This window comes from the organism of the source record quoted next, unplaced genomic scaffold, assembly GCF_019419815.1.
Source record: "Pyrus x bretschneideri cultivar Hongxiangsu unplaced genomic scaffold, Pyrus_bretschneideri_v1 Contig7, whole genome shotgun sequence".
NCBI classification, from domain to species: domain Eukaryota; kingdom Viridiplantae; phylum Streptophyta; class Magnoliopsida; order Rosales; family Rosaceae; genus Pyrus; species Pyrus x bretschneideri.
In genome coordinates this window covers 8,575,056-8,647,144 of record NW_025999809.1, presented here as the reverse complement: position 1 = coordinate 8,647,144, position 72,089 = coordinate 8,575,056, and the positions used below count along the sequence as shown (strand labels likewise).

The 72,089-nt window shown below is 36.8% G+C and overlaps 3 protein-coding genes and 6 long non-coding RNA genes across 17 annotated transcripts; 3 read left to right on the top strand and 6 right to left on the bottom strand.

Moving 5' to 3' along the window:
* Positions 1–18,932: 18,932 nt before the first annotated feature.
* LOC103932626 lies at positions 18,933–20,637 on the top strand. Its single transcript, XR_007254539.1, has 4 exons — positions 18,933–19,025; positions 19,148–19,258; positions 19,863–19,941; positions 20,032–20,637. It is a non-coding gene; the product is annotated as an uncharacterized LOC103932626 (long non-coding RNA).
* Positions 20,638–23,363: 2,726 nt separating this feature from the next.
* Positions 23,364–29,625, bottom strand: LOC103932624. 3 transcript variants are annotated; one of them, XR_001951821.2, is made up of 7 exons: positions 29,561–29,625; positions 29,299–29,374; positions 27,215–27,252; positions 26,801–26,892; positions 26,585–26,693; positions 26,237–26,329; positions 23,364–23,609 (listed from the first exon to the last, which is right to left on the bottom strand). It is a non-coding gene; the product is annotated as an uncharacterized LOC103932624 (long non-coding RNA). The 3 variants fall into 3 exon arrangements; XR_007254538.1 differs by having other exon boundaries at positions 26,585–26,681; XR_665025.3 differs by lacking the exon at positions 27,215–27,252 and having other exon boundaries at positions 26,585–26,681.
* Positions 29,626–35,402: 5,777 nt separating this feature from the next.
* On the bottom strand, positions 35,403–37,137 carry LOC125472519. Its single transcript, XR_007254483.1, has 2 exons — positions 36,526–37,137; positions 35,403–36,431 (listed from the first exon to the last, which is right to left on the bottom strand). It is a non-coding gene; the product is annotated as an uncharacterized LOC125472519 (long non-coding RNA).
* Positions 37,138–38,864: 1,727 nt separating this feature from the next.
* Positions 38,865–39,600, bottom strand: LOC125472351. Its single transcript, XR_007254282.1, has 2 exons — positions 39,463–39,600; positions 38,865–39,164 (listed from the first exon to the last, which is right to left on the bottom strand). It is a non-coding gene; the product is annotated as an uncharacterized LOC125472351 (long non-coding RNA).
* Positions 39,601–40,309: 709 nt separating this feature from the next.
* LOC125472414 lies at positions 40,310–41,116 on the top strand. The gene is made up of 2 exons (XR_007254359.1): positions 40,310–40,675; positions 40,801–41,116. It is a non-coding gene; the product is annotated as an uncharacterized LOC125472414 (long non-coding RNA).
* Positions 41,117–41,402: 286 nt separating this feature from the next.
* Positions 41,403–44,263, bottom strand: LOC103932299 (MDIS1-interacting receptor like kinase 2-like). Its single transcript, XM_048573794.1, has 2 exons — positions 42,569–44,263; positions 41,403–42,471 (listed from the first exon to the last, which is right to left on the bottom strand). Exons 1-2 carry the CDS (start codon positions 44,253–44,255, stop codon positions 42,122–42,124), a joined length of 2,037 nt encoding a protein of 678 aa, XP_048429751.1. The 5' UTR covers positions 44,256–44,263; the 3' UTR covers positions 41,403–42,121.
* Positions 44,264–44,386: 123 nt separating this feature from the next.
* LOC125472567 (MDIS1-interacting receptor like kinase 2-like) lies at positions 44,387–45,277 on the bottom strand. Its single transcript, XM_048574208.1, has one exon. The coding sequence runs from the start codon at positions 45,275–45,277 to the stop codon at positions 44,387–44,389; it is 891 nt and encodes a 296-aa protein (XP_048430165.1).
* Positions 45,278–47,902: 2,625 nt separating this feature from the next.
* On the top strand, positions 47,903–50,406 carry LOC125472413. The gene is made up of 3 exons (XM_048573795.1): positions 47,903–48,253; positions 48,379–48,421; positions 49,846–50,406. Exon 3 carries the CDS (start codon positions 49,854–49,856, stop codon positions 50,373–50,375), a length of 522 nt encoding a protein of 173 aa, XP_048429752.1. The 5' UTR covers positions 47,903–48,253; positions 48,379–48,421; positions 49,846–49,853; the 3' UTR covers positions 50,376–50,406.
* A 7,652-nt stretch (positions 50,407–58,058) lies between these two features.
* Positions 58,059–60,245, bottom strand: LOC125472335. Of its 7 annotated transcripts, none has more exons than XR_007254255.1 (6): positions 59,754–60,245; positions 59,508–59,582; positions 59,033–59,145; positions 58,766–58,859; positions 58,471–58,582; positions 58,059–58,374 (listed from the first exon to the last, which is right to left on the bottom strand). It is a non-coding gene; the product is annotated as an uncharacterized LOC125472335 (long non-coding RNA). The 7 variants fall into 7 exon arrangements; XR_007254254.1 differs by having other exon boundaries at positions 59,073–59,145; positions 59,754–60,243; XR_007254253.1 differs by lacking the exon at positions 59,508–59,582 and having other exon boundaries at positions 59,073–59,145; positions 59,754–59,980; positions 60,068–60,241.
* Positions 60,246–72,089: the final 11,844 nt, after the last annotated feature.

The following is a 72,089-nucleotide window of genomic DNA, read 5'->3' as shown; positions in this document are numbered from 1 at the left end:
GGTAGAGTGTTTTTACCCGATGAAGTTTCAGTTGGTCAACAAAAATGATCTACGTTTAGGGTTTTGTCAAAGGCTGTGCGCGTCAAAGTCATTCGGTTGGACAAGTCAACTTTTATCGGGCAAACATTTGGTGTCAAGGAAAGAATGGCACACAGGGTGTGAAATCTTGCCCACGAAACTCAAAAAGTTCCGTGGCATGTAAAGGCTTAATTAGGTTTTAGAGGTTAGGTTTTGGGTTTTGAATTTTTTTGCATCATGTAAGTATATCCTTTGTTGACATACTCTTTTATTATAATTAAACTTTATTCTAATATGTGCATCACAGATGTATTATAAAATTATCAACATGCATGTTGGTTTTGTGTGTTCAAATAACATCACCAAATCATAAAGTCCCATATCAACTATTGTTTAAGAAACTTCTACGATAAATCTGGACACATGCACAGACGGGACTCATACGTAGTGTTCTGCTTCTTTCGCAGGTAATATTTTATACTATTGTTAGTCGTGATGAAGATAAAAATCTCAAAGTCGCGAGTTTATGGAATCAAGTGATCACCTTCTCAATGATTCATGGCCAGCTTGTGGCGGGGTACACCTGCCTGCTGTGTATAATTCAGCATGGAAGACAAAGTTAGATCGGGCCAGAAAATAGGAGTCTGTCCTACTTTGAATCTTCCAAAACCAACTGCCTAGTAATATTACTAATGCATGCATGCTCCATGAGGATCTGAAGAATACTCTACATCTGGAATTTTACTAACTCATTTTTTTTATTAATTTATTATTATTAAAGTAATGGAGAGAGTTAGAAACTACTACAATAATTTTAAGGAGAAGTTCCAAACTCAGACGCATATGTAGAAATCCAACACCTTATTCATTAGAATATTAGACCATATACAAATTTCAGTCATACGTGAAAACTTGAAGAGAAGAAAATAGATATCGATCGAACATATTTTAGCCACAAATGAATACATTAAGGGTATTTGTGTTCATGTTCTTCGTGTTGCCTTCCTCATCTTTGCGTACGTCTAACTACAAAGTGCCTTTTCTTCTTTATATTTTCGTTTTTATATCAATGTAGTACTAAACACTCCGACAATTTTAAGTTTTGTTAATTGTATGTTTTTTTCTTTCTGAAATATAGATTTTTTTTATTTGGTACAGTTTGTTGCAAAATTCTAATTTGATTAAAAATGTAATTGTGTAAATCCAAAGTAAAGATTATGTAGAAATCCTATTAGATCTGGAAGATCTTTCTTATTAATATTTGTATTACTTGAAGATCTTTCCTAATGTAAATTCCTCAAGCCTGTATCTCTCTTTTTATAGCATGCCTAACATCACCATTCTGAAAATATTCGTTAGGCGGCTGACCACTACCTCGATTAATTCTTAAGAGTTTGAAATTAAGAAAGGACCCCAAAACTTACCTAGGTAACCACTTAAATAAAAAATAGATAATTTTCATTTTGAAAATCTCACATGGTTTGTGTATACTTTTTCTTAAGCAACTCAGAGCTTTACTTATAGTGAGATGCATTATTAATTTGCATATCCTCTATTTGTTTTTGTTATCACTGACTTTTGATCCAAATGTTGTATTAAAATAGAAATTGGATTTTTTACACTTTCATGGTCTTTGTCTGAGGATTTTGAATTTTGTTACACTTTTATGGTCTTTGTATTAAAATAGAAATTGGATTTTTTACACTTTCATGGTCTTTGTATGAGGATTTTGAATTTTGTTACACTTTTATGGTCTTTGTATTAAAATAGAAATTGGATTTTTTACACTTTCATGGTCTTTGTCTGAGGATTTTGAATTTTGTTACACTTTTATGGTCTTTGTATTAAAATAGAAATTGGATTTTTTACACTTTCATGGTCTTTGTCTGAGGATTTTGAATTTTGTTACACTTTTATGGTCTTTGTATTAAAATAGAAATTGGATTTTTTACACTTTCATGGTCTTTGTCTGAGGATTTGACTTTTGATCCAAATTTATTATTAAAATAGAAATTGGATTTTTTACACTTTCATGGTCTTTGTCTGAGGATTTTGAATTTTGTTACACTTTTATGGTCTTTGTCTGACAAGACTTTTGAATTTTGTTACACTTTTATGGTCTTTGTCTGACAAGACTTTAAATTTTGTTACACTTTGTGTTGAAGTTTTTGTGTCTTTAAGAGCAAGTCCACTGTTTGCTCCAGCCCGAGGGACAGGCACAGGAACAGCGGCCATGTAGCCCGAGTGATGAAGCCCAGTGTGTGCTAGCAAGCGAGCCCGAGTAGGCCCAAGGGAGAGGCTCAGCATTCGTGCCGGCCTGAGCGCCCGACGACAATGTGACGTGGGCTGACGTCAAGGGCAACAGTCAGCCACAGTATAAAATAAATAGAATATAAAATATTAATAAAAAATTAAAAAAATGTAAAACCTAACAGGCTTCGACTCCACGCACTCACGATCCCCCTCCTTCGCCGTTGCACCCCAATCCCTCCTTCTCCGCAGCTGCCGCTGCACCCCACATCGCCTTCGCCTACACGCATTCGCGATCCCCCTCCTTCCACTCGCGCGCCCAGATCGCACGATTTGGGATTTGTTTTTGGGGAAAAGAGGGGAGAGAGAGAGAGAGAGAGAGAGAGAGAGAGATTTTAACTAAGGAGTTGGCGATCCTTTACCTACTTAACTAAGGAAAAACTGTGAATTTTTGCGCGAATCGGCTATTGATGTTGTTAGAGTCTGAGGCCTTGCCTCCGGAGCTCAAGTGAGAGAGAGCTGCTAAGCTTGAAAAAGAAAGAAAAAAAAACACAGCTTTTGGAATGGTGCGTTGGCACCATGTGAAAAGAAAAGAAAAAAAATAATAAAAAAAAGGTTTTGGAATGGTGCATCGGCACCATGTGAAAAAAACAAAGGTTTTGGAATGGTGTGCTGCACTATGTGAAAAGAAAAAATTAAAAAAATAAAAATAAATTTTTTAATAGAAAGTGGTACAACAAGACCCATTAAAAATCCTATCCGAAATTACAAATAAAATTATTTTGTATTATTTAAAAAATATACTAATATTTTATTGCCTATTGCCAGGGCTATTCAGTGTAGGGGTGGAGATGCAAAAGGCAGTTACTGTTTACTGGGTGGATTAAATAGTGAATAGCCCGGGGGGGCCTTAGCAACTGTTGAACTGCTCTAAAATAGAAATCAGAAAGTTTGCAGTGTGAGCATATATTCATATTCCTAATAAAGGCACTTTGAGTAGTGTTGAAACTAAATTTGTGCACCGCCACGATGATGGAGGCACAAACTCAAGCTATCTTGACATACCCCGACCCAGAATGTCCATTAGGCTCCAAATCAAGTTGTGCTAGCCGACACCTGGAGGTGACGAAGCCATAAAGTGTAGTGATGTGGAAACTGTGAATAAATTTAAACCTATGAGTGCCTAAATACCAGAGTGCGCTAGTGAGCGGGAATAAACTCATTCACACGTGACGTCAGAGCATAAGTAAAGTTCAGTAAAGTAGGTAAGGATTATACCCTCAGACGTAGCCACTTATACTGAGACTCACCAAGAATCCTTGTGGGTACGAACTTTCAGTAGCTAAAACCTGGAGGGGCAAAAAACAGAAAACGTGAATGGGCAAAAACAAAGCCTTTTTTAAACCATTTCTCTTTTCACAAAAATAATAACCCCTCACCGTAACACCCATATAATTTCGCAGAAAATAATAATATATACCTATGTAGAAATCATGCTCAAGAGTAGTGAAAACCAAGTATATGCCATGTCAAGTATCTCAGCAATAAAATAAGTAAGTCAGGTGAAATAAATCAATGTAGCTAATATGTCAGCCGGAGTCACCTAACGTGACCTATACGGCTAAGCTTATAACTCATCTACTAATTCCTGCACACGAGTCGGAACCACCAAATATGGTATGTACGATAGGTTGGGTGTAAATAAGTACGTTCAAGTGCTACGATCACGTGAAGGCTGTGCGACAAATCGCAGCTCACCTACGAGTCGGAACCACCTAATGTGTTCTGTAGGACAGGCTGGCACCTGACTTGGATTCAAGTTGAGCGTGCGGTGCGGGAGGTAAACGATCATGCGGAGGCTAGGCCCTGGCCACGGGCGAAGCACTAACACCGGGGTGCAGGATAATGAGCACTAAATGCATCTAAACATAACCATACTCACCGTAATCACTATCCTCGTGATATACTCACTTGAAACTTACATGGGCCTCCGCAGCATCAACAAATATTATGCATATGTATACTAGTGCATATACTAACAAGTAATGTAATTGACATGGCATTTAAAAACATAAATCCATTTAAAACAATTTCTTGGAAAATGGAAAACATATATATACGTATATATAGAAAACCAAAAGCCCACTCACCTGGAGTCCGCGCTATAACTCCCTAGCACAAACATCGAGGCGTCACGAACAATCGGCGTCTAGAACAAATATCAAACCACGTCTCAGAATCCCTACTGATATAACACGTAATTTACATAAAACACATCCCCAAGGAAGTTCTAGAATGATTTAAGACCCATTGACCAAAAGTCAACTGTCGGTCAAAGATCGACGGTAGGGTCCACAATCCTATGTAACTCGATCTGGAAGATCCACATCTCAGATTTCTTGTCCGTAACTTCCAAAGATCCACATTATACTTCTAGAACAACATACTAAAGTTTCATTACGATCCAACGGCGGGATCTACGCCAATTGCAAATTCAAGTGACGGTTAACATTTTATTTTATAAATTTACAATTCCAATTCAGGAAGATCCGTACGTCGGATTCCCGATCCGTAAGTTTCTATAGTTCTCAAATATAACGTACTATAACTTATTAAATTTTAGTAACGATTCAACAGTCGGATCATCGATTGTTATAATGTTCAAGTGGCGGACCTTAACGAAATTTCGCCGGATTCTGCAGATTTTGCAGATTTTCTGGGCAATCTTTGGAACTCCATATCTCACTTGTTTTTCAACCAAATTCGACCTATAATATACCAAAACGAAGGTAGAGAAGTGTAGAACAAGATTATACATGCTTGGAGTCCAAATGGTCCCCGGAGATGTCCAGAAAATGGCCTGAAAGACGGCTGTCCGCGAGGAAAACAGGGAAATTAGCCAGAATTTCTGGGCAACCTTTCAATGTCCATAACTTTGTCAATATTCAACGAAATCAAGTGATTCAAAAACGTAAATCATAGCTCTCAATGAGATTAAGAGATTGGTACCTTACATTATGGCTATCTCATCGTTATTTGGCCTTAAAATTCCTCGAAAGTGGCGGAGATCGCCGGAAACTGGGCAAACTTTAAATCGCTATAACTTTCTCATTTCTCCACCAAATCACACGATCCAAACATAAAAATTCATCTAAAAAACATGAGGAATCGATTTATACCTGTTTTGAGTTCAAAAGATGGCTGGGATTGGTCTGAATCACGCCTAGAAGTCTCGGCCCAAAACCTTGTTCTTCGAACTTGAGGTTAGGATTCGTTTTCAATGAAATAAAAGTCAAAACTGGGTTTATGGTGGTGAAGACATGCAGATAATAGTGGTTTTGATGTTCAACAAGCCGAATTTTTGGTGATGATGGTGGTTTGTTTCACGGGAGAAAGGGAGAGCCGAGAGAGAGTTAGAGAGTTAGAGAGAAGAGCTACGGAAGAAGAAGAAAAAGAAAGAGGAGTTCCAGAAAAGTGGGGGTGGCCCCACGTGGCACTCATCCAATGGTCAGACAAAATACCACTTGTGTTTCAATTGGCAATTTACCAAAATGCCCTCGACGTTTAAAGGTTTGTAGAATCTTCGTTATAACTCCAAATTACATTCCAATTGCGCCCACTCGTCTGTAGTGACGAGTACTACGAGGATACGCTAAGAAAACGAGTCTTACGTGACACAACACAACAGTCAACAAAAGTCAACGCTTTGCCTCGAAGGACATTTTCGTAAATTCACTTATTAAAATTATAAAAAAAACCCGTAAAATTGGGAACGGGTCGTTACAATCTACCCACCTTAAAAAAAATTTTGTCCCCGAAATTTAAAACCATTTGCTAGACCAAAGTAGTGAAAAGATAGTAGAAAAATAAATACATGAATGAGGTATCAAGTTAGAGCGACTGCAATAAAAGAGAATGTCATTTTGTCGCGATTGGATTGCAATTATTCCTCTTTCATTCCTCCAAGCTCATACTTTCCTTCTCCTTCAGTACAATACTTCAATATAAAATCCTTTACGAAACATCAAGTCAAAAATAGATATGTAAAAATATCACGTCAAATAAGCATATATAAATAATAACGTAAAGTTAAAGTAATTGTATTGAAATCAAAGACCGAACATAGAAAGATTCCACTTATGCTCTCGTAAATGGACCTAGTTACCCACTTGCTTAACGAACCCAACAATAAGTTATTGATATTACAGTCTGCAGCCCGCAGCTCGCAATACCAATAACTCACTGTTGTACCAACAAGCAAGTAAGAGATTCCCGAGGGTGCAATATTACCATTTTGCCCCTTATTGGGAAATACACACACATTGCCTGAACAAAGCCTTGATCGTGCTCACATACTATCTTCTCAGGCAACATCGTCAATATCATAATATTTCTATGTCATAATCTCGATCATTCAAACACATGTTAGCAATACTCTTGTGTAAATCACATACTGCGCATAATTATTTATACCATATCTCAAACGATGCCATGCTCATAACCAGGGGTGTAACCACAGTTACACCTAACTCTAACAAGAGTAAGTGTTTACCAATCACGTACCGGGCATAAAATCTTTATTTGTCGGCCCCAATGGTACCATAGCTAAACCAAAATTGTAATCGTAGTTTCAAGCAACTAAAATAAAGATAGTGTTATGTTGCAACCAAACTAATGGTGAGACGAACAAAAACGCAACACATCCACTAAGGTCCGAGTAGCTCGTTCAGACTAATCGTTAATCTAAGGGTGGAAATGTGATACTGAACAAAATCTAGTACTCATAACCTCCAAAAAGACTTCCAAAGACTTGGAAGTAAAATGTGTAGCACGGTGATATATAAATACGTCAAGATGATAATCTGGTTAGGTTTCTGTTTGCCTGAACTTGTATAGAAGTCTAGAAGCAACTCTCTCATAATCCCATCACCCTCTGGAAGCAAACGAAGAAGAAACTGTGGCTGTCCAGGAAGTTTGAACTGTATATCCTCAAACATCTTTTCTACCCTAAGCAAAGGCGGGGCACGCCTAGACTGAGAATTCTCTTCAAACACATCAAGTGGAGCCTCGATTTTTAATTCTTTTCCTATCTCCACATTTGATCATATCACGGACGAGGACTTTTAGATCACATCATGCGAAGAAGTTAACAACATCCCACTTTTATCTTAGTTGGCTTCACAAGTGTCTTGTTGTTGAAATCCTTGCGCCCATTTTAAGGAAAGAAATCATCACCAATACCAACTTTAAGCTTTGGGACTGGAAGAATACGGCTTTCCACTTGAGTAAAGCTACCACCAATTGAAACACCACATGAGCGTAGCATTGGTTCAACATCATGATTATTGATTTTCATATTCTTTACATGTACAAAATAGCTCATTAGGGAGCTTATAGTGATGATTCCCCATCTCTGGTCGAATACAAGAAATGCATCTCAGATTTTGCGATGTAAACAGTTACTAAGTTTGCACAAACGGGATAATATACAATAGTGTAAAAGTAGACGTTTTCTAGTCGCAGTCAGAAATATGATTCTTTTCAGATGAATATGTACTTAAGAAATCTAAAGTTGATAAAGATTTTGGACACGTTCTTCACAGAGAAATGTCATTCGATTTTTAAGCAAAGATGATAAGTATTGACTCTAAGTCATGGATAAGATGGCTCATTCTAAACAATGCTACACATTGGAAATATAAGTGATAATCCATCATGCTGCCTCTACGTAGCTGAAACATCCAGGGAATACATCATCATGGATTTCCATAATGATCAATGTCATCGAAGAGTGTAAAGTGATGGTGAGGTGAGACAACAATTCAGTTGTCAGAGCTTTATTCATAACTAACATTACAATGGTGAGTGAAGAAAAACACTATAGCCAAAAATCTCTAACCAATTGTTGATAAAATCGACAAGACTAAAGATATCTCGAAATTCATAGTACTTTGTGAGAATTTCAACTTTCTTCCGCTACAACCTTTTTGGTAAAAGAAAAGAATCTCGTCCACTGAGATCACGTCTCCCAAGAAGAGTATCAATTTAATCAAAGTTTACAGTTGAGGAATCTGGTATAAAGCTGACTAACAGAGCTTAAAGAATTAGGTCTCACTGTCAAGGTCGATAAGAAGATCACCAATAAGACCACTATGAATTCGTCAGACCATGGAGGCAACTCAGGTTACAAAGGTTGGTCGACTAAACCATCAGTTCATACACCTGATCAAGTTGCTAAAGTTTAGGTACAAATCTAGGGTTCAATCTTTCGCCTTCGCGATTAGGTTTGAAGTTCCTGAGATAAAGTGTTTGATTTGGTAATTCCCTAATCGGTAACCTGTAGTGACTAAGTTCTCTTAGTAAGGTAGGACTCGTTCGAAAAGTCCCAAGGAAAACTGATATATGAGTGGTTCGATAAGAAATAGGAAGAATAAATGTGGTGTTAACAAGGTGAATCACTGGTGTATTCTACTTCTCGCATGTGGTGGCATCCTAGTAGAATTTTGAGAAAAGACTCCAAAGGTATACATCCTTGAAACGTACTAAACTACTAACCAACTCTACGACACGAACTAAAAGGTCTTTACTGTTTTCTCGACACTCAAAACATTCTAACAATGAGATTTCATTTCGTATTTCGATCCCACTGTCCGCCTGTGGAAGTGAACGAGAGATGGCTAGTCAAAGAAGTTTTGATTGCCTAAAAAGGTAATATGGTTAACATAAACGTGAGTTTACTATCTTAAAACAAGGTCTGCTCCTAAGTTTCCACGATTTAGTTTCTTCGGCTCAAGTAGACACTGTTAATCAGTCTACCAGTTGCGCCACCATAGGCTGATTACAGGCTAGAGCCCGCTCGGATAGTTGGTTTTGTACGATTGGTAAAGAATTGGTCCTGTGAGGTGGTTCATTAATTCTAGGAAAAAAAACTTTCTACTTCGGGGATTTTTACTAACCGTAGGTGTAACAACTCGTACACCTATGCTTATACTCATCGAAATGATGAGTACAACATCATAAGAAACTCAGAAACTAGCGTTGGCTAGAATGTCCTAAGGCCAGAGAAAGAATTTTCTAACAATTTACTTTAGGACGGACTTAAACGGAAGTTGATCTTTCTCCTGAAGAGCCGGAATGATCACTAATGCTTTTGGGAAGATTAGTGTTATCAGGGACCAAAAGTGATTGTCCTAAGATGTTCTTCCATCGAGTGCTACCCTTGTAGCCCCACATTGTCACTCAAGACATTTCTAGAGTTTTGATGAGAGTAAACCTCGTAGGAATTCTAATAGGTGGTATTCTAATGGACACTTCCAATGAACCAAAACTATTTCTAATTTCTAATCTCAAAAGGTTTAATAATGATGGCTAAAGAATAGTAATGTAATTGATTTATAGACCCTTGGTGATACATCTTTATCGATACATTAACCTTGCTTTAGGGCCATTAACGAGTCTTAAATCTACATCTTTCCTTGGTAGGGAAGTTCTTCGCTTTAAGTCTAAAAGCATTCGCCAAAATAATCTTCTAAATGTAGACAAGTTGGCAAAACTGCCCAAAACTTAGGAAAAACTAACACACTTTTCGTATTCGACAAGGTGGCAAGATTCGATATTTAGGTTCAAGATTTGACAACGTGTGTGATGGATGTAATACTACCCAACTTATGCTCAAATACCAAACTGACGCACCCCGACCCAGAATGCCCACTAGGGCTCCAAATCGAGCTATGCTGGTCGACACCTAGAAGGTGACGAAGCCATAAAGTGTAGTGATGTGGAAAGTGTGAATAAATTTAAACCTAAGAGTGCCTAAGTACCAAAGTGCGCTGGTAAGCGGGAATGAACCCATTCACACGTGACGTCAGAGTATAAGTAAAGTACAGTAAAGTAGGTAAAGATTAAACCCTCAGACGTAGCCACTTATACTGAGACTCGCCAAGAATCCTCGTCAATACGAACTTTCAACAGCTAAAATCTGGAGGGGCGAAAAAAAGAAAACGTGAGTGGGCAAAAACACAGCTTTTTTTTAAACCATTTCTCTTTCCAAATAAAAATAACCCATCACCGTAAAACTCGTATAATTTCCTAAAATATAGTAATACATACCTATGTAGAAATCATGCTCGAGAGTAGTGAAAACCAAGTATATGCCATGTCAAGTATCTCAACAATAAAATAAGTAAGCCAGGTGAAATAAATCAATGTAACTGATATGTCAGCCGGAGTCACCTAATGTGACCTGTACGGCTGAGCCTATAGCTCATCTACTAATTCCTGCACACGAGTCGGAACCACCTAATGTGGTCTGTACGACAGGCTGGGTGTAAATAAGTACACTCAAGTGCTACGATCATGTGAAGGTTGTTCAACGAATCACAGGTCACCTACGAGTCGGAACCACCTAATGTGGTATGTAGGACAGGCTGGCACCTAACTTGGATTCAAGTTGAGCGTGTGATACGGGAGGTGAACGATCACGCGAAGGCTAAGCCCTGGCCACGGGTAGAGCATTAACACCGGGGTGCAGGATAATGAGCACTAAATGCATCTAAACATAACCATACTCACTGTAATCACTATCATCATGATATACTCACCTGAAACTTACCTGGGCCTCCGCAGCATCAACAAATATTATGCATATGTATACTAATGCATATACTAACAAGTAATGTAATTGACATGGCATTTAAAAACATAAATCCATTTAAAACAATTTCTAGGAATATGGAAAACATATATATACGTATATATAGAAAACCAAAAGCCCACTCACTTGGAGTCCGCACTATAACTCCCTAGCACAAACATCGAAGCGTTACGAACGATCGGCACCTAGAACAAATATCAAACCACATCTCAGAATCCTTACTGATAGAACATGTAATTTACATAAAACACATCCCCAAGGACCTTCTAGAATGATTTAAGACCCATTGACCAAAAGTCAACCGTCGGTCAAAGATCGACGGTAGGGTCCACAATCCTACGTAACTCGATCCGGAAGAACCGCATCTCAAATTTCTGATCCGTAACTTCCAAAGATCCACATTATGCTTCTAGAACAACATACTAAAGTTTCATTACGATCCAACAGCTAGATCTCTGCCAATTGCAAATTCAAGTGGCGGTTAGCGTTTTATTTTGTAAACTTACAATTCCAATTCGGGAAGATCCGTACGTCAGATTCACGATCCGTAAGTTTCTATCGTCCTCAAATATTACGTACTAAAATATATTAAAGTTTAGTAATGATCCAATGGTCGGATCATCGATTGCTATAATGTTCAATTGGCGGACCTTAATGAAATTTCGCCGGATTCTGCAGATTTTGCAGATTTTCTGGGCAATCTTTGGAACTCCATATCTCACTTGTTTGTCAACCAAATTCGACCCATAATATACCAAAACGAAGCTAGAGAAGTTTAGAATAAGATTATATCTGCCTCGAGTCCAAATGGTCGCCGGAGATGGCCAGAAAATGGCCTGAAAGACGGCTGTCCGCGGGAAAACAGGGAAATTAACCAGAATTTCTGGGCAACTTTTCAACGTCCATAACTTTGTCAATGCTCAACGAAATCAAGTGATTCAAAAACAGAAATCATAATTCTCAACGGGACGAAGAGATTGGTACCTTACACAATGGCTATCTCGTCGTTAATTGGCCGTAAAACGCCTCGAAAATGTCGGAGATCGCAGGAAACTGAGCAAAATTTAAATCGCTATAACTTTCTCATTTCTCCACCAAATCACTATCCAAACATGAAAATTCATCTACACAACATGACATGAGGAATCAATTTATACCTGTTTTGAGTTCAAAAGATAGCTGGGAATGGTCTGAATCACGCCTAGATGTCTCGGCCCAAAACCTTGTTCTTCGAACTCGAGGTAAGGATTCGTTTTCAATGAAACAAAAGTCAAAACTAGGTTGATGGTGGTGAAGACATGCAGATAATGGTGGTTTTGATGTTCAACAAGTCGAAATTTTTGGTGATGATGGTGGTTTGTTTCACGGGAGAAAGGGAGAGCCGAGAGAGAGTTAGAGAGTTAGAGAGAAGAGCTACGAAAGAAGAAGAAAAAGAAAGAGAGAGAGTTCCAGAAAAGTGGGGGTGGCCCCACGTGGTACTCATCCAATAGTCAGACAAAATACCACATGTGTTTCAAATGGTAATTTACCAAAATGCCCTCGACATTTAAAGGTTCATAGAATTTTCGTTATAACTCCAAATTACATTCCGCTTGTGCCCATGCGCCCGTAGCGACGAGTTCTACGAGGGTATGTATGAAAACGAGTCTTACGTGACATGACACAGCAGTCAACAAAAGTCAACATATTTGCCTCGAATGGCATTTTCGTAAATTCATATATTAAAATTATAAAAAAAAACTGTAAAATTGGGAACGGGTCGTTACATATCTACAAAACAGAGAATAATCGTGAGCAAATCAAAGACTGGGATGGTGGGGTGTGTGCCGACAAAAGGCTCTCTGACGATCAAGTCAATAAGCAGTTTTAGACAAACAATTTTAGACTCAAGCTGTCTTTGCATCCCTCATTTCTTTTTGGTCGTGTAAAGGTACAAATCTACATTAAAAAAAATGAGAATAACAAAATAGAAATATTTGGTAAACAATTGAAACTGTATTATTTTATAATCTAGACTACCTATTAACAAAATTTTCTTTGTTAACTAAAAAAGAGTGAAAAAAATAATTTCGTTCTTTATTTACAATTCAATAAAAACATCACAAATAAAATCTTGAGCAGAAACATAAATTGGGGAAAAAAGTTCTTGGTTTTCTTCCCTCATCCACATGTGACCACAATTTTACTCTTCCACTTTCTCTCTCACACTTCCTACTATTTACCCTTTTTATTTTATTTTTCATTCAATTAAAACTTTTTTTTTTTTAACACAAATAGTATGTGACTTTTATCACTAAAGGAATTATGTGACTTTTATCACAAAAGAAGCTAAACCATATATCAAAAATCATTTTATCTAGCCAATTTTTATTAATACTTATTTTACATAGAACCGATTTGCTTCAAACCCAACTCTTTGAGAAACCGCTTCAGCCACAACAACTCCTTGCATGCTTCTAAAGTGGCTATGTATTCAGCTTTGGTTGCGGACAATGCAACACACTTTTGCAGCTTGGATTGCCATGAGACGGCTCCCCTTGCAAAAGTAAACAAGTACCCAAACATAGATTTTCTACCATCCAGGTCACCTCCCATGTCAGCATCTGTAAATCCTTCCAAGATTGGTTTGGAACCGCCAAAGCACAAGCACATCTTAGAAGTCCTCTTCAAATATCTGAGAATCCACTTAATAGCTTCTCAGTGGTCTTTCCCTAGATTAGAGAGAAACTTGCTCACCACACCTACTGCATGAGCAATATTTGGCCATGTGCACACCATTGCATACATGATGCTTCCTACCGCTGAAGAGTAGGGAACAACTGCCATTTTCTCTTTTCTTCATATGTTTTTGGACATGACTCTTTGCTCAACTTGATATGATTGGCTAAAGGTGAGCTTACCGGTTTGGCTGTTTTCATGTTGAACCTTTCAAGCACCCGTTCAACATATTTTTCTTGTGATAGCCACAACTTCTTGGATTTTCTGTCACGAATGATCTCCATGCCCAAAATCTGCTTGGCTTAGCCCTAAGTCCTTCATGTCAAAGGACTTAGATAACTCTTCTTTGAGCTTTTTAATCATAGAAGCATATTGACCGACAATCAACATGTCATCAACATAAAGCAATAAAATGATGAATTTACCTCCATAAAATTGTTTGATATAGACACAAGAGTCAGCATGAGTTCTCTTGTACCCATTACTCACCATGAATGAGTTGGACTTCTTATTCCACTGTCTCGAAGCCTACTTAAGACCATATAAGCTTTTATTCAGCTTGCACACCAAATTTTCTTTACCTTTGACTTCAAAGCCTTTGGGTTGCTCCATGTATATCTCCTCTTCTAAATTGCCATGGAGAAATGCAGTTTTAACGTCTAACTGCTTAAGCTCAAGATCCATGCTTGCTGCTATACCAAGGATAACTAGAATAGAAGTCATCTTCACCACCGGTGAGAAAATCTCATCAAAGTCAACTCCTTTCTTTTGACCAAAACCTTTGACAAACAAACGAGCCTTGTACCTTGTCATGTTGTCGTCTTTTTTCAATTTGAACACCCATTTATTTTTCAATGCTTTTCTTTGGAACCTCCACCAGCTCTTAGGTATCATTCTTTAATAAAAAATCCATCTCTGACTCCATTGCCTTCATCCATTTGTCACTGTCATTATGAGCTTTGGCCTCCTCATAAGTTTCAGGATCTCCATAATTAGTCAACATGATAAACTCTAATGAAGAATACTTGGTAGACGGTCTTCGACTTCTGCTGGATCTTCTGACTTGGTCTTCATTCTCTTGCGGGGCTCAAGGCTCCCTTTGATTGGGTTCCCCTTGAATCTGCCATTCAGGCTCCCCCTGATCAGCAATTTCATGGTCTGATTCATCTTGATCAGGCTCCCCATGATCAGCATTATCTGGTTCTGCAGGCACTTCATTGGCAACTACTTTAGAGATGTCACTGTGACTTTCTTCATCTGAAGTTAATGGATCAACTCCTCTGACTGCACCATCTGGTTGTGCCTCTTTATCTGAATCCCCAATTATTTGGTCTTCATAAAATATCACATCTCTGCTTCTGATAAACTTCTTCTGGTATGGGTCCCATAATCTGTAACCAAAATCTTCACCGCCATAACCAAGAAAGATGCACGGTGTAGCTTTGTAGTCTAACTTCGATCTCTGCTCTTTGGGCACATGCACAAAAGCTTTACAACCAAACACCTTCAGATAAAAGTAAGACACATCATTACCAATCCATACTCTCTCTAGAACATCAAGACCTAATGGTACTGATGGAGATCGGTTGATCAAATAGCAGACTGTCCTTACAGCTTCACCCCAAAACTGCTTAGATAACTTTGCAGTCCTCAGCATACACCTGACTTTCAAAACCTTGGCATTTGACTGGACAACGTACAACAAAGTCGTGCTCTTGCTACCACCATTAAGCCTTTAGTGAGCTTCAATTTTCCTTCACCAATATGGTGATAATAACCTTGTCGATCAAGGGTACCAATGGATATCAGATTGAGACGTATGTCAGGAATATTTCTTACATCTTTCAACATCAACTGGCAGCCAAGGTTAGTTCTTAGGCAAATATCACCAATTCCAAGAACTTTGGAATAGCTTTTATTCCCCATCTTCACTATGCCAAAGTCACCTTCTTTGTACGTACTGAAGAACTCCCGTTTGGATGTAGCATGGAAGGAAGCTCCATTGTCAAAGATCCATTCAATGTCTCTATCAGAATCACCTATATGCAGACATTCACCAACAGATAATATTTATGGTACATCACCACATATGACAGCGGTGGTATTGTCAGTATCATCTTTCTTCTTATTGTTTCCTTCCCTTTGCTCTCTCTTCCAAACTTGACAATTTTTCTTCATATTCTTTGCCACAATGATGGCATGCACCCCTGAACCTTGACTTGGATCGGCTAGGACTCTTGCCATGACCTCTAGGCCCTATACTCTTGCTTCTTTTGCAGTTCTCTATGACAAATACTTGGCTGCTATCTGTGCCATAAGTCTTTCTCCTTGTTTCTTCATTGAGCATGCTATTTTTAACATTATTAAGAGCAAGAACACCATTAGGAGCAGAGTTACTTACACTCACCACAAAGGTCTCCCAACTATCTGGCAAGGATCCAAGTAACAAGAGCGCTTGCAGCTCGTCCTTAATTGTCATGTTCATAGTAGCCAACTGGTTGATGTATTTTGGAAATTGTTCAAGTGTTCTGCTACACTTAAACCATCCTTGTAGTTCACATTGATGAGCTCTTTGATCAAGAAGGCTTTCTTGGTTGGGGTCTTTTTCTCGAACAAGGACTCAAGCTTCGTCCAAAACTCGTCCTTAATTGTCATGTTCATAGTAGCCAACTGGTTGATGTATTTTGGAAATTGTTCAAGTGTTCTGCTACACTTAAACCATCCTTGTAGTTCACATTGATGAGCTCTTTGATCAAGAAGGCTTTCTTGGTTGGGGTCTTTTTCTCGAACAAGGACTCAAGCTTCGTCCAAAACTCGCGGGCATTGGTTTCATTAGACACATGGTGAAAAACACTATCATCCACCCATTGTCTAATTGTGCCAATTGCCTTGCGATTCATCTTCTTCCACTCGGCATTAAACATGCTTTCAGGCTTAGCGGCATCTCCTTCAATTGGCTCATGCAGATCATTGCAATAGAGAATGTCCTCCATCCTTGGCTTCCATGTTACCCAATTGGAGTTGGTGAGTTTGATCATAGTGCCACTTCCTTCCATCTCATAGTACGAGCCAATCAAGCTCTAATACCACTTGTTAGGAATGTCGGTACTACAAGACAGAGAATGCACAAAGTAAAGTAGAAAATGGACACCAAGAATTTATGTGGTTTGGCAATTTATGCCTATGTCCACAAAACAAAGATCAGTCTTCACTATATGAAAAAGATGAGTACAACAAGAGTAGTCTTACCAAGCCAAAGACAAGGCTTGATGGATACAAGAAAGTATAACACACACTTTCTATCACTCTAAACTTCACTCATAACGTGTAGTGGAACACTCTCACTCTCACTCTTGGAGTGGAACTCTAGGTTTGGACTTGATCCCCTTCTACTCACACTTGGTTCTTGATTGGTTACATCACTACAACATCACACCCATATTTATAGGTGAGGGCTTGGCATTCTACTAGTTTCTAGTTCCTTCTACAAACTAGAACTAGTTTCTAGTTTCTGGTATATTCTACAAACTTCTAGCTTAGATAATTCTAGACTAGCCACAAAATTGTAGCTTCTAGATCCTTCCATTTGCAACCAAGGAAGCTAGTACTATTTCTAGCTTCTTCCACTAACTTAATAACTTGCTAGAATTGTCTAGCATGCTCCAGCCACCTCACTTACTAGAATAATCTAGAACATTCATCATGGGCTGGACCATATACCAACAATATCAATTCTCATTCAAAGCATAGAATTAAAAAGACATCCTTAATAACAATGATATGAGTAACGCAACAACGTCTGCAAAATGGTCTACTTAACTCTAGCCTTAAAACGCTTGATTTTAAGAGGTCATGAGCAGACTGCAATGAAGAAGCACCAAGATAATGGAAACCTTGTTTCACAGCTTGCATTGTGTATGGTATGAACTCCAAAACAGAACCTGTGTCTGCAACTGTCCCAACTACCCCCTTGCAATTTTCAGCTTATCTGTATCGCCCAAGTATCTCTGATCACTCCCTTTTGTACTTGCTTCAAGAGATCCCATGCCTCGATATTTTTGACTCGGCGACCATTCTAATAGAAAACATGAGATCACTCATATCAAACTGTTTCCTTAATAGAGGTTAAGCATGCAGAAATCTAATTTACAATGACAAAGAAACAGCAAACAGCATGTTGCTTGTAGACAAGTAGATGAAAGTCCTGTGCAATTTATATATATAATTGGGGGTGAATGTGGTGGTGTTATCCTTCCGTCTCCGATTTGTTTTCTCTAGCCGTACCGCTTCATCTTTTTGGTTGTTCAAATGATTCAGCCTCTTGCTTTGTTGTTCGCGAATTAGTTATCGAAGTTGTTTTCTTGAAAATCAATGAGGGGTTAGAAACTTCTACCCATTTTTAATTCGATCAGAATTTGTTCTGGGCTGATCTAATCCAACGTTTCCAGGTGAGAAAGCTTGCTGAAATTTCGATTTTTATTGAACTCAAGTATGCTTCTTCAGTTTCTCAGGTTGATTGGAATGAGTTTTCTTACCCAAAAAAGCTAGGGTTTCCTGGTGTGTTATCCTTCTCTCTTCTTCTCCAACAATGTTTGCTAATCCACAGGGCATCATGGTGAGTTCTTTGACATGCCGTTAGATTCCGTTTGCTGTCAGAAATTTTTAATTTTTTTTATGCGAGTTTGCTGGATTTTTTAATTTTTAATTTGGTTGGTCAATTTTCTTTGCCGTTCATTCTGTTTTTGTTATGTTTTTCGTTTTCGTTTGGACCTTTGGTTTTTCATTTCGGTTTTTGTTGTTGCAGTAGTGTTGTTTCGGCGATGGGTTTTCATCTTCTTTTTTTTTTTAGCCGTTTTGTTTGCACTTTTTTATTCCAAATCGGGATGTTTTATGGGGTGTATTTAATTAGGAATTTCAAAGATTTAAATGGATTTATAAATCCATGAATTTTTATGGAGATTAATTGATTTGTAGAGATTTTATGTAAAATTTTGATTCAATTCCTTCAATTCCCTCAAAATCTCATGGGAAGATATGAGATTTGTGGAAACTTAAAATACATTATGAAATCTCTTCAATTCTCTCTAATTCCTCAACTTTTTCAAATTCTTTAAAATCAAATTCTAATTGAATACACCTAAAATGCTATAAACGTCTTTAAAATCCTGATTGAATACATCCAGATTCATTAAAAGAATTAAATTCCCTCAAAATTCCAATTGAATACACCCCCTTATTTTTTTTATTTTTTTTTGTTAGTATTACAGCAGGCTATGACTTTGTGTTTTTCTTTGGTTATTTTTGCAGCGCTTCAACGACATTGTGGTCAGGATTTGAACGGCTTTATGGTCGCAATTTCCAGTTATGGCAATTGAGTTTTTCTCAGGTATTAGTTTTTTCTGGTGGCCACCGTTTATCGAGTGATGTGGGTGTTGTATTTGGGTTTTTTGAGTTGTCTTTTGATTGTTTTGGGCGATTTGTTGCTTAATTATGGATCCAAACCAGCAGAGACTAGGTATTCCACATAATTGCCCTTAGCCACCACCTCAAGGCGGCAGCGGCGGCGATTCCTCCATCATTTTCCTTGTCCTCTTCGCTTTCCTCGCCATTTTAGCCGTGGTAACCCTCTCACACTTTATACTTTGCTCTCCAACTCGGAACTACGGCTAGGTCTTCTTTGTCATTGCGAATTTGCTTTATATTTCTTCGACATTCGTGTATTTAATTGCATTTTATCTTCAAGCTTAATCCATCACTTGATATGTAGTACTAACTCAGTTGTTCATCAATTTGTTTCACTTTTAGGTTTTATTATGGTTAAGTAATTCCTCTATTTTGAGTTTCATGTATATGTTCTTGATTTCCACTTAATGCATATATTTGTGTTAAAGTATTAATTTTGGTTTTTTACAGTTTCGTAATGCATTTTTTTGTCATGTCATTAATGATCATATGTTTGCTAAGCATGATCATGTGCAATAAAATGCATCTGGTGACTTCATCAATCCTTTATCTAATATTTGTATTAGTTGATTAAGAATTAGAGTTATACGATGTCCCAATAATGCATCGAATTGAAGGTTTTTCTCGGAATTTTTTGTTTTCTATAATAATAGTTGCAATAGACTTGGATTGTGGTTTTGCTAAATATTATGATATGCTAGTTGGGGAACTTCGATTAGTATGCTAAATTCTTAAAACTGGGACGTCTTGATGTTTACAGACGGTTCTTCCAACATCATCAACTATATCAATTATGCACCAAGTCCTAGAAGGTCATTTTGGGGTATATTGGAGAGGAGGTGCTCTTCTAAAGACAGTTACAGATCCAGCTGATGTACATTGAGAAGTTTCTTGAATAGGGCTTTAACTTTGCCTGCTTCAAATTTCAGGTTTTCATCTCAAGCTGCCTCTGGTCACCCCATTTTGAATATGTTCAAGTGACCCTGCATATTGATCAGGTAACTTTGGTAATCCATGTTTGGAAGATTGAGGATTCTGTCTTTCCATGCATTATAGTTTTGAAAGCATCTGTTAGCAACATTGTAGGTAAGGGATATTCCATGTGGTACAAAAGGGGTTGTCATGATCAATTTTGAGAAGATTGAGGTAAGGCTATGTGATATTATTCTTTAGTATTTGTATATTAGTTTCACTTAGTCGAAGGTCTTGAAAACTCCATTTAATAAGTCCAAAATGTGTATTCCTTTAGGAACCGTTCGATAACCATTTGGTTTTTGTTTAGATTTATTTTTGGGCATTTACGATAACTTTACTTTAGTATATGTAGATTTAATATTACAATGTTTTATAAATTTATATATTATCTTCTTCTTAGGTTCTTCAAGCATTTAGCTTCTTAGAATATCATTTTTTTAAAAAAAGCTGGAGTAGTGCATTTTATAGTGTGGCCTAACTTCCTTTTCATTGAAGTGGGATTTTTTAGAGGGGCTGGTGGATCTCTGAAAAGGAACTTGGTGGAAATTCCTTATTACACTGTTCTGTCTTAGAAGTTGTGAATTATATGCAGGCATGGATGTTGTCTTAGCTAGATCGTTGTTTTAAACAACTAACTCATTTTTTGCTATTACTTTTCTGATTTTACTTATATGTAGATACTCTCTCTTCATTTTCTAGATGGTTGACAAATTGAATGATGAAACCATGGCAATAGAACTTGGTCCACCTGATTTTAAAGAGGCCCTATAAGGTAATATGCTCAGCCTCAATTTTATAGAGCTCTTACATTAGTTTTTTCTTGCTCTTTTTTAACTCTTGACATTTCAAGGTGTTGGAAGAGCCCTCTTTAATTGGAACCGAACCATTCACTAGAAATCGATATATTTTTAGGTGTGTTCGGAATACAAAGTAGTATAATAAGTGGTATATGTGGTTTATATCTTCTATTCTTTTTCTTATAATCTCTTATGCCTTGGTCTAATTACTTTCTTTAATTCAATCTGTTTTTGTAGAAACTTGGTTACAAGGCAAGTTGGAAACACACAAAAATTTGATCGTGTCCTATAGAATTGCCAAAGAAGGTTATCTCCATTTCAAAATCAGACTTCTTTCTACACATAAAAACACTAGGTAAACACGCATTATCCTTATTTTGTTCATAATATAATTCTAGTGTCTATAAATTTACTTTTTACATCTCTTCAGCACAGTATTAAAGGGAATTTCCATAACTACACTCATTTTGAGCTCAATTTGGGCCAACATTTGGTAAGCCTTTCTTTTTCAGTCAGTTTCATTTGTCTATATTTGAATCAATAACTTTTTTTACGAATAATGATTCTTGCAACTGCTCATAAATTGATTCTTTTATTTTTCCTGCAACTTCAAGTGTTGATTTGTTGAAAATACCATGCGTTAATCAGCAATGTGGACTTTTCTCTACATATGACCATCAGATTTCGATATACCTTCCATCATATTTCCTCCCTTACTATTTATAGAACAGTTATGTTTCTCATCGTATTAGCACATTGAAAACAATATTTACATATCCAGTCATTACTACAAAGTGTTTACAATTGGACTCTATTTTAGTCCCCTCCACCCAAATTAACACAAGTCTGAAAGGGCTACATGTGTTTTCCATTTTTAGTAATCAATGTTCACCAATCCCAGCCTTTAAGTGTTAATGTTCGGACGAAGATTTCTCTTGAGAAGGATCCTCAGAACTCAGCACAGCTTCTCAAGGGATTGGCACTTTAGATGTGTAGTCGGGCTCTTGCTTGTTGATGTGCTACAAGAATAGGACATAGTTCTAAAAGGTGCATTTGTAGGGCCTTAGGTGTAGGCATTGAGGTTCACAATCAAAACTAAGTGCTAGGCGTGTCACTGCTATCTTAGTATAGCAGATGTAGAACAAGTGTGTTTTAAGTCGATTTCTTGCTCCCCAAGTTACTCAGACTTCTTGTTATTAAAGGATTGTCGTGGATGAGTTAAGTCCACATTAAGTTCTTTTTCTTGTCTTGTAAACAAGGATTTTTAGTTCATAGTCTTGTATGTTCGAATGAAGAGAGTCCATATCCCTTTAAGCCATTTGCTTGGTTCTTGATTGATTTTAATGACAACATATCCATTAAACTAACCAGATCCAGATGCACATGGAACTCTTAAAATAGGAAAACTGATGGAAATAACTTAAATACATAATGGAGAATGCATTAAGTAATACATCTACAAATTTAGAAAACAAACAAAGAGCTTCGAGCAAGATTTCACCTTATCTAGCAAGGTTGAACTTCTTGCAGTCACTTCTCTTTGAGTTTATAGGGATTTATATGCTAAAAAAGGGATGGATGGTAAACAAGTTTACACAAGGGAATCTATACTACGCCACTAAGGGAGATAGCAGAGTTTTAAACTAGACAAGAGATAGCTTGTCGCTAAAAATGACTGAATATGGGTTGATTTCAGCTTTTGGATGCAAATCTGGCTTGAGAGCAAAGTTTGTATGTTTATTTGTTTGATTGGTTGAGTGTCCTTGTCTTTGGGGCCACTTCCTCCTTTTATAGGCCAATTGGCCTGACTACTATGACTTCGCTCTTGCCCGAAAGCATCTAAAGGGTAATGAGTCATCAACATTTTACTTGGAATGCCACTAAAAAGTGTTCTTTGATTGGTAGTAGGTTAGTCTTCATCACTTGTCACTTCAATGATAAGCACGTGGTTTGTATCTAGGCTGAGAAAGTTTTGCTTTGCCTTTGGGCTTGGTGCTGGACTTCGGGCAAGTCCCCATTAATTTGGCACCCTTGAGCTTTCCTTCATCTAAGTCTAATGTTCAAATATTAACCCACACAGTTAACATTTGCACATATATCAAAAAAGGCATTATCGCTTGGATTTGTCCTTTAAGAAAACCGACAACAACTGTAACGTAACCTACCAAATACCAAATTAAATACTCGAACATGACAACCCCAAACATAAACAAAATTCTCCATAAATTCAAAACAATATTAATTAGGGCAAAAGAACCCCAAACATAAACAAAATCCCAAACCAACTAAAAAAAATCTTGGGCCAAAATAGGCCAACCCGTGCATTCCTCATCCTTCCCTCCTTCCCTTTTTTTTTTTTTTTTTTTTTTTTTTTTACCCTCATGCCATTAATCTGTCTCCTCTTGTAATTATATAAACAACAGCTGAAAACATTAATACAGTAATGAAAATAAACAGAGACCTTAAGGAAAAAAAAAAAAAAAAACCAATTACGCATCAACTTCATGTTTATATAAAAGAGATGAGATTATTGGAGATACAGAACCTTGGTTACAGCGCAAGAGCAAGACTGAATGAAATGATGAAACTTAAAAGAGACATATTACATGGATCAATCGTCATTATACGAAACATGGAAACTGGCAGTGCAGCTAGATGCCTCAGGATCCTCAGCCCCACAAAAGTCGTAGAACTTGGCAGCATATGGTGGATTGTCGGGTCCCAATTCATAGTACCTTAAATTGATTAAAAAAAAAAAAACATCAATCAAGTAAAGCTGTCATTTCTAATTAATCAAATACCAGACCCTAAGAAATATAGAAGCATAGTTATTGAAGAGAAAATTTTCTCTCCCCCTCAATATTTCTAGTCAACTGGGAAATAGAAAATACAACCCAAAAAGCAGAAGCTCAAAGACAAAAATAGAAAATAAAAAGGCATTCGAAAAGAGAGAGTCGTTGAAATTTACCCAAAATGTACAGGATCCAGGACTCACAGATAAATTAATTCCAGGATCAAACACTAAAGGGATAAGAAACTTTACCCTTTTTCTCATTTGCAGGTACCAAAATCAATTTACAAAATTAAGTTTAGGGTTTTCATATTCTCTATTGGGTAATGAAAGTCATGTGAAAAGTTTGGAAATAACCAAACCAACATCCAATTTAGTACACACTTAAGAAAAACGTAAGTAAGAAACTATTTCCAATTCGTCATTCATTTATCACAGTAATACGGTCATAGAAAAACTCTTAACTCACTTATCAAAATGGATAAAGTACAAAAAACTACTTCAACTATTAGTCTCACGACACTTTCATACCTCATCATTTTAAAATGACAATGTCATACCTCATCTTACGAATTTGTGCCAATGTCATACCTCCGTCAGTTTTTCTGTTAGTTTCTCTGTTAAGTGCTGACGTGGCTTGGCTTAAATAAATTAATAAAATATTAAAAAATTAATTAAATATTAAAAACTAAAAAATTAAAATCATTTAATTTTTTTTTTTACATGGGGACCCACCCCCTTTCCCCCTCCCATCTTCCCCAAATCCAATCCACCCCCTTTATTCCCCATCCACCCCCTTTCTCCCTTCTCTCATCTGCAACCCCACCCACCTTTCTCTCATTTGCAACTCGCACTCACCCTCCCTTCTCTCCTCTTCATCGTCGACTCCATCCACCAACGACCATCACCTTCTTCCCCATTCTAACTGACGACATCGAAGTCGCCGATCTCCGGCACACCAACCTCACCCCTCTACGGGTACCCACTCCCTCCATTGATCTCCTCCCCTTCCTTACCAAACTACCCATATGGGTTCGAATACTTCTACGAATCCTTGACAGCCTTGTCGCCCCACGATTACCAAGTAATCGACTTCATTGTCGACTTTGCAGAAGTTGAGGACCGCCTCTGCCACCTCCCCCTACTCCCGCAGCCCAGCACCATCTTCAAGCCAAGCAAAATGCAGCAGCAATCCCGCGCCCACCACCGTTGACGAGTCTCTTGTGAATACAACTTGGGGTTTTTTTTTTTTTCTGGGAAAAATTGAATGGTTTTGCTTTGTTTGGTTGCTCAGAAAATGTGGGAGAAAGGAAATGAATTTTTTTGATATTCTGAAGGTTCCATTTTCTTAGAAAATTGAGGTAAACAGGAAGATGGATTTTTGAACTTTTGTTAATGGTGTGTTATCAAGATTGGTGGGTGCTTTGTTTTTGATGCATGCTTGTAGGTTAGAAATAGAGAGAGCGGCGGAGGAAGAGAAGAGAGGCACCTGGTGGGAATGGGAGTGGCTGGTTTGGGGTGGGATCTAGGTTTGGGTTACGGGAAGACGGCAACCTCGACGGCCCCAACCTCGACAGCTCTCCCTCTCTCCCTTTCTCCTTGACAGCTTCGGAGACGGCAACGACGACTGATCGGCAATGGGCAATGGAGTGGGAGAGGGAAGTGGGTCCGAGCTTGCAAGTAGATCCGAGAAAGGAGGGCGGGCGAAAAAAATCTAGGTGGGTTTGGGGGGTTCTGGGCACGACGAGAGAGGGAAGTGGGGAGGAAGGAGACTACGGTGGAGAAGAGAGGGAGATGCGAAAGAGAGGGGAAAGGGTGGTGGAGGAATGTTGGGGGGGACCGGTGGAAAGGGGATGGGGGTCGGGTGGGAAGGGGTTTTGGGGATGCAGAGAAAAGAAAGAGGCGAGAGGGGGAAGAGAGAGGAGAGAGCGAGAGAGATTTAATATAATTTTTTTAATTTTTTAATTTTTAATTATTAAAATATATATTTAATTATATTTTAATCCAATTGGATTAGTGAGTGACCCCCGTATCTAGCCACGTCAGCACTTAACAGAAAAACTAACAGAAAAACTAACAGAGGTATGACATTGGCACAAATTCGTAAAATAAGATATGACATTATCATTTTAAAAAAGATGAGGTATGAAAGTGTTGTGAGACCAATAGTTGAGGTAGTTTTTTGTACTTTACCCTATCAAAATTGAAATTAAATTGGATGTTGAGGTCAAAATTTTGCGTCCGCCTAAGGATATTTGAGGCTAAAAATTTAACTCTACTCAGTGGTTATTTTACTTTCGGTCTTCAGATTTAGACTAAATATTTAACATTCCATAGTGTAGTTTCAATTTCAACTTTTCCATGAGAGCTTGTACTAGATTTATCTTCTTTAGCCTTTTGTTTGCAATTTGAATTACATGACTCAAAATACAACCCAAATAGAACACATATGGCCCATAGAAAAAAAAAAAGAGAAATATTTACCAATCACTATTCACAGTTTTAGTCAAAGAACTCAAATTTCAGAGATACAAAACAGAGAAGCTTGTATAAATCATTTATAAAGGTTACCTCCTTTTGGTTGAAAAACTGAAGGGTGACGCCAATTCTTCTGCTTCCACCTCCTTATGGAACTTGACCCGCTAGTCACATATGTACATGAACCTAAAATCGGCAACCAGTCAGTACCTTTGGCAAGCTCATGGGGTATGACAACATGTATGGAAAGATTATTGCAACTCTAATATAAGACAACGCTTATGAAAAAAGAATTTTTTTTGTCGGAGGTTAACGACAACACTGATAATAGGGTAAGCAATTTCTGTACATATGAAGGTTATCACCATTGCCATCAAAATTTAGGGAGTAACTGAATGAGTGTTTGTTAGTAAACCGAAAAGAAACATAATCAACTACAACCTTGTGGATCTTGCTTGATTCATTGAGTAATATGTGTCGTAATCATTAGGAGGATCAGGGAGAGGAGCTAATGCAGGTCCTTGAGAATTGCACAGATCTACAGTTGAAGCTCCAAACAAAGTATCAATTTATCAACAATTGTGACATTCATTATTCCTAAAAAAGTTTTTGATTCACAAATAAACAAATGAAAGTAATCGAAAAAGAAACGCTTACTACATGCTGGCTGAATCCGAGCTCAAAATGACCACGATATTTTCCCGGCGATGATTACAAAGAGATTGTTGCCTGGGACTTCTGTCCATCCCCTAAAAACAATGTCATGAACATATTCATTGGATAAATGTGTGTGTACCCAAGAACTACACTGAAACAACCACAAAGATTCAAACTTCCACATTAAATATGATCTGCAACTAATAAAAAAATAATCGACTGGAAATCACATATAAACCCAAATGAATCTGAACCCAGCAAGCAAAACTAAAAAACACCCTAAATAGACAATCAATCAAACAAAACCATATGGGGGTTTAGTAGCTTAAATTTTTTGTATTAAAGCCAATTATGAAGCACAAAATGTCGCCCAAAAATGGAAAAAGAGGTAACGAAGAAAAAGAGATGGATAACTTTCTTTTCCACTTCAGATTTCTGGGTACTTTGTATTTCTGCGTAAAAGTTACAAACCAATAATATCAATCCAATTTTTCCTATATAATTATAGTAATATCATCCCAAAAAGTGACATAGCAAACCAGCATTCATAGCGTACTCATAAGAATATATAACTTCTGTAGCTAATTAGTAATATAGCTACCACCTGAGTTCCTCTGTGAAAAAATTAACAAAAACTATAATTTTAAGAAAAAAAAAATGAAGCTTTTTTCTCCTGTAAGGGACCATGCCAGTAACCGATTCGATCGAGAGTTTTTACAAATCCAAAACTACAAAAAATTGAGAAACAAATTAAAAGTTGAGATTGATGAACACCGTACCTTACGGTAAACACACAGAGCTCTTCAATGAACCCTTTGTAAAAATTCTTTCAATAACCTTCTTGCATAGCACAGCCCAAGAAGAGCCAAACCATTTGAAAAACTTAGGGCTTGTTTGGTATCTTATTTGAAATTTTTTATAATTTCTCAAAACATTTCTTAAGAATTTTTCATGAAAACAATTTTCTTTAGGACTCAAAAATTTGTTTGGTATGAGATTTAAAAATTTTAAATCTTACAACTCAAACTGGACAAAGAGATCCAAAAATATGGGGTCGAGAGAGAAAGAGGAGAGAGGAGAAAAGAAAGTAAGAGACGATTGGAGGAAAGAGAAAGAAGTGAGAGGATCGGAGGAGATAGAGAAGAAGAGGAATGAGAGAAAGAACCGAGAGAATAAAGAGAGCGGATTGGAAGAGGGATGAAAAAGGTTAAAAAAAAAAAAAAAGAGAAGGGGGAGAGAGAAAGAAGAAAAGAGAGATATATTTGGAGTGAGGGGATGAGGGAGAGAAAAGAAAGGAATGAGTTTTAAGTTTAAAAACTCATTTTTTGTGTTTTTAGAGAATAGACTATATTTTTTAGTTAGTCTTGAGTTCAGTTTTTGAAAATAGTCATACCAAACAAGTCTTTAAAGCCTAAAACTTGAAAATTGTTTTTGAGTTTAAAAGGTTGGATTCAAGTAGAGTACCAAACAGGCTCTTATATTCCAAACATAACAAAACTAAATGAAATATCAAATCCCAGAAATCATAATGCTTCTATACAGTGAATGATCTTTATGAACCACAATTTGTAAATTCCTAAAAGCTTATCACTGGAAGATGGGAATTACACATTTCCATTGGACCTAAGGATCATACACCCAACATCAAACACCCATCGTGATCAAACCAAACTTACATTCAATTAAGTCTCAAACACTTTAATTCTACCAAAATTATATACAGAAACCGAGAAAAACAGAACAAACAGTGGTGCAAAGGTGTATAATGACACTAAACCTTCAAATGAAATTAAAAAAAAAAAAAATACCCAAACCAATATAAAAGCCAAAGTCATTCCTAGCAACTGTAAAATAACTATTAAAAAACGAAACCCATATGAGTTCACAACAAATTAAAACGCCTAGATCAACATTAACATTAAATTAGCTACAAACCTAGATAAACCAACACTAAATTAGACTAAACTAAAAAGACATAAGCTTCAAATCAAATTCCAAATAAAAAATTTGGATAAAACCAACAACAAAACCACACCTTGTTCCTGTTCTGTCTCCCTTCTCTTGCTTTTCTCTTTTGCCTACTCCCCACATTAAGTCTTTTTTTTTCCTCATTTTTTCTCTTTTGGCTGCTCACTTAACCCCCATTTTTTTTTCTCTTCACTTTCCTCGATTTCCAGTCCCCCCCTTTCTTCCACATCTATCTTTTTTTCCTCATTTTTTCCATCACTATTCTTGACGCTAATTCTCCACTCTTTTTTATCTCTTAATTATTTCATTCAATCAAAACATGGGATCACATTTTCTCAAGCAGCCCAAAAAAAGTGACCAACCCAAAATCAGAAAAACATCCAAATTAAAACATACAATCACCATTGTCCAGCAGCAAACGATAAATTAGAAATACAAAACAAAGAAAGAAAGAAAAAAACAGAACCCGCAAAAACCCAAATGCAAAAAGAAACAAAAGGGTGTTGTTTTGAACGTAAACGGGGAAATACCTGAGCATCAGAAGAAGAGGATTTATCATTTTCTTCATTTGGAAGCGACATAACTCTGCTAAATGGGATTATAAACCTACCCAAAATACAGAAAATTTATTAGAATACATCGCCAAACAAAAGAAGAAGTCGTTTTTCAAAAGCAAATTTGATATTAAATCAAGAATTTAAGAGTATATGTATATCAGCTCAGAATTTATACAGATCGTGTAATTGAATTGATTGAACTGAGAGAGAGAGAGAGAGAGAGAGAGGGGCTTACTGATTGTTTCAAAGGGAGAGAGGGAAGTGATTGGAAGCTGCTCCCTTACTTTTTCTCCCTAAACCGTTCTTAAGCCCAGTGGCAATCTTGTAGATAAAACGAAATTTGGGTTGAAATCCACAGGGTGGCAATTTTGTAAATAAACTGAAATCAACCCAAAATTGCACAGTGCCGTTCCCCCTTTGACTTTAGACTAAAGTAATTTCTACTAATTAATAAAATCCTCTTTATCAATCAAAAGAGGATGAAAAGATAAATTAGTCTTCTATAACACAAAAAAAATGATAGACAATAATGTAATTTCACAAATCCAAATTTTACTTTTTTTTATTGAAGTCTCACCCACAGGTGATATTAAAATACCTCTAATATTTAAAAATATAAAAAATTACCAAAAACAAAAACCTCTCACTCCCCTCACGTTCTCTCTCTCTCCCCCTCTCTCCTTCTCATTTTCCAAAAATGCGTTCATACACAAAAAATGTGTAGACAAATGCTAGCATTCATTTAAGGAAGCCAGATGGAGAGTTTTAATTTTTGTTTGAATTGCATGTTACCCAAATGAAAATTTGAAGAAGTTCATGAATTTCGGGAAATAAATTGGCACTTACACAGATTAAAAATTCTAACTTTTATTTAAGTTGAAAGGAACCATTAGAAAGTATGAATTTTTACTACCATTTTTTTAATTTTCTCAAACCTGATGTTTTGCCGTGTTTGTTAGGTGCCGAATAAATACCCTAAAATCATAGTGTGTAGAAGATCTTCTTCAAAATTCAAAAACAGGTCTCTTTTTCAATTCATGAATGGCTAAACATTTTTTATATTCTTTACTTTAATTTTGATATATACATGCTCTCAATTTTAACTAACCAAATGTATATTTCACTTTCAGGTGTATATTTTTCTCCATTGCATATTTACGAAGTTGGACCAAGCTTTTAAATTCCACAAAAGCTTTTAGCTTTGCGAAGGTATGCGTTTGCCAACTCACCTCTTGCTTTTGTTGCACTAAATTGGTCGATTGGGTTTGAATTGCGAAGGGGATAAAGTGTTTGAGGGAAAGACTGAGTCACATTGCAATCGAGAGACATAGGTTAAAGTTTAATTGTGTTAAAAAATAGAGAGATTGAACAGTCTGGGAGACTAGGAATTGTAACTACCACTTATAAGTTAATTGAAGAAGTAGAGCCCACAATCTATGGCCAAGACGAAAATACGAGACAAATTGGTACGTGAGAGGAGTGAAAAGTGTTGGGGCAATGGTGTAATCTCAATTGTTGGGGTGGGGGGAATGGGGAAAACCACTCTTGCCCCGGTTAGCATATAATGATCAAAGTATCAGAACCCAGCTAGATTGCCCCCTCCGGTTCATGAATCTCAACTGTAGGATGATGTAGTATTAGGCATTGTAAGTCTAAATGATGTTTTCTGTTCGTATGATCTGTGTTTAAGATATTGTGTTATCCACTTAAACTCTTTGAGTGTTTTTGTATAGAACTTATAATTGTCGGGGTGTTCTGTCCATCTTTAGAATTAGTGTCCTCAAGCACGCCTAATTTGTTAAACCCTTTCCAATATAAGCGACAATTTTAGTGGTTTCAGGCCAAAATCGTGATTTGACGTTAACATATTCTATAACACTACTTTTCAATTTTTATGAACATGTTTTCTTCTTATTTTTGAAATGTAGTTTGCAAAGGGGAATCCATTTGCCACTAATCTACCACAACTCAAAGTTAGAGATCAAGAAGAGGTGACGGAAAAGGCAGTGACAACCACATTACAAAAGTCTCTTGAGTTTCTGTTCAACAATTCAGGCACGTGAAGGACATAGGGCTGGGGATTATGGGGGTCCCATGTTTCCGCTTCCTGGTTTGGTAAGGAGAAAAGTAGTAATCACCATGTAATCCAAAAGATAAAAACACGGAGAATCTATATATCATGGTTAAATATGAGAAATAAGTTTTGACATTCCAAAAGATGGTTGCATATTCATTTCGGAACTTCACAGCCTTTCTTCTTAGTTAAATGAATTAACCAAGATTGTTTTTTCTTTATTATTTGGTCCATTTGGTAATTGTTGAGTGACTAAGTATTACTTACCAATTGCAACAGATCATTGCACTTTCAATTACTGGATGTCTGAATGCGGTTATGGTGCAGATATCTCTATAATCATCAGGTAAGAATGGTTTTCATGAAATTAATGCTTTTTAAGAAAGCTTTCATCTTGGTATAGAAAAAAAATGAATAAATTCACTGATGAATTGTTTTTGTTGAATGAAGATGGGGAATGGACTCTGCATATTGAGGGCCAAGTACCATGTTTGTAAACTGCTTTGGTTCTTTGTTGCATGTTATCATGTATATGAATTTTGATAGGGATGAGAATATGTTTTAATATATTTCACAAATTTAACATAGTTTTAAAATCCGCGGCATCGCGGACTCAATTTCTAGTGATATGCTATGTCCAATACAGTACCCATTAGTTTAGCTTTGACATGCATCCATGAAAATCCAATCACAATTTCAGGGAACCGGACCCTTACCTAGCCCAATCCTAACCCGTTTTGCCACTTACTCTCAACACTTGGGTTAAACATGATGAGTCCAAAACCCGTGACTGTATGTACGATTCAAACTTATTAAATTCAGGTCATCAGGGAGAGAGTCCATGCAAAAATACCAATGGCATTCCTAATGATGTAGAAGCATTAGATTGATGGCAAACCATAACTCATCAATGACTGATCCGTCGAACGATATTGTTGCAGTCCAAAAAAGATGAGAAATAACTCAGAATGTCTAACGAACTTCGAAACGCATATCTTCAAGGTAAATTTCTTTACCAATTACAGCTGTAATTCAGTATTCATAAATATTCCTAATAAACTCCTCAAACCGCTCAAAAAGGTTGTCAATGAACTAGAAAAGAGATATTGTAGAGTAAACACTCATGCAAGGGAGTAGAAGTGTTATTATATTTTATATCTAATGGTATGAGCAGTATACCTGTTGTAGACATACCTGAATTGTTGCTAAAAAAGTCGGTGCCAACAATGGAGGAGTACATGGCCAATGGTTAAAGAGAATTATAAACAGCAAGAGAAGAGAACTGCTGAGAATAGTTTTGCAGAAGGGTAGCGTAGTTCCAAGAGCTTGCAAAGACTTCACTTCAAATATGAGCAAAGTGGTGGACCTATTTTACGCGAAGGATGATGGATTCAGTGCACGTGAGATGATGAATAACGTAAATGCAGTGTTTGAAGAACCCATTATTCTCACGGAATTGTAAGAAGAAAGTAATTAAATGGCATGTGAAAATGAAAGCTCCAGAAAACTGTTCTGCAGCAGTAATCAGCCAGCACGAATATCACCCGTACGTTATGCTGTTAAAATTCAGTATTTGGGGAATTCATTGATATGTATTCATTCTTTGTTTGAAGGCCAGTATATAATGTATTTAAAGATTTGTAGAGAAAGAACAGTAATAAATTCTTGAGTCTCATTTATTTGGTCACCTGGTGATCAAGGATTCATGGTCACTCACTTCCTTAGATCATCCACTTCAATTCATGAAGATCACATGCATGAAAATGCGCCGCCGCTGGACCAAATACTCAAATCTTTTGAACACTGATACAAACTTGGGACCGGATAAGTAGGGCATAAAGTGAAAATGCAAGTGAACACTCAAAGTTGATAACTCGCTACTGTAAGGATTAATACACCCTAGAGTTAGACACAAGAGTTGGATAAGAGAAGAAATCATTCTTTTCTCAAGCCAAAGGCTATGTTTTACTCTCAAAATCTGAATTAATATTACAATGACGGAGAAGGATTTATATAGGTAGTCATGGAACATCCCTCCATGAAGATATAGGGTAAACCCTATTTAAGAAGACGCATAGATTACGAACATGGACAGTACAAGCACGAACCTGAGCTTACAAACATTGAACTTAGGAAGAACTAAATAAGGTAAACGCACCTTATGGTTATTCCAAATGAATCAAACCAATATAAATTGAATCATGTGCAAGATGATATTTTCATTGAAAACCGATTCAAAGTGGGAGAGACCTGAGAAAAGGGATGATGGGAGAGAATTGAGAAAGATGAACCTCTGTACAAGATGCCGGTCAAAAAATGAAACAGGTTGTTGGTAAATGGACTTGGCTTTTTAAATTAAATGAACATGTACCAGTGGATTAAATCTAACCGCTATTATAAAAAGAGTTTTCACATGTCTTCAAAATGAAGATCCTAAATGAAGTTCCTACAACCAAGTGGGGCAACTTTTCATTTCTCTTTTTTTTCTTTTAATTCTTGAAAAATTAATGGTAGAGATAGTTTTTTTATTTTTATCAATGGTTACAATATTTTAATGAACTGAATGATAATTTTTTAATATTTTAGTTCCTATATTTAAAAATTATAATATAAGGAATTTTCTTTGTAGACAATATTCTTTTAGCAGTAATGCTATTCTTACCATATTTTTATAACACATTTATATACCACCTTATATGACATATGATATGGACAACCACATCATTTAAATTAATCAGAATTTAATTTAAATTAAAAATCATTTAATAAACCAATAATTAAGGGGAAAAAAAAAAGCTGAAATTCAATGGTGATTGTGGACCTGTGGTATACGAGAGTCTTCTCCTTCTTTCCCCGTTCAATCCTGCTTCTTCTCCCGTTTATTCTTCCACTTTCACGCCATTTTTTTTCTTCAACCGCCTCGCCATTGATGGAAGCAGATGAAGTAATGGAGCTATACTATTCTTTCTGGTTCGAGGTCCGGATCTTCAAGAAACAACCAGTTTTATTGAACCCATCAAATTTTGAAGAACACCTAGATCATGAAATCGAAGAAAACCTAGAAAACCCATCAAAGCCAGAGTTTTTACAGATTTCCGACAAGACTCCATCATACACAAAGCTTAAAGCATCAAATGCACTTGTGGGTTTAACTCATTTTCCACAATAAACCCATTAAACGCAACAAAATATGAAAAACCCAAATTATATATAACAATCCCCTGCGACGGTGCCAATTTCTTGATAGGGATTTTTACCACCTGCAGAAGTAGTGATAAAAACACTTAAAAATATTTGCAAGAGAACAAGATAGTTGTAATATAAACAGCTCAAGCAAGGTCATTTTCGGTAGGGATTGAATGAATAATTTATGTAAATACCAAATCTTAATTAATTACTTGAAAACAAAGATTGGAAAAAGTTAATTTTGAATTTAAAAATAATAAAAATGAATTTAATTTAAAAAGGTTAAAGAAATTAGCAAAGTAAAGAAATTATAAAAGCTTAGGATTCTGCCGTCCCCTTAACAATCTTATGTAGATTTACCAATTACTTATGAATTACACATGCAATTTTGAAGGTTAGGTTTTCCTAAGGCATATTCTACTCGTGGTATTCAAGCTAGAACGTATATCAAACATGCATTCCGTCTATGGTATTCAGATCAAATATAAACATGCATAACTCATTATGTTTTGTGAAAACCCTTTGAAAAACCATGCAATCCCTAAGATGCGGTATTCGCCCTTAGGTGAAATTACGACTACCAATCACAAGAAGCAATACTCAATCCGCCAGTGGGATTCCGACCGAATTGCATCTGATTACTTATCTAAACATCATAATGGTAGCTAAGCATTAAGATATAGAGATAGTTTAAACACAGTTATTAATAATTCAAAGTATGCATGCATAATATCATAAGCAATTAAATAAAGACTACATATTCATGATAAGGCTCAAGGCATCGTCGTAGGAAACGAAAATTAGTTACGAACAACCATAAAACAAAAGGAATTTTATTGAAATAAAAAAAAAGATAGAAAACACCTTGAAATACAAAACGTCAAAGCCTAGCTAAGTTCTTCCAAATTGATGCCTTTGTTCTCTCTCCTTTTCTAATGGCTAAATAGCCTTATTTATACTACCACAAAATAAAATCCTACCTAGAAAAAGTCTTCTAAAAACTAGGAAACATAATAGAATAAGATAATTAGAAAATAAAAGGTTTTCTATTTGAATTGAAATTCGAACTTCTTAGAAAATCAGACTTATGACCAACCAAATCAACTCTGATTTGGTCCCAAAAGGTCTCTTTTTAAAGCTTGAGATGTCCTTAACAAATCCTTAGATGAATCTTCCTTAAAATATGCCATCTTGACCTTCAAAATACGCAAAGCGTCCAGAAACGTCAATTTGGGAAAGCTGCTTGCTGGGCCTTTATTTCTTCGCCACGGTCAAACGACTTGGTAGAAAAATCTAACATTTTGATAAAATCATCTTGAAAGGCTCACGAACATCCTCCATTGGAATTACTCCAAAATTCATCCGTTTGATAACTTTTTTTCTTCAGAGGAAGTCGAATGTGCTACATTGAAAATATATAACAAAATATCAAAATTCTACCAAAATAACTAATAAATTAATACTAAGATAAGGCAAAAATATGAAGTATAATATCGACTTATCATATGGCTAGGAAAGTATTTCTCTGGACAATATAAACATTGGCCCCGAAAATTACCCTCACAGACTTCTGCAGGAGATAAGTGCAGCGGTGGCCGAGTTGGCGATGAGGGAAGTGGTCTTGTGGGTGGAGCAGATGTCGTCGAGGACACTGTCAGAGATGTCGAAGAAGGGCAAGGAGAGTATTGGCGGAAGGTGCTATGACATCGTTGTTGCTTATTGTCATAGATACGGGCGAGTTCGATGGCGTGGGCCAAAGAATGAGGGGCTTGAGCTAATACATCATTCTGGAGGTCCATCTTAAGCCCACACCCCTAAATGTTGTGCCTTGGTCTAACCTTAGGCTCTGCAAGACAAACGAATGAAATCATTAACTTAGGCCTCGAGAGATCCTTTTTGGGATGCATGAGAGAAGGGCATGTTGAAGTCTAATTGGTCACCTGGCCCAAAACGTTGTACGAGACATTCGGTCAAGGTGGCCCATAAAACGGATCCAATATGCAATTTGTACCATTTGAACCACAAAGCCGGATCACAAGTGAAATGGAGGCCCACCACCGTGACCCTGTTGGGGGGTTGACACCATGGTAGTCCAAATACTCTTCCGCCAAAGCTAACCAGTTGAATGGGTCATCACTGGAGAACCATGAAAGCTCGATTTTCATGAATTTGGTACCAGTGGAGTGGGACGGGGCACCAGACAGGATGAGGTGTTGTTGGTGGGTGGGAAATAGTATGGGAGGGGGATGACGAAGGGTGGAGGTGGACGTGGAAAATTGGGGAGACGCCGACGGATATCCGATCGATTGGTACTTACTTGTAAATTGGTAGAACAATTTGGAAGGCATGATAGAACCTGCAAAAAGTAAAACCATATGGCTAAAAGGAGAGTCAAGAGAGAGAGAAGCGAGTGAAAGGAGAGGAGAGAGAGCTAGTGAGTCAAGTGTTGGTGGCAAAACCATCGAGAGAAAGAGAGAGTTTGGGAGACAAGATGCAGCTCTGAAAATTGAAATCGAGAGGAGAGAGATGAAATTCCATAAATGGAAAATGGTTGGCGGCTAGGGTTGATGAAAATGTTAATGTATGAGTAACTAATAGTTATGAAGCATATAAGTCCATTTTCTGTATTCTGTTTTGTCAAATCGAGAGTTGGCTCAGTGGTGAAGTTCCATGATTCTCCCAGGGAGATTAGGGTTCGAATCCTTGCGGCCTCATTTTTGAGGTAATTATCTAAAATCAGTTCGGTTTAGGAAAACTGAAATCGACAAATGTTAGACCGAATACCAAACCGAATTGGGCGGTTCGGTATAATAATCAAACCAAAATTTTCGAATTTTGAGATAATTTCGGTTCAGGTTCGGTATAGATCGGGAATTTTTTCCAGCCCTAAAATAGTCAACGTTAATCATTTTTATTATATAGAGATATAGTTGTTAACTGCCATTGCATAATTGAACAAAAGAATTTTACTAACACATTTTTTTAAAATACTATATATTATTATTATGGAAAAAGAGACGTTTCAAAACTATTACAATAATTTTAAGGAGGGGAAGTTCTGAATTCAGGCACATGTAGAAACACAACACTCAGTAAGATATTGAACCACATGCAAATTTCAATCACACATGAAAATTTGAAGAGAAAAGAAAAAAAGATATTGATCGAACGTATTTTAGCCACCAATGGATACATTAAGGCTATTTGTGTGTTGCTCATGTACTTCGTGTTACTCTCCTCATCTTTGCGTACGTACTAACTACAAAATTGCCATTTCTCCTTTATTTTTTTCATTTTTATATCAATGTAGTACTAAAACTCCGACAATTATAAGGTTTGTAATTGTATGTTTTTTCTTTCTAAAATATAGATATTTTATTTGGTAAAGTTTGTTGCAGTTCTAATTTAATTAAAAATGTAATTGTGTAAATCCTAAGTAAAGATTATGTGGAAATCTTATGAGATCTAAAAGATCTTTTTTATTAATGTTTGTATTACTTGAAGATCTTTCCCAATGTTAAATCCTCAAGGCCGTATCTCTCCTTTTACTCTGCGATCTCTCTCCCTTCTCCCTTGTAAATGTATACTACAATTGAGTTTAAAGTGCTTTTCTTTATTCTATGAACTTACTAAACACTTGCACATGAAAAGCCTCACGAAATTCAGCTACATAATGCCTAACATCACCATTCTAAAAATCTCCGCTAGAAGGCCACCATCCCGATTAATTCCTAAGAGTTTGAAAATTAAGAAATGACCCCTAGACTTGTCTAGGCACCCACCTAGCCTGCCTAGACAAAAAATAGATAACTTTCATTTTGTATTTAGTTTTTTAATAAATTACAAGAGACTTGTTAAACACTTGGATGAACAATCACTATATGCTTGTTTCCATGTTTTCGAATACATTTTAATTTATATCTCATTCTATTTTGTAATTTGTGTATCTTAGCACAATTATGCATTTTTTTAAGTATAAATAAACCTTTATTTATGTTACATAATAAATAGTACTCCACAAATCTTATTAAAACTATAAAAACACGTAAACATTAGATCCATTCCTACCGCACGCCTAGCGCCTTTTAATACCATGCCTAACATTGTTAATAAGAACAACATTTTTGCTTAACTTTTTTTAGTACCCCTTTTTTCCACAAAGATTATATGGTAGGTAACAACAGTTATTTTGGATTTAACTTTTTCGTCCATTCATTCGTTTTTCAACTTTTCAACTAAGCATTAGGGATTTGTTTGAGGCTTTCTCTTTCAGAAGCAGTTTTGCTTGTAAATACTTATTTGTAAGTGTTGTGTTACAAACATGTTGAAAAATTCGGTACAAACAAAGATAGTAATCATTCTTCTGGCAGGCTTGCTTGGAGATATTAGCCTAGCCATCCTTCTGACAAGCTTGTCGACGTGGCACTTTGAACCAATGCAACAGCGACACATTATTATAGCTATTATCCCGATCCCGGTGGTTTATCACCTATTGGTACGTCTATTGGACGGTTCCCTGCCAAAATCATCTCGATTTGCAGATGCGACCTACTGATGATCATCTTCCTTGCTGCATCCTCTGCAATAACAAGAAGAAACTTTTCATCAGTACAGATGACTAGATGTTTGTTAAGGGCTCGTTCAACAACCATTTAAATTTTAAATTTTTAGTTTTTCAGTTTTATTTTTGTGAAACTTGTTTGGTAAGTGTTAAAAAAAAATTTGAAAATTGAAACCGAAATCAAAGCATATATGTGTGTTTGTGTGTGTATAATATAATATAAAAAAAACTTTTATGAAATTAAAAATAAAATAGATATCAAACGGTCAAAACAATAATTTAATGTACATGAGAGATAAGAGAGAGGGAGGGTAACTGTGTATTGGATCTTCTGAAACATCGGCAACAACTAATTTTGATGATAACAATAGCAATACAAGGAAGGAAACCATTTTCATTAGTAGAGGTATAAAGTTTGGCTCCTTCATTCCCCTAGCCAAGCTAGTACGCTAAATGCGACCTACATCAAAACGCGATATATATATATATATATATATATATATATATATATATATGCGACCTGCACCAAAACGGGTTTTATCTAACCAAATGTTATTGCTAGGTCAATGTTCTGCCCATTAAGTCATCTAAATTTATGTCCAAGTAAAATGCCAAGAAGATTTTTTTAAGGTGAAGCACTTTATATTTTATGTTACCTCACGTTAATTCCTATTTTAATAGTATAAATCGTTCAAAAAACATGAGATGACAAAGAAGTTGTAAAGAGTTTTTTTAGCATTTCTCTTATGTCCAAATGACTTGCAATAATTTGGTGATGATGGAATTGTCAAAATCACGTTTTGATGAAATTAGGGCCAACGAAATTTCTTGTTATTATGTTGGAGGTTTTCAATGTCAAATGCCAATGACTGATTTTTTTGATCGAAAAATATAATATGTAATTAAGCATGGAAGAAAATAAAATAAAGTCTGATTGGACCAGAATTAAAGAGCCTGTCAATGTCATAGTTTGAATCTTCCAAACCCCCGACGAAGACAAAAAAATTCTCCCTACCTAGAAGGTTCAAAGATTAATGTCATATACTAATTCCGAGTCGCACATCTCTCTTATAAATAATAGAAAAACTAATGAAAATGACTTGAAAACTTTGAATTTTAACAAAAAATCAAATAATAACTTTATTTAATAGTTAGAACAAAATCTAATCTTAAAACGGTCTATTTAAAATAGCCCAATCGTTAATTTCCGGTTTTGCCCCTGACGGCAAGCCTTTTTCCGTTTAATTTCATTTACGGATCTCCCTGCTATTCTCTATCCTCCCCAATTTCTTCCTGACATTCGAAACCTTCCAATTTTTTTTTCTAGTTTCAGGTCTCAACTCCATGCCTATCACTATGCAAAATCTATAGATCCGATCTGACCCCAAACTTAATTTTGATCCATCTCCATCTCTGTCAAAAGGCAATCAGTTACATGCAAAACGATGTCACTCTCTCTCTCTCTCTCCCTTTTGTAAAGATGAGAAGGGACCTGGACTTTTCACCGACATCAGCAAAAAAAGCCATAGGTAAGCAATCGTTCTCATTCTCTCTCTCTGTCTCTCTCCGCCTCTACGATCTTTCTACTGTTTTGTCGCTCTCTCGATTGCGCGTAATTTGCACCTAAAATGATGTGTTTTGGCTTCTGTTGCAGATCTTCTGATCATGGACTACAATTCTACAGCGATGTTGGCGTGGTACGCTTTTGAATCCAAATGTGTATAGCTAATTAAGCAATCAAGAAATATAGCTTCAGATCGTGAATTAGGGGTTCGGATCAATGTTGTTTGCTAGTTGATTGTTTTAGCTAGATCATAGTGCCAATCTCATACTAATTTTTTTGTGCCGGGTTCGAAATTGAGATTGAAGTATTTAGAATTAAGTTATTTTTGTAGTTTATAGCTTTTCTCTGTCCAAGGAAATAAGTTTATACGTTTTATTTTATAAATATGATTATACATTTTGCGTTTTCTTATGCTCTGTAATCGTAAAACAAGGAAATCTTTTAGTTCATCAAGAAGTCGGTTTATATGTTATTATAAACCGATTTTAAATTATTCTGATGCTTTTACATTTTTAAGCTTTGATTTGTGAGTTCTTCTGGAATTTTGGGATATATTTTATTGTGACTTTTACATTCATCTTTCCACTATGCGAGTATATTAGTTGAAGAAAATCTGGATGAGGGAAAGTATCTTTTGTGCTCTTGACTAGTGAAATGGATAAATGACTCTCTGTGATTCTGAGTTTGTTTTAAGTTTTTAATGTTGTTTCCACTTTTAGTGTACTTCCTCGGTTTCAAACTTAAGTGTAACTTTGCTATGAACATATTCCCAGTAATCCACAGTTCAGCAGTACCCCAAAACCTTTCAAGAAAAATGATTAAGCCAACACGTCACCACTCACAGACCGTTGCATTAAGCCAACACTTTACGATTCAAAAGATCATATCACCATAAGACATGAGGACTTTTAATTACCAAATTCTACATCCACAATTTTTGTAATCATTCACATAAAATAATAACAATTCGAATAATCTCTTATATCAAACACAATATTAAATGGTCAGTTTTTAGTCTGATAAAGCACCAAACGTCTCACTAATTTAATAGTCAATACAATCCGAGCTACCAAACGAGGTTTTAGGAGCGAGTCCAACTAGCACTCCTCTTCTTGTTAATTTACCTGCAATTATAACAGAGTACCATATGGCTTCAATCAAGTAATAGTTAACTCAACTACAAAAAATAAATTATAGTCAACTCAATCCAGTTGATTCTGCAATAAAAAAAGATTGTAATTAATTGAAGATTGTACTTAATCTTGGCTGAAGAACAACATACATATATTACAGCAGCAACAACAACAAAAAAACCTTATTTTACTAAGTAGGAAGAACAATATAGATATATTGATATAATTAAACAAGCCCATCCGACTTTCGTGCCAACTCAAACAATGTCAAACGCAATTCAAATCTTAATGAGTTGTTCAAGTGTGATGCTTGGTCCTCCAGTGGAAGTTGCAATTTGTAATGATAACAATTGAGAAACCATGTGCATTGTTGGCCTAGATTGTGGTTGCGAATGCCTGCATGCGATTGCTACACTTGCAATGGTTGTCAGTTCATCTTCAACTTCAGGTGTAGGAGGTGGAAGCCGTTGGTCCAATACATCCTTCAACAATTTGTTTTCACACACGGATGGAGATGAAAAGGACGAGATTAAATCGCCTAGTCGCTTTCCCATGATCACTTCCAGTGCCAGCACTCCGAAGCTATAAACGTCACATTTCTCAGTTACCTTCATTGTGTACGCCAACTCTGCATAAAAATTAAGGAAGAGCAAGCCATTAGTATATGTTAACTTGATATCACAAATTTAGAAAACATTATATTTTTTGTAATTGTTTTACTTTACCTGGTGCTACATATCCGTATGTGCCTGCAAGAGAGCTCCAATTCGATGAGTCTGGATTCAAAAGCTTAGCAGTGCCGAAGTCCGAAACACAAGGCTCGTAGTCGTAATCCAGCAAAATGTTGCTGCTTGATATGTCCCGATGTACAATTGGTGGCACGCAATCATGATGCATGTAAGACAGTGCATGAGCTACGCCTTTTACAATTCTCACCCTTGTACTCCAATCCAATTTTTTTGCTTCGTCTTCTTTGCTCAAGATTGAAGCCAGACTACCCTTGTCAAGATACTCATAGACCAGAAAGGAGTGCTGTGAATTTGAACAGAAACCACAAAGTTTCACAATATTTCGATGTCGTATATTGATTAGTGCACTTATTTCATTGTGGAACTCCTGTGATGTCTCCTCCCTGTCAAGTTTTTGATGGAGTTTCTTCACTGCAACTATGCTGCCTGATGGTAGCTTTGCCTTGTAGACACTTCCAGATCCTCCCTTCCCAATACAATATATGGAGTTAAAACCATCGGTTGCTCTTATGATCTCCGAATACAATTTTTTTCCATCAAAAAGAGAGATTGAAAAAACTTCTTCTTCATCATGGATATCGCTCTTGTCCGTTTCTGGCTCTTTCTTTCTTCTTGTTTTAATGAAGACAATTGCAAAGAAGGCAAGTAAAACTACTCCCAAGATAGGGAAAACAATTGCAAACACGAGTTTTCTGTTGTTTTTTCTTTTTGAGACGTGCTTATTGCAGGATTGTAGTCCTACAACATTTCCACACAACCCTACATTCCCTTCAAAGCTGTGGGCATCTTGAAATGCTTTGTTGTTGGGGATGGGACCCTGCAAGTGATTGTAGGATACATCTACGTACAGCAAGCCGCGCATTCCATCAAATGTTGCTGGAATGAGACCGGAAAGATTATTGTGGGAAAGATTCAGTTGCTCCAAGCTCTGCATATTGCTCATTTCTGATGGTATCTTACCTTCAAGTGAGTTATGACTTAAATCTAATTGTGACAGGTGAAATAACTGCCCCAACTGAAATGGAATTTCTTGACTGAAATTGTTGTTGCTCAAATTCAAGTAGTTTAAACTGACCAATTCACCAAAAGTGCTTGGAATTGAGCCGTTCAGCTTGTTGGTTGACACGTCAAGATATTCGAGTTCAGTAAATGCTCCAAATTCAGAGGGTATAGAACCCAAAAGTTTATTGCCATTCAGTTTTAGGCTCACCATCGAAGCCAATCTCCCCAAATCCTTGGGAACCACCCCAACCAGATGATTCAAAGAAAAATCAAGTTCTTGAAGTTTCGTTGCATTGGCAATCTTAGATGGTATGCTACCAGTAAGGTTGTTCCCGGCAAATATTAGAGTTGTTAAGTTTGGGCACTGTCCCCAGATGTCTGAGATTTCACCATACATGTTGTTGTCGCTTAGGTCTACAAACTGAAGATTAGGATAGACACCAAAGTCTTCAGATATATTGCTTGTAAACTGGTTCCCTTCAAGACGGACTCTGACTAAGCTCTTGCAACCTTTCAAGCTTTTCGGGATTGGACCTGAAAATTCGTTGTTTTCTGCACTAAACCTTTGTAGCAATCCACCTCTACATATATCTCGAGGCAAATAACCAGAAAATCGGTTAGTAGCCAAGTCAAGTATGGTCAACTTCATTAGATTCTCCATCTCTTGGGGGATTGATCCAGATAATTGGTTACCGCGGAGGTATAGGGTTTCTAGGCTGCTCAAGTTGCCAAACGAAGAGGGAACGGTTCCGTTGAACTGATTGTTGGTCAGCTGCAGAGACACAACAAATTTCAAGCTTCCAATCTCTTCAGGAATAGTGCCGGAAAGTTTATTATCGTAGAGAGAGAGAGATAAACAAGGTTTGTCAAATTGCACAAAGAAGTTGGGATAGAACCAGAAAGGGTATTGTTGTACAACATCATCGTGGTTAGATTTTTCAAGTTTCCGAAACTCAGAGGGATTGGGCCTGATAAATAGTTGTCAAACAAGTAAAGTTCAACCAACTTCGAAAGGTTTCCTATTTCGGGAGGGATAGGACCCGAAAGTTGGTTTCCGAAGAGAATCAAAGAAGTCAATTGGCTCAAATTACCGACAGAAGCTGGAATTGAACCCTCTAAATTGTTTAAGTTTAGAGCTAGCTCATAGACAAATTTAAGTTGGCCTATTTCTTGAGGAATTGAGCCGTTGAACTTATTAGCATTTAGGTGAAGAACCTGAAGATTTGTTAAAAGACCGATTTCGGGTGGGATTTTTCCAGACATTTGATTGTAGGATATATCGAAATAGATGAGTTTGGTGAGGGAACTTATCTCAGGAGGGATTTGATCAAAAAGTTCATTCAAGCTGAGGTCAACATATGCAAGATTAGGCAAAGACATGAATGGAAATTGAAGTAGAGTACCTTGTATACCAGAATTGGTGAGGTTTAATCTGTTGACACTTCCAGCAGAGTTGCATGAAACACCAACCCAAGTATTGCATGGGGCTTCATTTGCCTTAATCCATGAGGTCAGGTTGTTTTGGGTTTGGTTTTGAAAGCTAGCTTTCCATTTGAGGAGTGCTTCTGCTTCAGTGGAATTGGCAGAAGCAAAAGCATTTTTTGGTGATGAAGCTAGCTGAAGATACAAGATAAGGCAAGATAGAAAGCATACTTTCTCACAACAAGTTGAAAATCTCACCATGGTTTTTGTGTATACTTTTTTTAAGCAACTCAGGGCTTTACTTATAATGAGATGCATTATTAATTTGCATATCCTTTACTTGTTTTTGTTATCCCACCTAAACTCTGACTTTGCAGGCGGGTCCGTTCCTTACTTAGATACTACCTGTGCCTCGGTAGATGGATTCTAAACAACTAGCACTAGATTTTTGGCCTGTTGAAGTTTTTGCTATTAAACTTCAAGAAAATGGGAGAAACCTTGAATTTCTAGCGAATTTTGAAAAGTTTTATTTTTTATTAATTTATTTCAAAATTTAAGATAAAAGCTACACCAGGCAAATTGAAAAAGTATATAGAAACAAAAAGGCCCGTAGTCAATTGTCAACGAGCACGACAATCTAGAAACCTTTGAATATTCTTTCTTAATTAATATATGAGACGGTATTTGCCTAATAAGATTGAGTAAGACTATTCATATCATGTTTTTGTACTATATTTTCATACTACCTTAGATGACATTTGATATGGATAGCCACATTATTTGAATTAATCAGATTTTTAAATTTAGTTCATTATTTAATAAAGTAATAATTAAAAAAAACTAGTTAATTAAATGATAATTGTGGTATATGAGGAGTCTTTGTACTGATTTGGTACTGAGGTGTTTTTATAAAAAGTGGATATAAAAAAAACTGAGCTAAAAAAAGTGTTTGGTAAACACTTAAAAACAACTTTTTTCATAATTTTAGGTGAAAAAAAGCTGAAAACGTGAAGTAGCAAAAATAAGCTTATTCTCATAGCATAGCAGAAACTGTTTTTTTTTCTTCAAAACACAGCAATACCAAATCAACACTTTCTCCTCAAATTTTTCAAATAATGTGGCTGTCCACATCATATGTCACCTAAGGTAGTATAAAAATATGATATGAATAACATTACTCAAGAATATTTAAATTTTCTTACACTTTGTGTTGAAGTCTTTGTCTCTTATCTTTAAAATAGAATATTGAAAATTGCAGTGTGAACATATATGCATATTGTCAAACAAATTTAAAGTCTAGCAGGGTATTTTCTTACACTTTGTGTTGAAGTCTTTGTCTCTTATCTTTAAAATAGACTATTGAAAATTGCAGTGTGAACATATATTCATATTGTCAAACAAATTTAAAGTCTAGCAGGGTATTTTTTTAAGCAACTCAGGGCTTTACTTATAGTGAGATGCATTATTAATTTGCATATCCTTTATTTGTTTTTGTTATCCCACCTAAACTCTGACTTTGCAGGCGGGTCCGTTCCTTACTTAGATGCTACTTGTGCTTCAGTAGATGGATTCTAAACAACTAGCACTAGATTTTTGACCTGTTTAAGTTTTTCCTATTAAACTTAAAGAAAATGGGAGAAACCTTGAACTTCTTGTGAATTTTGAAAAGTTTTTTTCTTTCAATTTATTTCAAAATTTAAGAAAAAAGCTACCACCAGGCAAAAGTATAAAGAAAAAAAAAAGGCCCTTAATCAATTGTGAACGAGCACGACAATCTAGAAACCCTTGAATATTCTTTCTTAATTAATATATGAGATGGTATTTGTGTAAGAAGATTGAGTAATGTTATTTATATCAAATTTTTGTATCATATTTTCACATCACTTTAGATGATATTTGATGTGGATAATCACGTTATTTGAATTAATTAGAATTTTAAATTTAGTTTAATATTTAATAAACTAATAATTAAAAAAAACTAGTTAATTAAATGATGATTGTGGTATATGAGGAGTTTTTGTACCGGTTTGGTACTGAGATGCTTTTATGGGTATAAAAAAAACTGAGCTAAAAAAGGTGTTTGGTAAACACTTAAAAACAACTTGTTTTCACAGTTTTAGGTGAAAGAAAAAGCTGAAAACGTAAAGCAGCAAAAATGAGCTTATTTTCACAGCAATACCAAATCAGCCATTTCTCCTTCTTTTCCTTGGGTTTTGCAAATTTTTCAAATGATGTGGTTGTCCACATCACATGCCACCTAAGTTAATGTAAAAATATGGTATGAATAACATTAGAGATTTGAATTTTCTACACTTTGTGTTGAAGTCTTTGTCTCTTATCTTTAAAATAGAATATTGAAAATTGCAGTGAACATATATTCATATTGTCAAACAAATTTGAAGTTTAGCAAGGTATTGAAAGCAATCCGTAAGGTATATTGACAATTTCCCAAATTGATAATGGAGTATTTGGTATCAATGGTATATTTAATCATGTTAGGTAGGTATTGAAAGCGATGACTAAGGTATATTGATAATTTCCCAGATTGATAATGGAGTATTTGGTGTCAATGGTACTTGAGCAGTATTTTACAAGTCATATTATAAGTTGGAGAAAATTAACATATTTTTTTTTTTTTGTCTTTCTACTTATTTTATAATATGTGAAGTACTTGCTTGAATATTAAAAACTTGAAAAAAATTCTCCCTACCTAGAAGGTTCAAAGATTAATGTCATATACTAATTCCGAGTCGCACATCTCTCTTATAAATAATAGGAAAATTAATAAAAATGGTTTGAAAACTTTGAATTTTAACCAAAAACAAAGTAATAACTTTATTTAATACTTAGAACAAACTATTAAAACGGTCCATTTAAAATGCCCAATCATTAATTTCCGATTTTGCCCCTGACGGCAAGCCTTTTTCCGTTTAATTTCATTTACGGATCTCCCTACTAGTCTCTATCCTCCCCCATTTCTTCCTGACATTCGAAAACTTCCATTTTTTCTTTCTTAGTTTCAGATCTCAACTCCATGCCTGTCACTATGCAAAATCTATAGATCCGATCTGACCCCAAACTTAATTTTGATTCAACTCCATCTCTGTCAAAAGGCAGTCTCTTACATGCAAAACGATGCCACTCTCTCTCTCTCCCAATATTTCTGACTCTCTCTCCCTTTTGTAAAGATGAGAAGGGACCTGGACTTTTCACCAACATCAGCAAAATAAGCCATAGGTAAGCAATCGTTCTCATTCTCTCTCTCTCTTTCTCTCCGCCTCTACGATGTTTCTACTGTTTTGTCGCTCTCTCGATTGCGCGTAATTTGCACCTAAAACGATGTGTTTTGGCTTCTGTTGCAGATCATCTTATCATGGACTACAATTCTACAGCGATGTTGGCGTGGTACGCTTTTGAATCTAGTTTAATCCAAATGTGTATAGCTAATTAAGCAATCAAGAAATATAGCTTCAGATCGTGAATTAGGGGTTCGGATCAATGTTGTTTGCTAGTTGATTGTTTTAGCTAGATCATAGTGCCAATCTCATTCTATTTTTTTGTGTCGGGTTCGAAATTGAGATTGAAGTGTAAAACCTTGTTTGAATGACAATGAGATCACAACTGGACTACTTGTGTGGCACATAACTGGTTGTACTGGTTGTGTGAAACACGAGGAGTTTGAGAGCCCTAATGCGATAAGAGTCATGGAGTTTCATGTATTGCAGCTGTCCTAGTTTCGATTCTTATCTGATATACACTAGTATATCAAGTCATGATGGGACTAAAACTCTTTGAGATAGAGATCAACACTCCTTCTGTTAATAGGCTGGACCGAGTGGATCTCTGTCGATGAGTGATTGTATAAATAGTTGAAGTCCCTGCTTCCACACTAAGGCTTCCAAAAGATCTAAAACCCTATTCACTTAGAGAGGAGCATTAACGAGTGTTGGAAGTAGAAGACTTCATCTGTTAATCTCAGAATGGCGATGCCTCCAGGTAAGTTGATTTCTTGCACTGCACGGGATGGTCTTTCAGTTGCGGATGCATATATGTTTATGGTAATCTTAATGTCATGTTGGTTTGCTAGGCAGTTGTAGTTTGATTCTTTATATTACTGCTTACATGTGGTATCAGAGCCAACCCAACATGGCTAGGGTTCCTTAATCAATATATGGTTAACTCTCGATATAAATACATGCAAATATGTTTTGATCCTGTGTCATTAAAATGCTTCCGCTGCATACTGACAATTGTTTGCATGGTCACTATATGTAATCAACTATTGCTGTGGATACCTCCAGTTGTGTTTGCTATCATGTGCAGAGAAGATCATTTAAAGAATGGTTACGATACTGGAATACTCAACCAAGAAGAACTTTTGGATTCACATTCTATTTATCAAAACCAAACGGACAAATAAGATTTGAATCGTAAACAAGGATCTCAACATCTATTCTGCTCAAAAGTGTTTAGTTTGTTGATTTTGGCTTGTTGTCTAAAGAGTCAAACATGTGATTCATCTGTATTAAGTGAATAATAATCTGCTCAAAAGTGTTTATTTATTCAAGTTAAACAAATGAATCAATGTATAGTGAAGTATTGAATTGACAAGATTACATTCTTCATCTGCTCAAAAGTGTTGAAGTTGTGTAAACTGCCCTTGTATTCAATATTTTGGCTATGCAAATCTAGTATAAATGGCTTCTGTCCAAAGATGATGCTGTGCTTATACGATTATGTGTCAGGAAAAAAAATTAAGTATCATTTTTCGTCTGTTTATTAACACTTAGATGACTAACAACTGTTAAAATTAATGTTTGGTTCTCCAGCTCCTCACATGACATCCCTCAATTTCAACAATATTGAGACCTTGACCGGTTCTAACTACAAGAAGTGGAAAGAGGATGTTGAAATGGTCCTTGGGCTTATGGATCTCGATTTGGCATTAAGAGAGGAAAAACCTGCAGCTGTCACTGCAGAGAGCACGGCAGATCATAAAGCAAAGGTTGAGAAGTGGGAGAGAACAAATCGGATGTCACTGATGATTATGAGGAAAGCAATGGCTCCATCAGTTAAAGGAGGTGTTCCAAAACAAGATAATGCAAAAGACTTCTTGGCTGCAGTTGGGGAAAAGTTTAAAGAGTCTGACAAGGCAGAAACTGGGACTTTTCTAACTCAAATTACTTCAATGAAATTTGATGGTGAGGGAAGTGTCAGGGAACACATTCTGAAGATGGTTGATCTTGCTCAAAAGTTGAAAGACCTTGAAGTACCCATGACTGATCAGTTCCTAGTTCATATGGCTTTGAACTCCCTGCCTTCAAAATATGGGCAGCTCAAAGTTTCATATAACACTTAGAAGGTTAAATGGGGCATTGATGAACTGATCACTATGTGTGCACAAGAAGAAGATCGGCTCAGGAGTGACAAATCAGTGGATGTGAATTTTGTGCAAGGAGAAAAACGCAAAAGGCACTTCAATCAAGGTTCAACCGTGGCTGCTGGTAAGAAGAAGAAGAAAGAAATTTCTTCTTCATTTAAAAATGCTAACATCATCTCTAAAGGATCTTATAAAATGAAAACTGCTAATGTCGAAACTGAGAAAGAAAATGAGTGCTATTTTTGCAAAGAAACAGGTCACTTAAGAAAGAATTGCAATGGCTTCAAGAATTGGCTTGTTAAGAAAGGTAATGAAATAAATGTTTTTGTGTGTGTTGAGTCCAATCTAGTTTATATTCCTCCTAATAGTTGGTGGTTTGACACGGGCTGTTCTATTCACATAACCAATTCCTTGCAGGGCTTCTCAAAAACAAGGGTGATAAACAATGAAGTCTACAATGTCTATGTGGGGAATGGGAGCAAAGTTGCTGTCGAATCCATAGGAAGTGTCAAATTAGTTCTTTCCTCTAGCTTTATTTTAGAATTAAGTCCAGTACTTTATGTACCTTCCATGCGAAGGAATTTAATTTCTGCATCTAAGTTAGTTAAGTCCGGCTTTACATTTGTGGGTGACAGTCAAAGTGTAAAGTTTTTCCATTCAAATGACTCGAATAAATTGCTTGGTGAAGCTAATCTCAAAGTTGATATGTGGCAAATGAATTGTACTTATGAGATTGAATGTTTCAATGTTCAAAGTGTTGATTCTAAAAAGGTGCTCTCTCATGCAAAAACCTCAATGCTTTGGCACAAAAGGTTGGGGCACATCTCTAAAGAAAGGATCATCACACTTACAAAACAAGACTTGTTGCCACAACTTGATTTCAGCAATTTTAAAGAGTGTGTTAACTGTTTTAAGGGAAAGCTCACTAATACTAGGAAAATAGGGTCAAACCGTAGCCAATGTCTATTAGAAATCATACACACTGACATTTGTGGACCTTTTCCAATTAAAACCATCTGTGGAAAATCATATTTCATAACCTTCATTGATGATTTTTCACGGTTTACATATATTTTCCTTATTTCTGAAAAATCTGAAGCCTTGCAATGCTTTAAAACATTTCATTTAGAAGTTGAAAAACAACTGGACAAACACATTAAGATTGTGAGATCCGATAGAGGTGGTGAGTATTTTGGCAGGTTCACTGAGGCTGGACAACACAAAGGACCTTTTGCAACTTATCTTGAACAAAATGGCATCGTGGCTCAGTATACTACACCTGGGACTCCGCATCAAAATGGAGTTGCTGAACGAAGGAATCGAACCCTAAAAGACATGATCAGATCCATGTTTGCACATTCAAAGCTTCCAATGTTTCTCTGGGGAGAAGCACTGAAAACTGCAAACTATATATTGAATCGGGTACCAAGCAAGTCAGTGGACAAGATTCCTTTCGAAGCTTGGACTGGAAGGAAACCGAGTTTTAACCACTTTCATGTATGGGGTTGCAATGCTGAGGCCAGATTTTATAATCCAACAGAGAAGAAACTTGATCCAAGAACCATCAGTTGCAAATTCATTGGATATTCTGAGAAGTCTAAAGGGTATAAATTCTATTGCCCTAACAGTCACTCGAGGGTCATGGAAACACATAATGCACGATTTCTTGAAGATGAGGATGAGACTGATTTCAGTAACTCAGCAGCTCTATCCCCAGATTTTGAAGAAATCCCACTTGACAGTGAGTTGCCTGATCAGCACGCATCCACTCTCAGTATTCCCATGCAGCCACGTCCTCTTCATAGCAGCTTACATATGTCCTATGAAGATGAGACAGCAAATGAGGGACACATGGCCTGTGCAGATGTCCAAGAAAGTGAAGTACATGCACCTGTACAAACAACTGAAGAAGATCTCATAAATGCCCCAGTCACTACAAGGTTGGAATCGAATATTCGCAAATCACAGCGAGTACGTAAAGCAGTATTATTGCCTGATTTCGTGTACCTAAATGAGGCAGAACACACTATAGGTGATGAAGATGATCCCTTGTCCTACAATCAAGCAATATCAAGTGCACGATCAACGTTATGGAAACAAGCCATGCATGAAGAACTGGAATCTATGGAGAAAAACAATGTGTGGAGTCTAGTTCCACAGCCAACTGGGACAACAAAAATCATTGGTTGCAGGTGAGTGTTCAAGACAAAACGAGACTCACAAGGCAACATTGACAAACACAAAGCAAGGCTAGTAGCGAAGGGTTTTACACAAAGGGAAGGAATTGACTACAATGAGACGTTTTCTCCAGTCTCCACAAAAGATTCCATGAGAATAATCCTAGCTATCACGGCACACTTTGATTTAGAGCTTCACCAAATGGATGTCAAGACGGCATTTCTGAATGGAGACCTTGAAGAAGATATATACATGCAACAAGCACCTGGATTTGTTGAAAGGGGGAAAGAAACGATGGTTTGTAAGTTGAATAAGTCTATATACGGCTTAAAACAAGCCTCGAGGCAATGGAATAAGAAATTCGATCAGGTAATGGCAGCTTCAGGTTTTCAAGAAAACAAAATGGATGAGTGCATTTATCTGAAAGTTCTTGGGTCAAAGGTTATATTCTTAGTGTTGTATGTGGACGATATATTATTAGCTAGCTCCGATATGTCTCTACTACAGACAACTAAGAGTATGCTCATTCAAAACTTTGACATGAAGGACTTGGGGGAAGCTCGATTTGTTTTGGGAATAGAAATTGTAAGAGATCGTGCTAAGAAGTCTCTTGGTCTCTCCCAAAGGCAGTACATCGACAGAGTCACTAAAAGATTCAATATGGACAAGTGTTCGAATGGAGAATTGCCTATTGGCAAAGGAGACAAACTGAGCAGTGATCAATGTCCCAAAAATGAATTAGAGAAGGAAGGAATGAGGGATAAGCCCTATGCATCTCTTGTAGGGAGCCTTATGTATGCCCAGGTATGCACAAGACCGGACCTGGCTTTTGCAGTAAGTGTACTAGGAAGGTTTCAATCAAATCCTGGTACAGCACATTGGGTTGCAGCGAAAAAGGTACTGAGGTATCTTAAAAGAACAAGAGATTTCATGTTAACTTACAGTTATGTGGACAAGCTGGAGTTGGTGGGATTCACAGATTCAGACTTGGCAGGATGTGTGGACGACAGAAAATCGACGAATGGTTACATTTTTCTGTTGGCTAATGGTGCAGTATCGTGGAAAAGTGCAAAACAGAAGAGTATTGCATCCTCAACCATGGAAGCTGAGTTTATAGGGTGCTATGCAGCAACTCAACAAGCTGTTTGGCTCAAAAACATGGTGAAAGGATTGGAAATCATTGACAATGTGGACAGGCCCCTCAAGTTGTATTGTGACAACAAAGCTGCAGTTTTCTTTTCAAAGAATAACAAAAGGTCATATGCTAGTAGATTGATGGATATTAAGTACTTAAAAGTGAGAGATGAAGTGAAGAAGGAGACTGTCGAAATTGAGTACATCCACACAAGCTTAATGGTAGCTGACCCGATGACAAAGGCCTTACCAGTGGGAGTCTTCAAGAAACATGTCTTCAACATGGGAGTGAAAGAACTCTTTGATTCTGTTAATGAGTGGGAGTAAGCACTCCATAAACTACGTAGGTTTTATTGCAGTTATCTTTATTGTTATTTTCGACAGTTGTTAATTATTATTGACTTGTTTGTATAGCTGATTATGCTTTGACAAACGACTTTGGTACTGGAATCATTCCAGTTTGTTATGTGGAACTGATATCTGACGGTATAAATTATCAGTTCTCAACATCATGACTCGTAAAAGTGGCATAGTGTTTTTATGATAAATATGTATGTGATCACAGAGTGCAAAGTGCAAGCAATGCGTGCTTTGTTTTCTGTGGTCCTATATTTTTCTTAAAAATGACAAGTCACTGAGTAGGATCAGTTGCAAGCTTTTGGGAACTCAATGATCATCATGATTCTTATTATATTGAGGCATATCATTGACATTCGAGTGGGAGAATGTAAAACCTTGTTTGAATGACAATGAGATCACAACTGGACTACTTGTGTGGCACATAACTGGTTGTACTGGTTGTGTGAAACACGGGGAGTTTGAGAGCCCTAATGCGATAAGAGTCATGGAGTTTCATGTATTGCAGCTGTCCTAGTTTCGATTCTTATCTGATATACACTAGTATATCAAGTCATGATGGGACTAAAACTCTTTGAGATAGAGATCAACACTCCTTCTGTTAATAGGCTGGACCGAGTGGATCTCTGTCGATGAGTGATTGTATAAATAGTTGAAGTCCCTGCTTCCACACTAAGGCTTCCAAAAGATCTAAAACCCTATTCACTTAGAGAGGAGCATTAACGAGTGTTGGAAGTAGAAGACTTCATCTGTTAATCTCAGAATGGCGATGCCTCCAGGTAAGTTGATTTCTTGCACTGCACGGGATGGTCTTTCAGTTGCGGATGCATATATGTTTATGGTAATCTTAATGTCATGTTGGTTTGCTAGGCAGTTGTAGTTTGATTCTTTATATTACTGCTTACATGAAGTATTTAGAATTAAGTCATTTTTGTAGTTTATAGCTTTTCTCTGTCCAAGGAAATAAGTTTATATGTTTTATTTTTTAAATATGATTATACATTTTGCGTTTTCTTATGCGTTGTAATCGTAAAACAAGGAAATCTTTTAGTTCATCAAGAAGTCGGTTTTTATGTTATTATAAACCGATTTTAAATTATTCTGATGCTTTTACAATTTTAAGCTTTGATTTGTGAGTTCTTCTGGAATTTTGGGATATATTTTATTGTGACTTTTACATTCATCTTTCCACTATGTGAGTATATTAGTTGAAGAAAATCTGGATAAGGGAAAGTATCTTTTGTGCTCTTGACTAGTGAAATGGATAAATGACTCTGTGTGATTCTGAGTTTGTTTTTAGTTTTTAATGTTGTTTCCACTTTTAATGTACTTCATCGATTTCAATCTTAATTGTAACTTTGCTAGGAACATATTCCCAGTAATCCACATTTCAGCAGTACTTCAAAACCTTTCAAGAAAAATGATTAAGCCACTTTTTTATTGATCAATGCATGTCGAATTAAGTTTGGTTATGGGTGTGCATTTTTAGACGAATTTGTAATTACATGCCTCTTCATTATGAGGAACTGCAATCTGTGTAGAAGCTTCCTAAGTTAGTGTTTTGTAATCGCAGCATCTTTATCGATCATAAGATTTTGGTTGAAGCTTATTCGTTTCATTCCAATATGATCCCAGTTGTTCACTGGAATATATGTTTCAGAGATGGTATGGGTGTCGTGCAATGATGCTGAAGACTTTGGCAGCTGTCCCTAGCATGGTAGGAGGAATACTGCTGTACTTAAAGTCTCTACTTAAGTTTTAGCGGAGCGGTGGTTGTAAAACCTGCATGATACGCGAGAGTGCTGGTTCTACTATATACAACTTGAGAAATTACATGCTGCCTGTATTGGTTTTGAATTTTATGTGATTGCCCTTACACAGTTCATAGTCTAGTGCATGTGATGGAAGTTATCTCATGTTCATTTCAAGACAATAACAATTTATTTTTCTTGGGTGAAAAGTGCAGGTGACAAAGTTGGAGACAATTTCTCCTCCTTGGGACTTTGTGGACACTCGCAAGTCAAAGCTAAGGAGCAGCAAGTTCATCAGTTGATTATTAACTTTGAAAAGTTTTCTCGCACATAACTGGAATCTCTAAGCATCATGAAGCCCATAAAAAAACATGCTTTTGCCTCAATGCTTTCCTCTTGTTTTTATCACATCAGAAAACAGTTACTTAAGTTAGCTAACACAACCTACTTGATATTTGTCATTTAACACCTTCAATAATCAAAGTATCAAAGTACTCTATTCTGGTGTAATGTATATATTTATGCATATTCTTAACTTTACCTGGAAATCCACTGTAAAATTTTTTTTTCTAAGAATCTGTAAATCATGGTACTTTGTAATTATCTTATTTTATTTATCAATGTGTATTGCTTCTTATTTTGCAAAAAAAAAAAGTAAATTTTGGTATTTTCCAGCATTTTTGTAGAGGAATTCCCATTTGGTTCTCAAAAATGGTTACTCAAGGAAAAATTGATGGAGGGACAAGATGGAATTGAGAACTATGCCCTGGGATTGCAAAAAATTACCATCAAAGATTTTATGGTGTGCATGAAATTTACCATAAGACTCTCCGGCTAATGAAGAGGCTACCCCAATGTTCTCATTCATTCCCAGTGGATCCTTCTTCTCTCTAAAAATTGAGCGAACCAAGTTCACCGTTGTATATGACAACCGATGTTGCTCGCGACTCCTAAAATCCTTGGCCTTGCTTTCCAACCTCGCTCTCAACTAATACTTCGTGGTTAATTATGTCTGCTAGAAAAGGGACATGGACTCTAAGAGCCTGAGAGCATCTTTAAAGGCAAATTTATTTAGTATTTGTTGAAAAAAAAAAAAGGACGTGAATGTGTGTGATGTGTATTACTAAACAAAAAGGTTTAATGGGAGATGAAATAGCGGGAGTCTCGTATTAATTGAAACAAAAAATGGTTTGACATGTTTAATTTGTTTCCACTTTCATCAATAGTGGCCTAGTTATTGGTCTAGTTTCATAAATAGTGTCTAGTTTTTTGTTCACTTTCATAAATAGTGGTCTTGTTCTTAGTCCAGTTTCATAAGTAATCCCTAGTTCTTAGTCTAGTTTCATAAATAGTTTCCAGCTCTTGGTTTAGTTTTAGAAACAGTGTCTCATTCTTGATTTGGTTTCATAAATAATATCTACTTATTAATCCAGTTTCATAAATAGTGTCTCCTTATTGATTCAGTTTTATAAATAGTGTTTAGTTCTTGTTCCACTTTCATAAATAATGATCTAGTTTCGTAAACAGTGCCTAATTCTTGGTCCACTTTCATAAATAGTGACCTTGTTCTTGGTCCAGTTTCATAAACAATGCCTAGTTCTTGGTCTAGTTTCGTAAATAGTGTAGCAATTGGTACAGTTTCATAAATAATGTCTTTTTCTTGGTCTAGTTTTGTAGATAGTATTTCTTTCTTGATATATTTTCATAAATAGTTTCCACCTATTTGTTTAGTTTTAGAAATAGTGTCTCATTCTTGATTTGGTTTCATAAATAGTGTTTACTTATTGGTCTTGTTTCATAAATAATGTCTTCTTATTTTAAGGAGTATTAGAATGACATACTATGATAAAAAATAAGGAGGATTAGAATGACATACTATGATAAAAAAAATATACAATCAATAATGGTACCATTTGACAATTTGACAACATAAGCATCTAAACATCTTACTATTATACATATATCCTAGATTTTACTAAATTCGTCCTTCTAAATATGGCTAAATAATAAAGACTTGTAACTCAGTTGATAAAAAACATTCACATTTACTCCTGGAATCTCGAGCTCCTCCCTTAATATCTATAGTCGAAAAAAGAAAAAAAGAAAAAAAGATATGGTGAAAGTTATAATTCATACATGATAGCGCATTTATTGTTATTGTCCCCAAATGTCAACTATTTAAAAAAAAAAAAAAAAAAAAAAAAAAAAGAAACCGAAATCACCTACAAATTGAGATTGAGGCTAAACAAAAAATTATTTTTTTTCATAGAATTAAAACAGCCCACAACCACAAGCATCTAATATTACAATTTACAAAGATATTCACAACCATTATATATAAAAACTAGAATTTTACATGTTCTATCCCCAACAAAAATAAAATTAAAATTATAAAGGTTTTAAGTGAATATCGGTTCTCTCAAGAATACGAAGATCAAATATTAAGGTTTTAAGTGAACCTACACAGCTCTTTTCTTATCTTCTAGTTCCAAAATTTTCTTTCCAAAATGCTGCTTGAGTGCCACAGTGTCGGACCCTTCAAAAAATTTCATCTCCGACTGCACAAGCGTCAAATGCAAGTTACACATAAACTCTGTGATGACATTAATGTGATTTTGATTTAAAACAAAACAATCTACACACGCAAATGATACCTCTTTTTGTTGTAGACATTTTATTCAATTCATGCAACTCTGTCCATCATATTTTGCATAAGGTTGTGCTCCCACTCTATTCCTACTTCATCAATTTCCTGGGAATCACCTGCTAAGATAGGAAATTGTACCACATATAAAATAGCTCCATTTTAATGAACTTCCCAACACTATCAATGCACAAGAGCTAATAGCCTATTTGCAAAAACAATAACACAACTTACATAATTGCATATGATTTAACTGCGAAAAGAAAACGCCGTTGACAAAGTCCTAAACCATATATAAGCGATACCTGTTATCGCTTCACCCATTTGATAGTCACCCAATTCTAAACTTTGCAAACTCCTTTTTAGGCCATTGCTTTTGACAAAGCAGGGGCTACCACCCTGCAAAATGAAGTTTTAGATTTGTAAATGTATCTTTCTAGCTGAATATATATAGTTTACAAAGTGAAATAAGAAACCAAGACAAGGTACATGTCAAAATCATATATATTAGTACTTGAACGAAACAAGATGAAAGAATAACGTCAATCTCTACTAGAGCATGTAACACATACTTGAGAGGTCTTTCACATGGCTCTACACCATTGCACTTACTGCGGTATTCATGAAGTTCCCGACGAAGGTCCTCATCAGCAGCTTCAAGCCAAGTAATTCTTTCCTTGAGAACCTAGATGATTAGTAAACTAACATTACTAGCAAAAAAGATGTACAAAACAATAAAAGTTTGGACAATCATTTAGGTTTAGGTCAAAAGCAGTGATAAATCTCAAAGCTATCTATGACATTAATTTCTAAGAAAGATAGCAAGTGTCGGCAAATACACAGAGAACCTACAGAGACAACTTGGAAAAAGAAATATCATAAATGTTCAGAGATGCAGCACATACACTATTCACAGATCAAGCTTTAGATCAGTGCAGGTAGATCAGTATACCATTTTTTTCAGGTGTACAAATCATGCCTGTGTCTATACCAAGTTTTAAGTGGGATGAAACTTCAATAATTAGTAGAATGCATGTCTCTACTTACCACTAAACTTCTTTTTATCCTATCAGGCGCAAAGTTTTCATCAGGGGTGCAGGCACAGATTATCGCTCGAGGACGCTAAGGTTTGCAAAGAAAAAAAAATGATACTATGACAAATTATGAATAATTGTAATATGGTATTTATCAAATGTGTTCATATCTGACAATTATAGTATAAATATGAACAATATCAACCAAATAAAAAGATGGGATATAATCAGTGAATTCTGCTAATAAATGATTTCTTACAGTTAATGCTGGTGACTGGTGTAGTAGAGTTATCACTGAAATTATGTTCAGAAGTAATTCCTCTCTTATTAATGGTTGTTACCATACTGATGGTCATTTTCAGAAGGATAATGACAACATCACAAATCGTCTAGAGAAACGATCGGCTTCATCACCAGCTCGGGCCTCATCACCCATCAACGCCACTGCTACTCCTCTCTTCGTCGTCCCGTACGCCGCTCTCACACCTGCAAAACACACTAAACCCGAACAAAATCATATGTTTCTTAGATCTGAAATTGAAGAAATTTGGCTACGAATTTGTAGAAACTAACTTGAGGATCGGAAGGAGGATGGGAAGAGGATTATGGAGGTATTTGACGGTCTTGGGTGACAAGTGGAAGGCGGCGCTGTTGCCTGAAACAGAATAAGGAGAGAAAGGATACGGGAAGGAGAGTGACGGGGAAGGAAGAGAGAGGATGAAGGAGAGAGAGAGAAGACATAACCTGTTTTTATCTTCAAGTTTTTCATATTTTAATACTGTTATTATTATTCTAAAAATTTCAGTCTACATTTGTCAAAAGTTTATTTTTCTTTTCAAATATAATAAGTTTAGAATGTAAAATGAGATTTTTAAAATGTCACCAACAATTCTTTTCTTTTTTTTATTGTTATTTTGCACAAAAGACACGATTCTTTTTATACGTGCCGTCTGAAATCTAAAAAGTATATAGTGCAAATAATTCAAAATGTACATTTGATTTAAATATATACCAAATATTAGGGCACAAAATTTAATACTAAATGTTTGGCCCAAAAAAATAACTTTTATTTAAATATATTTAATCATATGACACAAAACTACGTACATTACCATGAGGTTATAGTTGTGTGGCCCATGATTTGTGACACTTGGGTGTGTAGCTCTTGACGGACTGTCTTCACTTAAAATTACTCCTGAAATTTGGAGTAGGAGATTCATGGTGTCCTCTGTTAAAAGCACTTTTAAAACTTGGGGTGAGTGATTCATGGTGCTTTTCAATTGAACCAACATTTGACTTTGGGTTTCTTGGCTTGTCATTGAACAATTGATTAGAGAAAATATTTTGGGCCTCATTAATTCTATAGAAAAAAATTGCAGAGGAAAGTTTGGAGATAGAAGAGAGGTTTGTAACAATGTTAACCATGAGAAACATACATGTTATTGGTTACCTTTGTAAAGGCACAAAAGCCATTTTGTGTCACACATAATATATTTAATTAATAAAAGTTTCATTATTACAAATATGGACACATGCAATTGTGCTTATAAATCCTGCACAAAAAGTCTTTCGTGCCTGTGCCCAATAATGTGTTTGTGTCCATTTTCTTTTACATAGGGCACAATATATGGTGCCCTTTATTGAATATGCACTTTTCCACCTTGTTCTTGTTCAAAGACACACAAATTCCTTATTTGTGTCCTTCATTTTGTACCCAAAGCCCATTTTTCTTGTAGTTGGTGGTTTTTGGTTAAAATATTCATGGTCCAAACCCTTTTTATTAAAGGAACTTTAATGAAAAACTTTCAGTATTGTTCACTTTAACGAAAAACCACATTTTTATACTAAAAAGTCAATCATAGTATTATTCACTTTACCCTTTATTTTGTACTTATCGTTAAAACTCAAAGTTTTCAATTCTTTTTTATTAGTTTTCTATTTTTTCTTCTTCCTACATCAATTCTCCTTCAAAGAATAAAAAAAGATAAAATTTAATATAAAATAATATTTTTTCTCTCTTCATCAACCTTTCTTATTCTCTCTCCTTCTTCTTGATGGACGGAAAACAAAAAAATATTGAATTTCGTTTTTTTTTTCTTTTTCTGCAATTAATTTCCTTCAACTGGGACTCAAATAAGAGTTGAGAAGTGAAAATCCATGTGTATGCAAGTCCAGCAGAGTCTTGCTATCACCTCCATTCCATTCCTTTCACAATCACATGCATGGACAAATGTGCGGACATTAAATATTTAATGGGATTGGGAAAATTAGGAATTGGACTAACGGAGGACCTTCCGTCAGGGGCATAAGCTGGAAAAAAAAAATTAGTTTTGCATGTGGGCTTGTTTCTTACTTATGAGACTTTAGTTTTTGTCCTTTTTTATTAAATTTCAGGCCATTTACATTAAATAAACTTAGTAGATAGTTTTTGGTTAAAATGAACTTAGTCTAAACTCTTTTTCATTAAAACTCTCATAAATAATACATTTGCAAGCGTGGTAAGTTAATTATCTCTCCCACATGCGTAACTTCATTCGTTGAGTAGTCTGGAATCGTATCTATTTGAATTTCGTTGAAAGGTCCGGAATCCCTTCTATTCCGCGATTCCGTTGAGTGGTTTGAATCGTATCTTGGTTTGGATTCCGTTGAGTGGTCCAGAATCCCGCTTGGTATTTTGGTTCCGTTGAGTGGTATGGAACTTGATGTGTTGGAATTTGTTAAGTGGTCCGAAATCATATTCTTCAGACATATAGCCTTCGGCCGAACTGTGCCGCTCTAGCCCTGCTGACACACCTCGATCGAAGTCGAGACGTGCTAGCCGATACATGAGGATGACGTAACCAAGTGCGCAACAAAAGTGATAATAATAAGAAAATGCGAATAAATAAAAACCAAAACTAGACTTATTTAACTAGAGATAATATGTAAGTGTGTGAAAGTGATCAAGTATAAAGTACACGCATATCAGAGCATAGGTAAAACGAAAGTGCAGTCGAACTAACTAAGTACTAATTATACAAACAAGGAGAAGATCCCCACTTTTATTTATGGAAACGTCAAAACCTCCATGTAGTCCTCATGAGCCACCAAAGATGAACAACTACCTAGAACCTGAAGGGGCGCAAAATAGAAGGGTGAGTGGGCAAAAACAAAGCGTTTGAAAACGTATTTATCTTTATGAACATTATAACCCCTCTCCGTAAAATTCGTATAGTTTACAGAAAATACTACTACGTAGGTATGAAAACCAATGTACAAGAGCAGCGAAAACTAAAGTATGCCATGTCATGATATCTCAGCAATAATAAATGTAAGCCAGGTGTGAAATTAATACAAAATAGTATACCAGTTGAAGTCACCTAATGTGACCTGTACGACTGGACCTGTAGCTCATCAATCTAGGCTAACACACGAGTCGAAGTCACCTAATATGACCTGTATGACAGGCTGGGTATAAATATGTACCCTCACGTGCTACAATCACGTGAAGAATGTGCGATAATTTGCGGGTCACCTACGAGTTGGAATCACCTATTGTGGTCTGTACGACAGGCTGGCACCAGACTTGGATCCAAGGTGAGTGTGCGGTGCGAAAGGTGAACAATCACGTGAAGGCTGGCCCTAGCCCCGGGCGAAAGCACTAATACCGGGGTGCAGCCATGATGAGCGCTAAATAAATGTGTGGATACCAATGCAATACAACCCATTCAATCACATAATACTCAACTGAAGGTTACCTGAGCCTCCGCAACCTCACACAATACAATTCACAAGTGTAACAATGCAATATTTAAAATGTAACTTATTTACGACATGGCAAGCAAAGAATGTAACAATGCCGACTCACTGATAAGTAGCAAGATCGTAGCCCCCTAGCTTTGCTTGTCCACACTCGTCCTCGAGGTACGTCTCACTTATATGCGATACAACTATTTTTACGTTAATTAATTAGCACATAAACAAAGCCTAGGATTAAATCCTCATACGTTGCTCAAATGGGGTGTTTGAATATATCAGTGTGATCTACTCGACAACACGAACACCCCCATATTTTTTTTATAAATTTTGGATGTTGAACGCGCCCTCACGCGCTGGCCAAGGCACGACCACACGTAGGCACATGCCTGGCACACGGGACGGAAACCCTAATGGCGTTAGGAATATTCTGTTAAATTCTAACGGTGTTACCTGACACCGTTAGAATATTCCATCAACTTTGCCGGAATATTCTTCTTCTTCTCCGGTGGACCTCACCAGTCTCCGTCGTCCACCACCACCGTCTGGTTCACAGGTTTCAGGAAAATTTTCAAAGCTTAATATCTACTTCATTTCTCAACCAAAATCCATGAAACTTATATGGATTTGAAGCTCTTGACAAGTAGAACACATTCGTACCTATTAGGAGTTCAAAATCCTACGAAAAACAGTTGGAAAATTCCTTGGAAAATCCGACCAATTCTGAAACTTTCCAAACTCACCTATACCGACATCCGCTTCACTCCAAAACTATTCCAAAGTGTTAGGGAAGTTGCGTGGATACATTTCCAAGCTTAAAACCTCGAAACCGCGCCGGGATCGGGTTTGAGCAACTTGGCTCCTTGTCGGAGCTCGTAAGTCGACGGTCAAAACTCACCAAAACTGAAACCTAAGGGTATGGCTAGGTTTGTGAGTTTGTGAGGAATGTGATGGTAGTCTTTGTAGGTTCGATCCATGCTATTTTGGTGTGGTTTGTGCGTGTGGGGAGTCTCGGGTGCAAAAGGAAGAAGAAAGGAGAAAAGTCGAGAAGGAGAGAGAGTGTGTGAATGTGTACGTGTGTGTGTGTGTGTGTGTGTGTGTGTGTGATTGGCCAGAATCAGAAAATAATATTTTTTGATTGGACTACCGTGAGAGAGATAGAGTTACAATTGGCCCAAAGAAAGATAAAAACCCAAAATCTGATTGGCTTAGAGGTAATAGGAGCTAATATAATTGGTTCGTGATTTACCCATTTACGTATTCAATTAATCATAACTTTTTCGTTATGAAATCGATTTAGCCCTAACTCGCATCGATGCACTCGTGATGTCGAGTACGATTTAATTACGATGGCGAGGAAATAATTTAAAAGTACATATGTACATCCATGTCACTAAGCCAACGAGGGCAATATTGTCACTTTACACACTAGGGGAGAAAATATATATAACAATTTAGGACGGGTCATCACAGTTTTCCCCCTTAAGAAAATTTCATCCCCGACATTCCTACACATTGACATGGATACAGGTTTCGCATAGGCTCTTCAATTTCCCAGGTGGTCTTCTCAACTGAATGGTTCATCCACAAAACTTTCACCATACAAACGGTCTTGTTCTGAAGAAATTTATCTTTCTAATCCAAGATCATCATCGACTCTTCATCGTAGGTCAAATCCGGCTTAATCTCCAATGGCTGAGGAGGAATTACATGTGATGGATCAGAGACATAGTGACGAAGCATAGACATGTGCAAAACGTCATGTGCCTTTGATAACTCTGGAGGTAGCTCAAGCCTGTAGGCAACTTCACTAACTCGTTCGGTGATCTGATACGATTCAATATACCGAGGACTTAACTTACCTTTCTTACCGAACCATACCACGCCTTTCCACGGTTATAACTTTAGGAATACCCAATCTCCAACTTTATATACTCTGTCAGTGGCATGTTTATCAGCGATACTCTTCTATCGATCCTGGGCCGCTTTCAAGTTAGCTTTAATCACCTGAATATTATGTGTACTCTCATCCACAATCTCCAAGCCCACCAACACTTTTTCGCCAACTTCGGACCAACATAGAGGAGTACGATACGGGTTTTCATAGAGTGCCTCAAAAGCTGACATGCCAATGCTAGAATGATAGCTGTTATTATAAGCAAACTCAATCAAAGCTAAACGCGTATGCCAAGTGTCTCCAAACTGTAACAATAAGGATCTTAGCATATCTTCTAGCGTCTGAATGGTTATCTCAGATTGCCCATCCGTCTATGGGTGATAAGTCGTACTATAAAGCAATCTCGAACCAAAAGCTTCTTGGAAAGCTACCTAAAACTTAAAAGTGAACCTGGGATCCCGATTAGAAATGATACTAATTGGAACACCATGGTACTTGACAATCTCTAAAATGAAAAGCTCAGCTAATTAGCTCAAAGAATAGTTTTCACAAACAGGCAGGAAGTGCGCCGACTTCATAAGCCAATACACTATCACCCAAATACCATCGTACCCATTTCACATACGAAGGAGCTTGTAGACGAAATCCATGGTAATATCCTCCCATTTCCATTGAGGTACGGGAAGTGGTTGTAATAATCCAAAAGGTTTCTTTCTCTCTGCTTTGACTTGCTGACAAATTACACAACGGCTCACATATTTAGCAATCTCACTTTTCATACCAGGCTAGTAATAAAAAGGTCAAATGGCGTGATACATCTTAGTACTCACAGGATGCATCGCATAGGCCGAAATATGTGCTTCATCAAGTATATATTTCTTTAATTCTTTGACATTAGGCACGTACATTAGGTCACCCTGCATCAGTATACCATCAGAATTCCTAATCCTGAGGTTTTTCTTTTTTCCCTCTAGACATTACTTGTATTAACTCCTGAGATTCTAGATCATTCGCCTGAGCTTTAAGTACACAATCCAGCAAAATTGGCCTAACTTGAAAATTAGCAAGTAGAGCTTCCTGGTAATCTTCCCCTATTGTAACTCCAGTAGATCGTAACTCCGTCAAAAGTGGAACACTGCGTGGATAGAGTATGTTGAGTTGACCCTAAGATTTCCTGCTGAAAGCATCAGCTACACAGTTTGCACGACTAGGATGATACTTAATCATGCAGTCATAATCACTGAGCAACTCAATCCATCTTCGCTGCCTGAGATTAAGATCTTTCTGAGTAAAAATATATTTAAGACTTCTATGGTCGGTGAAGATTCGACACGTTTCCCTGTATAAATAATGCCTCCAGATTTTCAATGCAAAGATAATAGATGCTAACTCAAGATCATGAGTGGGATAATTCATCTCATGGGGTTTTAACTGTTGCGAAGCATATGCGATCACCCTCCCATGATGCATTAGTACACAGCCCAAGCCATTTAAAGAAGCAACATTGTAGATCTCGATGTTCCCACTGTCGTTTGGAAGTGCTAAAAAAGGCGTATGAGTGAGACAGTACTTCAACTGTTGAAAACTTCACTTGCAATCATCATCCCACTCAAACTTAACTATATTTGTGGTCAGCCTCATCAACGGCAAAGCTATAGTTGAGAAATCTTTCACAATGTGTCGATATTAACCTGCTAAACCAAGAAAACTCCGTACTTCCGTGACAGTCCGTGGCTGCTCCCAATTCTCCACCGCAACTACTTTCTTAGAGTCCATAAGAATACCTTGGGCTGATATCACGTGTCCCAAGAGCACCTTGATCCAACCAAAATTGGCATTTACTAAATTTGGCATACAATTGATGTTCCCTCAACTTCTTCAGCACTAGAGTGAAATGTCTAGTGTGCTCCACCTTAGATTTAGAATATACCAAAATATCATCGATTAAGAAAATGACAAACATGTCAAGGTACGGGTGGAATACCCAAATCATCAAGTCCATAAAAGCTGCTGGAGCATTCGTTAACTCGAATGACATTATGAGAAACTTGTAATGACCATATCGAGTCCTAAATGCCGTCTTCTGAACATCCTCACTTTTGATCTTCAACTGATAATAATCAGACCTCAAATCAATTTTGGAGAAGACACAGGCACCTTGAAGTTGGTCAAAAAGATCATCAATATGAGGTAACGGATAACGGTTTTTAATCGTTACCTGGTTCAGCTATTGATAATCAATGCATAGCCTCAAAGTCCCGTCTTTCTTTCATACAAATAAAACTGGAGCTCCCCAATGAGAAGTACTCGGCTGGATAAAACCCTTATCAACCAACTCTTGCAACTGAGTTTTCAATTCCCTCAATTCTGCAGAGCCATTCGATAAGGGGTTAAAAAAATAGGATCTGTACCTGGAATTAAATCAATAGAAATTCCATTTCTCGATCTGGTGTTAGTCCAAGTAAATCATCAGGAAAAACATCAAAAAAATGCATGACTACTCGAACATCCTCCAAACGGGTAGAATTATCCTCGTTCAACACCACATGAGCCAATTAGCCCTGACAACCTTTCCTCAATAATTGTTTCACCCTCATGGCAGAAATAACGCCATGTCTCAATCCACTACGCTCGCCCACAAAAGTAACCATATGCAAGTCTACCGATGGAAAGTAACTATCTTCTGATAGTAATCCAATTGAGCATGATTGTGGTTTAACCAATCCATGCCCAGAATAACATTGAAATCAACAATATCTAGTGGAACAAGGTTAGCTGGCATGATGACATCCTCCATAAGAACAGGACATCCCTGATATGCCCAGCTAACATAATAAGTCTCACCTTTAGGCATCGAAAACTCTAATTCATAACCGAGATGTGTGGGATAGGGTTGCGTCTTTTGAGTAAACATATGAGAAATAACAAAATGTGTGGCACCTGAATTAATTAACACTCTAGCAAAATGTCCAAGAATATTTAACGTACCCATAATTAGATCAGGATTACTCTGAGCATCATGCGGAGTAATGTGATAGACACAGCCCTGCGTCTATTGTCGACCTCCACGACCTCTGTTTCCTTGATTACCATGTCTCAGAATACCTTGTCCTTGACTAGGCTGATTAGGCTGTCTTGTCGAAATGGCACCGCTAGAAGCAACCTCAATGTTCTAGGACTGCCCTCCAGAATACCATTGTGGTTCACCGCTCTAGTACGGTGCATACAACATGTAATCTCCTTGATATGGTGGATAACCACAATGATAATATGGATCAGCTGAATACTGATAGGCTCCCCCATAATACGGAGCTACATCCCTCTGATAGTGGTAAACACCATCATAACCTGTTGGAGTATAAGTATTAGGCCCCTGAATCTAATGAAAATGAACTGCTGGTGGTAAGGTAGGAGGCTGGGGCTTCTGTTGATTCTGCGAGCACTGGTTAACCCTATGCCCTGTCTGACCACAAGTGAAACATCTACCACTACCACCTTGTCTACACTCCCCAAAATGACGATTATTACACCTACAACAAAGTGGAGCACCAGAACTATTAGGATTTCTCTGCCTCTGGAATCAAGAACCACCTGTGAACCTGCCGCCCCTCCGCGGCATAGCAGAATTCAAACCACCACTGGATGAACCAGAACTGTTGCCTTTTCGCTTAAAATTCTGTGTTTTACGAGGACCATAGGAAGATTGCCCTTTATCTTTATCAGTATTTTTTTTTAGCATTATCTTTTTCTTCCTCCTCATCACTATCATCTGGAGCATTCTCGAAGTCCTCAACCCAAAGTAAAACATCGAAGAATTCTTGATATGTAGAACAAGGAGTCAAAGTTACCATAAACCGCAACTTCTTGTGAGTATCTTTCATAAAACATCGGAGCATCTCAGCAGGATTTGCAATAATCTCTGGACAATATGGGACAAATCAGTGAACTTTCGATGATACTCAGTGGCTGACATTTTCCCTTGCTTTAGTTATGAAAATTCATCCTTCTTATGATCTGATCCAAATACTCCGGAGGTATAAATCTCTTTTGAAATAGATGCTTGAAAATCTCCCAATTTGTGGCATCTTCAGCTGACAACAGATAGGATTCCTGTTTCCACCATCATGCAACCTCCAAACGCACGAACCAAGTGGTTATCTCGACCCATCTGTCCTCTGAAAGATTTCCATGACGCTGCATCACCCAGAAGGTTTTCTTAACATGGTCGAGCTAAAGCTCAGCTCCCTCAGACCCCTCATAACCAAAGAAATCATTTAGCTTCAAGTTATACACAGTCTCCAAGGGGGTCATCTAGGGAGGACAAAGTGAGGACTGAATAGCACTAGCAATAGCTTCACCAAGTTGTCCAATATTTGGAACATTAGACTCAAAAGAAGTATATGGCTTTCTACGAGGCAACTTGGTTCTGACATAAAAGATAAAAAATGATTAGGACTTATAACACAAAAAAAAAAACGCATGACTACCAAACCTAGGCTCTGATACCAAACTGACACCCCAACTGGAGTCGAGACGCGTTGGCCGTCACGTGAGGATGACGCAGATAAGTGCACAACAGAAGTGATAATAATAATAAAAAATGTGAATGAATAAAAACCAAAACTAAACTTATTTAACTAGAGATAATATATAAGTGTGTGAAAGTGATCAAGTATAAGATACACGCATATCAGAGCATAGGTAAAATGAAAGTGCAGTCGAACTAACTAAGTACTAATTATACAAACAGGGAGAAAATCCTTACTTTTATTTATGGAAACGTCAGAACTGCTGTGTAGTCCTCGTGAGCCACCAAAGATGAACAACTACCTAGAACCTGGAGGGGCGCAAAACAGAAGGGTGAGTGGGCAAAAACAAAGCGTTTCAAAACGTATTTATCTTTTTGAACATAATAACCTCTCTCCATAAAACCCATATAGTTTCTAGAAAATACTACTACGTAGGTATGAAAACCAATTCACAAGAGCAGCGAAAACTAAAGTATGCCATGTCATGATATCGCATCAATAATAAATGTAAGCCAGGTGTGAAACCAATATAAAATAGTATGCCAGTTAGAGTCATCTAACGTGACCTGTACGACTGGACTTGTAGCTCATTAATCTAGGCTAGCACACGAGTCGGAGTCATCTAACGTGACCTGTACAACAGGCTGGGTATAAATATGTACGCTCAAGTGCTACGATCACGTGAAGGCTGTGTGATAATTCGCAGGTCACCTATGAGTCAGAACCACCTATTGTGGTCTGTACGACAGGCTGGCACCAGACTTCGATCCAAGGTGAGTGTGTAGTGCGGGAGGTGAACAATCACACGAAGGCTAACCCTAGTCCCGGGCGGGAGCACTAATACCTAGGCGCAGCCTTGATGATCTCTAAATAAATGTGTACATACCAATGCAATACAATCGAGGGGTTGGCCACGCGCAGACATATGCCTGGCACATGGGGACGGAAACCCTAACGGCATTAGGAATATTCCGTTAAATTCTAACAGTGTTACCGACGCCGTTAGAATATTCTGTCAACTTTGACAGAATATTCTTCTTCTTCTCCCGGTGGACCTCGTTGGTCTCTACCATCCACCGCCATCAGCCGCCGTCTAGTTCACCAGTTTCTGGAAAATTTTCAAAGCTTAATATCTACTTCATTTCTCAACCAAAATCCATGAAACTTATGTGGATTTGAAGGTCTTAAAGAGTAGAACACATTCGTACCTATTAGGAGTTCAAAATCCTACGAAAAACGGTAGGAAAATTCCTTGGAAAATCCGACCAATTCTGCAACTTTCCAAACTCATCTATACCGACGTCCGCTTCACTCCAAAACTACTCCAAAGTGTTAGGGAAGTAGCGTGGATACCTTTCCAAGCCTTAAAACCTCGAAACCACGCTAGGATCTCGTCAAAGCAACTTGGCTCTTCATCGGAGCTCATGAGTCGACGGTTAAAACTCACCAAAACTGAAACCTAAGGGTATGGCTAGGTTCGTGAGTTTGTGAGGAGTGTGATGGTAGTCTTCGTTGGTTCGATCCGTGCTGTTTTGGTGTGTTTTGTGCGTGTGGGGTGTCTCGGGTGCAAAAGGAAAAAGAAATGAGAAGGGTCGAGAAGATTATGTAGAAATCTCATGAAATCTAAAATATCTTTCTTATTAATGTTTGATCTTTCCTAATGTAAATTCCTCAAGGTCGTATCTCTCTTTTTGCTCTGCGATCTCTCTCCCTTCACCCCCTGTAAATTTGTACTACAGTTGAGTTTAAAGTGTTTTTCTTTATTCTGTGAACTTACTAAACACTTGCACGTTAAAAGCCTCACGAAATTTAGCTACAGCATGCCTAACATCATTGTTCTAAAAATCTCCACTAGGAGGCCACCGCCCCGATTAATTCCTAGGAGTTTGAAAATTAAGAAAAGACTCCTAGACTTGACTAGGCACCCCGCCTAGACAAAAAATAGATAACTTTCATTTTATATTTTAATTTTTTAATAAATTATAAGAGACTTGTTAAATACTTAGATGAACACTCATTATATGTTTGTTCCCCATGTTTCGAATGCTTTTTTTATCTATATGTCATTGTATTTTTTTTCATTTATGTATCTCATCACAATTATGTATTTTTCTTAAGCATAAGTAAATATGTAACATAAAATTAAAACTATAAAATCGCCTAGGTGCTATTTCACTCCCCGCCGCTCGACTAACGCCTAGCGTAGCGTCTTGCTTTTTTTTAAAATCATGCCTAACATTGTTAATGAGAACAACAACATTTTTGCTTAACTTTTTTTAGCACCCCTTTTTCGACAAAGATTATAGTAGGTAACAACTCTTAGTTTGGATTTAACTTTTTCGTCCATTCATATTCGTTTTTCAACTTTTGAACTAGCATTAAGGATTTGTTTGAGGGACTAGGATTCTCTCTCTTCCTCTTTTTATCCCTTTCC

Bases quoted from the DNA above. Each gene is read 5' to 3' on its own strand.
- LOC103932299 (XM_048573794.1), bottom strand. From the start codon at position 44,255: ATGGAGAATCTAATGAAGTTGACCATACTTGACTTGGCTACTAACCGA. The intron at 42,472-42,568 runs GTAAAGTAAAAC...ATTTTTATGCAG, and splicing joins ATACGGATATGTAGCACCAG to AGTTGGCGTACACAATGAAG.
- LOC125472413 (XM_048573795.1), top strand. From the start codon at position 49,854: ATGACATCCCTCAATTTCAACAATATTGAGACCTTGACCGGTTCTAAC.
- LOC125472567 (XM_048574208.1), bottom strand. From the start codon at position 45,277: ATGGTGAGATTTTCAACTTGTTGTGAGAAAGTATGCTTTCTATCTTGC.